Raw genomic sequence first — 72,089 nt, forward strand, 5'->3', positions numbered from 1 at the left:
ATTGCACGCAAATGTTTAGCATATCAATACGTCAGATTTACTGATGTCGCTTTAAAAGGTAAAAAGGTAGAATATAATCTGCATTAGTCATGCTTGGTATAATCGGTTTAAAGATTGTACGCGTATTACAGTCGACAAAGGCACATAATTATGTCCTGAAATTAGGCATCTTTTTCCCTTGCGATATTATACATAATATGCTACGTATTAACTATGTAAGTACGTTCATTGCTTAATAGAATCGTTATATAAAATTCAATACGTTTAAATACGCAATTGGAGTAGGATCTTTAGATCTATGAATTCCTTGGAAACATAAACGTTGACTCAATTATTTAATGAGAAACTTAGTATGGGTTTGCAAGGGTATATTTTGGCCGGAGGTGTTCATAACATTTGTATTGTCTGAAAATTTGCTTACAAAACATAAGTCCATGAAATTTAGCTTTATTCCGATATATATTTTAGAGAGCTGTACATATTGTTTGAAACGTGTTTTTAAATCATAAACATTAACACATTGGCTTAATCAAACAATTAATGTGTAACATTGAAATCATACTTTTATTTACCTTTATATAATAATTTTATACATGTTAATTAAAATATGTTCTTAATTCTGCAAAATATGCTATTTAATTAATCTAATACTACGTTTAATCTCATTATTTTGTATTGTTCATTAATAATCTAAAACTAAAATGTATCAAATAAATGTGAGCTTAACCTACTTTTCCGGTAACATTGACGAATCGCAACTGTAACCGATCAACTCACTTACACATATGCACACATGCGCGGATAGCATCGACTCGGAAATATTCACGTTCTCTCAAAAAAAACTCTGCTTTTCCAATGTATGTAAAGCAAATTCGCGTATAAGTTTCCGACGTACACACATACATACGTATTGGACTACATTATGGTACCAGCCACTACCGAATTCAATTTCCAGTTGGCAGCGACGTCGGGTATCCATTAAAACGGCATTTTGGGAATGGCGTTTCTCCCTAACGCGAGCAAGTGACGCCGCATTCAATTTTCGCTGAGGCAAATTAAGAAAAAGGCGTCGGCGCCCAAATTTGCAAATTGGCGTCGTAATCAACACCTCTCGAGAATCACTGAAGGTTGAGACAATACAAAAGTTAGCACAGGATCGCAGCGGAAAGAAGCCGTGGCTCGAGAGAAGTCAAATATCTCGTGTTGGAGAATTAATTATGCGCGCTAGCGTTGATTGAATCAAATCAAGGAAGACTAAGTAAAGGATGTGAAATTAGAAATTTGTAAAAATAAAATATTTTAATTTAGAATTTGTACAATGCTAAAAAGGTTTTAACAGCAATAAGCCACTGCATGTGTTTGAGTAGTAGCTTAATAAGTGCGCATTCTGCAGCATTTTTTATTGCCGTGGTAAGATGAGAAAATTTCACAATTATATTAAGAAATGTGCGTTTTTTTTAATACTTTAATATTGCAACTCTTTGAGATGCCATAGTCTAAAGAAGCTAGCTTTATTATATGGATTTTTAACGTAACTAATCAATATAATGAATTGTGGCTAGAAAAACTGCAGCGTTGATTCCTTCAGTATTAATTTTTGAATAAATACGTGTACTATCCATTCCTGTTTCCTAATATTGCGAGTGCTAGGGTATATTTCATTGGCAATTCGCAGTGTGTATATGATTAAAAACTTTTATAAATTGCTCAAAGGCATAGTCGACAACCTTTCGGTGCTTCAACAGCTCTAAATATGAGTTCCGGAGGGCTGTCATAGTTCTTAGTCGCGTCCTCTGTTCTTGTCTATAAAGGCTAGGACTGGAGCACTTGATCATTTTTTTAAGCAATGTCTGTCCAACCGCTTAATATGGTGCATCGAGATGTTGATAATTTCTTATATACATACGGAAAGTATTAGATAATGAACATATGTCAAAATAATTTGATTCTGATCTCTTTTTATGATTCTTAAATAATATTTGTTTTTTGTTTTCAACCATCGTGATGCATTAGGTTAATCTGTTAGGTGACATTGGTCTTAATTTAATAATAATTTTTCTGCCTTTTAAAATCTATAATTGACGATAATATAATCTATCAATTTAAAAAGCATTTAAAGTGTGAACTTGACTCAACTTTGCGATATATCTCTCTTCAGCCTTACTTTCATCTAAGCTGTTATCAGAAGTGTACGAAACATCGTCGTTATTTTGTTTAGAATTCGTTTTATGAAATTTATTATAAGTCCTTTTTTATAAATAAATTGAACGAAATTAATGGGGTATTTAAGCATTTTCACTTAACCTAAAATTTATTGTTCCCGCCTTGTTCTTAATTGCACGGCTTCGGAGATTCATGCTAGAGGGCCTCCGGCTGTAAAGGTCATTCAATTATTTTTTCGTCTCACCTTTTGTTAGGGCGAACCCTTTATTTTCGTTTAATTCGTTTCCTTGTTCGGGCGATACACCTCTGGTCGTCAGGCGCGTTTAATTCTATTCACAGCTTTAATTAAACTTTTTCTTCTCCTGCTTTCATAAGCACTTTATCTAATTTTACTTTTCGCGTTATATAACAAACACAATAGCTTCTGCGAAAACACTTTTTGATATTCTAATTAGAAACTTGGTACTTTCTGCAAGAATAGTTCGTATATCGTATCTGAACAAAATATTATTTCGCTATTGCATTTCAATATCACAAATATTATTTAATACATGATACATAGATAATATGCTCATTATACATATCATTATAATTCTTGGATAAGCGATTTTAATAAGGAAAAATAAATTATATAGTATTTTAATTACAGCAAATTGAAAAATGTTTGCTTTATTTGTACACAAAAGTCACGCTATTATTATTTCTTACAAATCTTTAATATTTACGATTGTCTATTTCATATAGTACTGGCAATTTCCTAAATATAACCGTATTACTAATATTTATTTTTAAGTTTAATACTCAAATTAATTTTAATTTCTTAGTCAAACTTGTAACTTTAATTTATTGACATGTTTAATATCAAATAATGCAGTGTTAGTTTCAAAATTACAATACCTCTTCAGATTTTTTCTCTCATTTTCAGACAATACATTACACACCGATGATCATTACAATTTATTAAACTTACAAAATGGTTTTTATTATTACTTATCTTTTACATTTTTTAGTAAAGTGCTAAATCAATTATTTTTATTTTAGTATAAAGAGTATATTTATTTTTCATTCACTTCAGCCAAATAAATTCTATTCGAAAAAAGCGAGAAACAAACATATCAATAAACTACAGTCGCTCTAAATTGTATATGGTATTTATTAAGCATAAATAACACATTTCAACTACAGAAAAATATTTGAACGATAACTTAAACTCAATTTAACCAAACTGAAACTCAATTTATTTGTGCAAAAGTAAACACATGCGTTTTAATTTATATGTATCAAATAAGTATATATGCTATAATAAATAATAATAAAATTCGATTCACAATAAATTTGTTAGTGATGACTAAACATAAAAGAAAAACTATGCAAAAATATTATTAATAAATCAGAACATTGACTCATAAATAAAAAATTATTATCATAATATCGAGAAAGCATTGTTAATGTTGAAGTCATTATGTGAAAAATGTGTAAAAACATAAAAATTTTTTGGGCGCGAAAAATTGGTCATGCACATCTCTACACTATCAGGTATTATTTTAAACGAGACGTAAAAATAATAGGTATTCAAGTAATTTATTAAATTAGTTAATTACCATTTTGCTGGACTGCATCTCTTAGCCTGTTTCTATGCTTCTATTGGGCCTGTCATCAGGGCTCCGTCCTTGCGTGATTTTTTTATACAAGCTACAATCCAAATATAAAATGGTACTTGGTATTTTACTTCAAGCTATTTAAAATATGATGGATTATTATAATATAAAAATATATAAAATAATTATAAAAAATACAAAATAAATTTGAATTTTAGATTTTGTCAAGAGTGGTATTTTTGTGTATAGTCATGTTTAGGTAAAGTAAACTTAGGGTAACGTAACATAAAGTCCTCTTACCCATATCTATGTCCAAAAAGTTTAGTCGTTGAATACTACATTCTGAACCCAGCTGAACCAGGGTTGACTTTAAGAGGGAAGCGGCTGCTTTTTCGATTTCATATGTTGATGATCGGTGGCTCTTATTGGTTTGAGTTGGTATAAATTGGGGAGTTTAAATGAAAGTTCTTAATGTGTCTCAAACGATAGTTGTTTATTTGGGTGCTGTGTATTCACTGTCAGCTACGACGAGCTAAAACTGCTTTTAGCTTTTTAACTGGACTATTATAATCGTTGGTTGGAGTTTAGGCACTAATAAATCGTCTTTTTGCCACATTTTTGATTTATTATATATATAATATGTATGATATTTTATATGAACTGAAATTATTTATAATTAACACAGTATTTATCCGAGAGATTAGGAAAATATAGGAAAACCCAATCTGTGATAATCGATTAAAATTAAAAAAATTATGATAATCACTAGTTTTTTTCTCCCAGACACGATATAAATTTAAAAACAAGAAAGTTCATATGATATTCTAACCCAAGTCTTTCCAGAATTTGTCACCGACTAAAGCACTAGTCTATCGTGCTGGTGATATCAGGGGAATAATAGAAAACCTGCTCGTCATATTTTAATCTTAATTTTATTATATGTTTCAAATTTAAATGTTTGAAAAATACCTCATATGGTATCAAACAATATAAGTTAAAATTACTGTAAACCTCTAAAAAAAAAAATTCGCATGATCTTTAAAAAGAACGTAGTATTCTTTATCAATCTCTTAAAACAAATACAAAAATTGATTTAGCTTGCAGAAATGAGCTGAAAGCTTATTTTAGCTTAGAAAGTGAAATTATTTATTAATTATAAAAATAGATGATTTCAGCAATAAAAGTAAAAAAAATTGTTATATAGATATTTATCTAAGTAAATATTTTTTTTGCCTCACACTGTTTAATACATTATAGAAAAAAATACCTAGTATCGCTAACATCAACACTAAAAATAGGTTTCCGGTTTGTTAAATAATTATGAACCTTCTTCGAAAAGAAAAAATGTGAATATTTTCTCTTGCACGTGTGAGCCCTATTCTTTCATGTCTAAAATATAATATTATTTTCCATATCTCTATACATTTAGTGGATCTCCCTTCGTAGATAAAAGGCTTTTATTCTGTCGGTAACAAAACAAATTTGTAGACCGCTTACGTCTAGCAAACAAAACAAAGACGAGCGTCAAAAGCGATATAATATATACTTACGTATTTTTGTGCTATAGAAAAAACGCACCGGTAAACAGACAACTATTAGATTTAGATATTATTTACTGGAAAAATTTACGTCGAGACACTTACGATAAAAATACCAAAATCTTAGCGAGTGTTGTAAACAACTTCAGTAAATGGAGAAATGTTTTTTGATAGGGTTTTTTTTCATTAAAACTTCAACAAACAACTCATACAAAACACACGCTTTATAGTTTATTTTAAAATTATATTAGAAAATACTTACTAGCAAAAACATGTTTTTTTTCAAATATGTTTTATTTATAAACGATGTAGCATTTTGCTGTATTGAAATATAAAATATATTTTATTTATAAATAGTTATTCACCGACTAATATAAATTATCTAAATTAACGTGAATACGTGTTATCATTAATTTACCACTAAATGCGTTTCATATGTATAAATGTATAAAATTAAAATAAAATGTTTCTAGAGTTATATATAATATTAACCTCGCTTCATTAGTTTCCTAATGTTTTATAATATACCTAATTTTCATAATGTTCTAAACGTTTAACATATCATTACCGTGTACGGTAGTAAGAGAATAAGGTACCGAGTTACGTTTTCAATCTGAAGGTTTCGGAATTTTTACAATTTTCTTTCGAGAAGCCAGGATAGAACAACAAGCATTTTAATATAAAAATTCTTTATTACAAACCAAATTAAAATGTTTTATTTTTATAACATTACAGTATTTTTATTAAAGGTAGCAAAAGTACCTAAAAAAATGTTACACACTCATACATTTTGCAATATTATAAATTATAAATAAAAATATAATTTAAATAAATTTACTGCAGTTGATATTACCCGAGAATTGGTTTAGAACCTGCAAACGATAAACATATCGTAAGGAAATGTTCAGCAACTATAGTTTGATTTGTAATCGAACAACAACTAAAATTTTAGCACACTCATAACAACGCGTATTTTTACTGAAATGCATGTCCTTACCTAGGCATATAATTTAACTCAGGTGTTAAATTTGCGGTCTTACCGCGAGAAAATGCATAATATTAAAATGCTTTCTCATGGGTAGAGAAGTTGTTAAAGTTTGAAAATCGATAACCATAAAACCATGAATTAATCTATTTAAATTACGAATTAAAACAGATCCTTTGTTTTATTTTTAATACGTTTGTAACGTTTTACCCTTAAATGCATGTAGTTGCAAATCTGCATAAATTTATTTAAGCGCTTATAACTCAGTCTACGTTCAATATAGGAACTCTATTTCATAATGTTACATATGTGTAACAAACGCCGAGCCATTGTGTTTTCAAATTATTCCGATAGATGTCTCTGAACTCGTGATGCCATTTAATAAAATCTACAGGTGCAGATGTGTCACATTTTTGGGAATTTCAACATTTTTTTTCATTGGTTCTAGTGGATATAAAATGAAATTTATATACTCCAAAAAGGTAAGTCTACTATTGTTTATTTATTTTTTGTAATAGTTGCATAAAATAAACAAAACATACAGTAGTAGACACTGGCCCACAATGATGAAGAGAAACAGATGCAAAATGCCGAAATGTAAAGGAATTTCACAAATATGTTAAAAATATGGAGTAGTCTTATGTTTCAAGAAGAAGAAAAATTGTTTCCACTTGTAAATATTTTTTGTATGTTTTTAATTTAAATATATTTTGTTACCGTTTTGCATATTTACAAGCATTTTTTTTTTATTTTTGTCGTCCTTTTCAGCTAATTTTAGTATAAAAAATATTTTTATTTTTGAATTTGGAACAATCATGCATTTAAGGGTGAAGGAAAAATATATATGGTTTTAATATATAGTTTTGAGTATTTCTATTCAATAATATTTTAAAAATATCAATAAAATCTTTCGATACAAAAAGCTTTTAAAAGATACATTTGTACATACTCTCCCTTTAACCTTTTTTGTGTTAGTTTAGAAAACTATGCGTATGTTTGCTAAAGCTTCAAAACGCGCCGCTCTACGAGCTTCCGCCAACTTCGACGTTATTTAACCCCCGCGGAGCTTTCAACCGGTCTGGAGTGTGCAAGTTTCCCGGAAAACGGGTAGATTTTTCTTGGACAAGGACACTTCGGTTCCGCACAAAGGGACCCGGGACTCTTCACGACCAACTGATGCCTCTTTACACACATTTTCATATTTCCACGAGCGACTCACCTGGCGCGGTTTTTTATACGTGCTTGCGCACACAAAGCTATTTTTTCTTTTCATTGAATCACAAAGCAAAATCCGAACCCATCCGGACGTGCCAAGATGTGCTATAAATGAAATGAATTAAACGATAAGAGTTAAATTTTACATTTGAAAAATAAGACATCAACAATGAACAACGATGACGAGGTACATGAAATAAAAATTACCCGCATATGCAAGAAATGAACAAAAGGGATCGTGGCTTTCATATGTTCGTCCCACAATGTCGTGTGTCAAAAACATTCGCCCACCATGTCAACATTGTTGTCGTATCAAATGGCGGCCATTGTCGTATGTCGGTATTAAATGAACGAGCAGCTAGAGTAAGTCTTGATTATGACGGAAAACCGCAAGACTCTAAAAACCGCAAATAAATATACAGAATGTACATACATATGTATGACGTATAACGTTTGTCGTATTAAGTATTATATAGTATTATACATATACAGGTAAAGAAGCTTATCGTAAGTATAACCATTCATTGCGTTGATTTATTTTACATAAACGTTTTTATTTTAGTAAATTTGCGTTGTTTACATACGATTAATTCTATATTTTAAAATAGCGAAATACTTTATTGTCTTATAAATTCACATTTAGATAATTTTGTAGTTTTTTTAAAACATGGTAAATTTTAAATACCTACTATTTTATACTCATAATAAATATTAAGAAAAGAAGTATACATTTTCTTTATAATTTAAGTTTAAGTAATTTATAACGTAATAACTTTACTGATTTTATTTGTTTAATTTAAGTCAATTTTATTATTAGTAGGTTCTGAACTTAAGCAAATAAAAATTTTAGTGAGCACATAGATTTGCTAAAAAACTTAATCAATAAATTTGGAAACTAAGAATAGAATAAAAAATATACATAATAACAAAAAAACTAATATCGCGACAAGATAACATACACTAAAGAAACAGCATTTTTAGATACGGCAGGATGGGTCACAAATCGTAGCAAAGCGACAAAGGGTTTTACAAAGGCAACAAATGACCTCTAGAACTGACAGTTTGCTATTGGTATTATTTTAGTAATGTTGTCAAGTAGAGCCAAAAATCAAAAGCTCACTGTTTACTGTTGAAAAGAAAAAAATACTGTAAATAGAGTATTCATCTTATAAAGGAAAGACGCCAGAAATTTGAAGAATATCACAGACTTTATAGAGGATTACACACTTTCCTTGAACGTTGCTTTCAATATTTTTGCATGAATAAAGAACAATTTAAAAGTCTGCATTTACTTATTAAAAATAAAATAAGTTAGAGAGTTAAAAATTATAGGAGAAGTATAATAACGAGAGAACGTCTAGATGTGATGTTAAGATAGAAACAGTGATTTAGGAATATTTAAAAACTGTTCACTTAAAAAATGATGGTTGCAAATTGGTCCTTTCCATACGAACTGATCGCCTACTTCCAGAACCGGAAAGTAACTTAAAACGGCCTCTAGTGATTATATAAGATGAGACGTTTCCGCGGATATATATTACTTAACGCCCTTTCTTGGTCGCAACCTTACGACAGGACAACAAATATTTAATGATGGCATGTCAAGAGCAAGAAGAGTCGTTTAAAATACTTTAGGGATTACTGTCCATATTTGTCGAATTTTGTTAAAAAAGTTTTCGTAGGTTTTGCAACTTTAATAACGTTGCATGTTGTGTTTTACGCATTTTTTTACGTAACACAAATCCCCCTGCTGATTTCTTTATCATTTGATGAAATCATTTGGACGATTAGCCGAATACAATAAATCAAGAGGAGCATACGCAAATCTAAGATATTTAATGAACATATTCAAGACCTACTTCTCAAGCAATAAAAAATTGTGATGCATTTGGCAATTCGTTCGTTTCACATGCGATACACAAGAACAACGATTAATATATATATACATTTGTATGTAAGAACTGAAACACTTGTATTGTTATATACTCTGATTTAGAATCTATGTATTCCTATTATTATATAATTCAATAAGATTGAGACGCAATTGCAATGCTGCAACGTAATTAGTTAATTGCCCAAAATCGTGTTATATGAACGTTTGTTTATAGTAAAGCAATTAAAGCAAACAAGGAATCGATTTAGTATCATTCGTTTGAACGAAATGATAAATCGATGGTACACTTGATACTGAAAATAGTACTACACTTGTTCTCTTTGTCACAAAGAGATGATACGTCACGTGTTATATCACTGGGTCGATCGAAGCAACAAATCGATGGTGCACTTGTTACCTTATGGAATGTGTCATAAGAAAATGCGTCACGTGTGCAATGTATATAAATATTGGAATCAAATAAAGAGATTTACTTGATCTTGATCTCCGAGAGAGAGAGAGTGACGGTCAGAGCCAATACAAAAGCGAACTCATTTAAACAAATTGTTCGTCCAGCCGATTCCTCCTCCCGGGTCCTGAACAGTATCGAGAAATTTTGTCAATGGTTTAGTGAAAGACAAAACCATGCCATTAATAAAATTATTAAAATTAAGTTACTGTGGATAGTCCCTCCAATAATTTAGCAGGAGCGGACAACACTGTGACTATGGATTATAACATACAATTTGTCACCCTTTTAATAAATTTATATAAGCTTTTAGGGTTTAGAAACGCATGATATCCTAAAACTCATTAAAAATACGCTTTAGAAGAGCAGTAAGACTGACATTCTAACCTTTAAAAATGAAATCAAAAACCAAATAAGGCTCAGAAGAACATTCTGATCTGATCGCTCAGTTTTAATATAAAATATACAGTGTATATTTTGTGTTATCAAACACACAAAGTATATAAAAATCACTTATCTAGATACACATGAATATTAATCCAGAATATAAAAAAATAATTATTCATAAACGTTTTGTGCTAAAAATATACACAAAGTAACGAAAAACGTTTAATAATAGATATGCGTCTATTAATAATAAATTCAGAGACATCTATAAAAATAGTTTTAATTGAATAACATTAGGTATATTTATAAATATAAATACCAAATATATTAAATACTGTTGCGTAAGATTTACTTTAAAAATAATAAATGAAACGTCGTATTTATTGTAATATTCAGTACGTTTCAGTTTGTATGTATTTAAAAGGCGCATCGGTGCTTAAAATATATGTTTAAAAGTTCCTGTTCAGCAAAAGTTTACGTGCGGGTTCCAAATGTCAATAGAGTCCTTGCTGATGTAGACCATTATATATATAATTCAGAAAACTATTGACTATATTAAACTAATAATCTATTTATAGTTTGTATATTGTAAAAATATGCAGGTATATCGGATTTTAAATCAAGTTTTAGATATTTTTAATTTTTTTTAAATTAATTTAGATCATTGCTAACTAAGAGGTTGCTTCAATTCGTCACGATGTGTGAAAGATCGATAAATGTACTTATTATCAATACAAAAAAAAAACATTGTAAAAAATAGAAGCGATATAAAATTTTTTGCAAAAACTCAGCTAATCGTATTTCAACGTTCTTAAAAGAAAGGCGCTGAATAGAAGAACAAATAATAGCCAATTATCTTCTTATTAAGTTAATTAATTACCGTATCTAAGGTTTTTAAATTAAAATATGTAGTTATTTGGAGATCCCGATTTAAAAATTATGAATGCGAACTAAAGTGTCATAAAAAACGACAATAATTGACAAATCGTCAAATTAATACACGTTCCACATACCAAAGATGAGATTGAAAGATTTTTGGAGACGTAGCTAACCAGTAGAGTGTATCTCTACTTGCTTTTAAATGTGATAAAAAGATCTTTAGAAAAGTTTCTCTAGCCAAAAGGTTTCCATCGAAATTGTAGGAATATACTGATGGCGAACGAAATTAATAAAATTACACAACATTGCACTTTTCACTTCGGTTAAAAGAAGCATATCTTTATGTAGTATTTAAATTATTCCATAGAGAGAATGAATCCACAATAGATAAAACGCATCTAAAGAATTTTAAAATTCTGGAATTTCTAGCTGCCAAATTTATGTCATAAATAAATACTCTGAAGAGCAAAAGGTCCAGATTAGACTTGAGAAACTCTCAAATGGGTGAAATATTCATTTAAAAATTGGCCGCTATATGTCAAGAACTGTCTACGATCACTAAAATAACTTAATAAAAACTATATTAAATCTTCTGAGCAACCTATGTCCGACAACTTTTTTACTAATAACCCATGACAAACTTTGTCTAAAGCCTTTTAAAAATCCATATATACGACGTCTATTTTTATTCCCACATCAAGAGATTTTTTCCCTGTTTTGCTAAAAAACAGAAGGTTAGTATCAGTGGTGTTGGTGAAACAAAACTCATGTAGTTGGTTCAACAAATTTATAGAAGATGGTCACAAAAAATCGTTTTTTCTAAAACGATGCCTCGAAAATATTTTTGCATACAAAAATTCACATTGCAATTTTATATAATATAGTTAACTAGAAGCATATAAACGTATGTTTGAAGTGTTTATTGTAGCATATAGTGTATATGATACATGTATGTTATAATGCATAGTATTAGTATACCGTGCAAAATTACTTTTTAGCCGCTTTGTCGATGTCGGCAGACGTTTCATATAATCAAACAATGTGTCGTTTTAGTTTTGTTATTGTTTGTGACAACTAAGTGTAATATTCCGTTTTAATTATATTTACCTCGACTACTGTTGAGCAAGGGGCACTTTGTGCGTTGTCGTACTCGTTGCAAGTATGCATATTTGAAGTTCGCGCAATTAAAGTTCTCTGCGAAATTAAATTTCACACGCGAAAACACGCTTGTATACCTCAACGAGAAAATAATTAAATGTCAAATAATACAGTTTTGTAATTTAACAAATCGCTTAGACATATTGATATTGTAGATGTATGAGAAATATTCAGAAAATATTAGTAAACATAATAGCGTGCTTGCTTAATTCAGTTGGGAGCACTCACGTTACATATGGCCTTAGTAATTCAATTGTATTCTAAATATAACTTTTTTATGCAGAAGGAGACAATGCTGCTAAAACTCACCAACAACTTGGTTTTGTTAATGGCAATGAAGTAATAAGCAGGCAAAGATTTGTCGTGAATTAAAAGAAAGATGAGGTGACGTAAATATTAAATAAATAAACAGAAGGCCACCATTATTAATTAGGCAAAAATCGTTTCTATTAAAGAGCAATATTAACAATGTTAAGTATATAATAATAGTAATAAATAAGTCTTCTAAAGGATATATTTTAGGCATCTAGATTATTATTTCACCATCATAAACTAGTAGTATAAGTTGATGACTAATAACTACAAAAAATAAAGGTAAAATTACAAAAGGACCCTAGCATTGAATTAAACTCATTTAAAGACACATATGTTATAAGAATCATAACAATTATATTTTACTTGAAAAATTTTCCTTTTTGTAGTAAAGGAAAACAATTTAAAATAAGTTACGTATTATTTTTTTTAACATCAAGCAAAAATGCCTTAAAGTATTATTTTTTATATATTTGTTAAATATTATTTAAATAAAAATTATAATATAAATTCTTTGTTGATTTTTTTTAATCTGACAAAAAACACACATAAAAATATAGTTTTATGTTACGCAAACTAAATTAATTTTGTATGAATTTTATTTTTCTATAACATTTAAGGTTTATGAAATATTATCATTTTAAAAATTTCCCATCCTATATTTGTATATTGCACGTCTTTGAGTCTTTGAACTACGGAAAATGCCATTTATTAGGCCTTTGATAAAAGGCTGTATTACACCGTGGGAAAATACAATATGTTTTTTTTCTCCCTCTCATATTTTATTGCTATTTTTAATATGTTTTTATTTTAATTTAATAATAATATAAAAAAAATATTATGTACAATCGTCGAATAAAAAAGAGAGCAAAAAATATTTAAAAGCACCAATTAATTTCAATAAAAAAATATAATAATTTTAGCACGAACGGAAAAGCTCTACATTATATTTTTTTTTGCTCTCCGCTCTGTACATTTTTTGCCGCACGATAATATTCTGAATACTCGCGAACATTTATCCACTGGATGTGCCGGTACAACCTAGGAGCTTCCTGAAAACGTATAATTGCAACATTTTCAAGCAATTTACATCCGCATCAACATCAAAGACGGGAGACTAAACGACTTTATATTCTCTTTTGCCCTTTTTTCCCCTCGGCGAAGCATTCGCGAGAGCGCCGACTGCGAAAATGGATAATTTTTTCGCTCCGAGCTGAGATATGGTCGAATACACGGGCCTTTCTCCGACAAAGGCCTATTGTTAATAATTATTCCCATACAAATACAAAAACAAATTTTAATAACAATAAAACATCTTATGTATCAGACATATTAGCTGTACAATATATTACAAGAGATTTTTTATTAAATTCAAATAAACATCGAATTATATGTTTTCTTTTTAGACGTATTTTAATATACAATATGAATTTATTATAAATATAACGTTTATGTAAATCTTTGTGAAACACCAAAATAAATCACGTATATAAAATAATTATTTTTTAATTCCAGGTAATTGGGACTCTTACTTTAATTTATTTAAAAAGTGCTATGATTCAAGATTTTTATGGGTAAATATTATTTTTTTTACTTATATTGTAAATTTTGTCTTCATAAATTAACAAAAAAAAATTAAATTGATTTACCGATTATTCTTTTTAATAGCTCAAATTTTTTTTTTTTTCTACGTACTTATCAATAATCTTATTGCACGAAATAAAATTATATTTCAATCAAGAAATTTTAGAATAGAATTTTTAATATTTTGGACTAATCAAAATAATAATAAAAGCAAACTTTCCCTTGAAAACTCTTTATTTTTCCAAATAATTCTGGCAATTAAAAGCTACATTCCTGTAACAATTGTTTAATTTAAAGGAACGGTCCAAATATCGTGCTTTACGGACGTGAAAGTTAATCGTAAAACGAATTGCCGTATAACAAAACTGTGGACCACATTGCCATTTGTAGAGTAATCCTCAAATGTATTAAGTTTGTAAGTTGTATTAAATAAAGGAACGGTTGTCGAAACATTTTATTTGTAAAATAATAGTGATTTTACATACGTATATATTATCTATAAAAAATATCACAGTCTTTGACTATGATTTTTTTGCAGGATTTAGATTATTTTGTCTAGTATGAGCTAATAAATATAAAAGCCTTGATGTATATATTATATATTTGCATTTAAACTGCACATTGGAGCAACGAATTTTTTATTATGTCATATTTGTGATTACCGCTAATATCGAAATCCATGGCAGGTTAGTATTTATTAAAAATAGAAAACGTAAAGATTCGTGAAATTTTAATTAAGCTTATTACAGAGGTCTGCACCATAACGAAAAGTTGAAAAGTTACGAAATATGACCGTATATGGTGCTCCTATTGCTTCGCATTCCGCTGTAATATTACGCAGTTAAAATTTGACACTGTTTTTAGTGCCCCGTTTAACGCTTTCTGCGATATTTTTATTACCTGTGGATATTCGTTTTGTCATTATAAAATACAATATATGTCGCAATTACTAGACTAAACACTCGACATGATATGCATACCTTGTAGAAAATTGACGATAAGAGAAGTTGAAAAGTTTAAAACAACGAATGTTATGAGACCATAATTAAAGACACAAGAAGCTCATTTATCAAGCATTAAAGTTATTTAACAATGGTGATATAATAAAGTCGTGTATGTATGACCAATTTTTGTGTGTGCAATTTTCATGTGAACAAGTTACTTTGTGACTAATTTTCGTGTAACCAGTTGCCATGTGAGCAATAATCCGTTCACCGTAAACTTGGAATTGTATTAATATTCAAATTAAATTCGGAACACAGTCTGATGACGAATCAAATCTGAACGAATTGTCGAACCCAACTTTTTTAAAAGATTATGAAGTTATTGCATTTAGGGTGCCAAGATAAAGATAACGAGAGATAATTTAAAATTGTTTTCATCCAAAGATGACTTATGGCTTAAACAAGATGGGGCAACTTATACTGCAAGAGCAACAGTAGACCTTTCTTGTCAAATATTCAGTGTCAGACTAATTGCACGTGGAACAGAAATTAATTGGTCATTACATTCGCCTGACAAGAGAAGCTTCAGATTTTTGTTTTGCGGTTTAGAGAAGGGTTCACATTAACGAACTTTAAACACTCCACCTCTATAATTAACACGAAATCAGGTTAAAGAATTTCCATGTAAACAAATATATATATACTAATGATAAAAAACATACGTTATATTACTAGCAGTATATTTTTTAAGATCAACAATAAAAACATTTATAAAACCACTTGCAAAAAAATTAAATGAAACTTATAAAATTAATTTTTAATTAAAAAACTATATAAATAAAAAAAAAATTGTACTGCATTATAATAAATATATTCTCAGCTTAATCAGCGCCACAAAACCTCTTATTATTTTCTACTTAAGAAATTGTTTTTCTTTTTAAGAACATGTAGACATGCAACCTATGCTATATGCTTTAAAACAATTTATACTCTTTATTGATATATCCAATATAATAAGAAGGTAAAATAATATTGAATTCAGTGAGAATTTGCTTATTTGTTTTTCAAAGCTCTTAACACGTGAACTGTTTGCAATTAACTGTTCCCGCCTACAATCAACCTGAGGTGAAACTCTGAAATGTTTACTTATTTTATCCTCGAGTGAAAAACAATCACAGCGAGCGTGTATCGAACCCCGCAACAACGACCCCAATCGTAGACAAGGGGTTAACTTCAAAATAAACAGTCGCTATCCAACTTGATTAACCGCAGTGTATTGTTGTTAAGGTCAAAGAGTATCTTTATCGGACAAACCGGCGGTCCCGGCTTGGGAGCAACAAAGCTAGAAATAACCCTACTTTACCTTAAACTCCGTTTGGATCGGAGAATTGAGATGTAGATACGATAGTCCATGAACTGTTTTGAACTTGCCATAAATTTTATATACATAGAGCGACCCGAATGATACATATTTACCGCAGTGCTTTAGATACATCTCTGGTACATAAATAATATAACATTGCTATAAATTTATATTAAAGTAACAATATATTTAGTAGTAAGACACATTTATATTTATAAAAGTTGTAATAAAAACTAGCATAATTTAAAAAAATTAGTTATAAAAAACATAAATTTTATAAATTTTTAAATAAATAAATTATTGGGAAGTGACTAAAATTAGGGCACTCTAAAACTGCACCCTACAGAGCTGCCTCTTAAGAGATTTGAAAAGAGTATACAGCACTTTGCCTTGTTAAAGACCTCATCGGCACGCCCCGCCAAAAATTTCTCAAAGATTGTCCGAATAATATGCTCTATAAACTGTGTCACCAGTGGCGTTTTATATTTTTAACTAGCATTTTTGTATGATTTTAATAAAAAAAAATAAAGTTTTACGTTTAAATATGAAATGGCTTAAATTACATCTAATTTCGAGAGTAACATACATAAAAATTATTGCATAAATTACAGTGCTCCTAAAAAATAACAATAAATAATTAAATATTAATGTTTCAGCAAAATACTGTTTAGCCTCCTCAGACCTAAATTTTTATTTTTCGTAGGAAAAATATTTTTAATGATTTATTTTATTGAGTGCGTTAAAGAGGCATAAAAACATTTTATTTAGTATAATAAAGGGGAATGAAAAATATTTTTTTATATTTTGAAATAATATGATCTACACTCTACCCTGTGATTTACGAAAATTCTTGGTGAAAATAATCGAAAATGGATGTTTGTTAAGTAATGAACGCAAATTCCAAGAAGATGTTTATTAAAAGTGTCATCTAATTTATCTAGTCAGGACAAGAATTTCTAATAACATTTACAATTTTAGATAATTTTGCAAATTAAATCCTTATTAACCGCGGATGTTTTTATTTTATTTATTGATCTATTTACTTCGTTTTCAGTTTTCGAGTGCTTAAATTCTTTAGTAAGTTCGTACGATACAGAAAAAAACGTCTGCTAACATCTTTACCCTATCCTTGTAAGCTATGATATCTCAGGTTTTCAACAGTAGAATTTCTGTGTATTTATTTTTAAGCAATAGCTTAAGTGCCCGTTGGGGCATAGTTCTGTCGCCTAAATACTACATGAGACTCGACAATACTCTTGAAACCCTTACAATCAGCATTGTTATAATATAATACAATTATATGGAGAACCTTAGCCACACCCTTCAGTGTAAAAAAACATAGTGTTTAAGCGTACTTGTTTTATTTATTTACAAAAATCGTGAGTCCTCCGCCAGGTCTTGAGAGACGGTCCCACCGGAGACAGGCCAAGTTGAGGATGTAAATGCTTACGTGTGGTTTTAAATGTGTTTCGGTGACTACGATATTATAAATTTTGTGTTCCAGTTCTCTAGTTTTATATCGGATTCCACGGGAATTCCACGTCAATATGTCAATTTCCCGCTTAGAATAAAAGATCTTAGTATTTAACCATAATTAGGGCAATTTCAATTTTACTTACGCAGTTGCATCCAGCATCAGCATCCAGCGAAGATTTGCAATGGACAAATGTAGCAACTGAAGAGGGCTTCTTAGGCTGTTTGATTTGCGGACGCTGAGACGTCTTCATCGGAGAAGCTTATGGAGCAACAGACGTGTTTTTCAACCGCTGATTTTGTTGGCCTCAAAGCAGAAAATTGATCCCGTTTGAGGTTAAACGTCGGCTTTAGGTTCCTGCTGCATTTTACGCACCCAGGGGCTCACTGACAGTTTTTTAATGTGGATCTGAAACATCAAATTTGAAACATAAAATGTTTTGTTTTTAATATCATATTGTCGGTTTTATTAATGGAACCACCCAATAGAGGTATTGAATCAGCAGGTATAAAAACGGTCAAAAAGATTTTAGGCAAATTTACGGGTATAAAAATCTACATATTATACTATTAAAGCACAAGGAACAGTGACAGAGCCAGTTTTAACATGTGATATACAAAGCCGGGGTTTAAACGTCTGAGATAAAAAAAGGTACTGTTTTCATAAAATGAGACACCGCCGTGAGAAAAACTTTTTGTAGATTGAGTCAAAGTACCCGTTTTGAATCAGAAAGATTAGAAATATCTATCGCAAATATTTTAAGAAAGGATAACTCGTACATTTTAGCGTTTGTTATTCAAACAAGGTTGGAAAACCGCCAACGGTTATTTATTTTAAGACTTGCCACTTTTTCGTAATTGGCCGTTCCACCGAAAGGCGTAGAAAATAAATGCTAATATGGAGGGGCCATATACTTTTTCAGACACTCCCTCAGAGACTTTCCCTGATACTTCTAATATTGGCACTTAAACATCCATTTTAGATATCTACTCAAGCTATAAAAATAAATAAAAATATTTTGTGTTGTCTTAGCTAAGTAATATATGCTTTAGACGTATGTAGCTATAAAGTTATACATATTTAATAAATACATCACTTTAATATAATGATTTTAAATTTTTAAATATGTTACGCAAGTGAAAGTGTTGAAAATCTATTCATAAAAAATGTGTCTGTCCTCCAAAACAGTGAACAGCCGTGACGTGACATTCGCACATGTCATTCTATCTGCCATTTCTAGGTCAACTGTGCTATTTTCAATTTCCAACAACGGCAAAATGGCAAGAAGTGAACATGAAAGATTTGGCTCAGATGATTATTTTAAGATATGCCCTTTACTAAATAGTCATATTTAGCACTTGTATTCAGATAGCACATCGAATATTCAGAACCGCAATTTTGCCATCTCTAAATGAAATAATTGTATAAATTAACTTATTTTTTTTTTTTTTAATTTTTGTTTATTACATAATTAAATAATACATTTTTATAAACATATATATTTACATTTCATTGGTTGCTGGTTAATTACCATTATCACAATTTACGATTGATTAGCTAAATTAAGAGGAATTACAAAAATAAGAATAATAAAAGAACATAAAATACGTTAAGTTTAGGTCAAAGTACATAAACACCTTTAACAATAAAAAAAAAAAAAAAAAAAAAAATTTATAATTTATAAATATATATTTTTAATATAAAACTCGTGGACCTGGAGCTGTTAAATTAATAGATAAAATTTATGCGTCAGAGCAAGATGTGCTTTGGCATTTTGTGTTTATATTTAAATTTGAGTTTGTTTTTGTCGTAATCACCGATTCTTGAGATTAACGGGTTAGTATGATTTCGCGGTATTTTTTTATAATAATTATTAGTATGGTGGTGAACATGTTCTTTAATAGTTGGAATTAAATATTTATTATGAAGTTTTTTGAGGTTAGTATAAAAAGGTGTATTATAAATTATTTTTATAGCTTTATTTTGAACAACTTGTAGCTTAGAAAAGTTAGTATTACACGTATTACTCCACACTGGGCAGGCGTAAGTCATTGCCGGTCTGATTAATTGCTTATATAATAGAATTTTATTTTTAGTATTAAGCGCACTTTTTCGATTAAAAATTGGTTTTAACGCCGCAATGGCTGCGAGCCCTTTAGATTTAAGTTCGGTTATATGTTTATTAAATTTAAGCTTGGAGTCCAGGTGAATTCCGAGGTACTTAACGCTCGCCTTCCATTCTATACACTTTCCCTGCTCGCTTATAATAGTCGGGGGCAAAGGTTGTCTTCGAGTTGTAAAAATTATAGCCTCCGTTTTGTCCTGATTTATTTTTATTTTCCACTTTTTGAAATAATTACTTAAGAGAGTTAAGGATTTTTGCAATTTTATTGAAATAGGCTTAAGACCGTAAGAGCTACTCATTATCGCCGTATCATCGGCATACATTGAAAGACAAGTATTTTTTAAAATAGGTATATCATTTGTAAATTAACTTATTGATACAAAGAATCTATTCCGGGCGAAGCCAAGTAATATGGCTAGAACTTTTATAAAACAATCTCAATCTTTTTAGGGAAGAAAGTCTTAAATTGTTACTGTATCATTATTACTTTTATTCCACTTTTTCAATTATTGCCAAGAAAATTAAAAAATATTTAATTAACAACATTTTTGTGGCAACCACACATTACATTGTATTAATTAATGTATCGTTTTGTTATTTTGAACACATTTTTGTTGTTGAAGTATCCTTTTTTCAGCATGTTATACCCTCATTGTTATCAAGGGGTTCCCACAAAGTGGTTTTACAGAGATATTTCACTACGCCAAAAGCATATGCATGTATAAAATAGCACAAAGATATTCCTAGCGTCGCTTCACGCGACGTTGAAACACATTAAATTTTACAAATTTACAAGCTCGATGTAGTGAAAACGGCGTAAAACTCGCACGATACATGGCGAGTCGTTTTTCGAATGATTCAGTGCGTTCAAGCACGTTAAAACAAAGACATAATTTTAAATTGCAGCCTGCCCTGGGAAATGTTTCGTTTCCTGTTGCGTTTATACGTACAAAAGGCAGAAAATAAAAAAATGCAATAAATTCGGCGCAATTGCCGCAATAAGCAGGTGAAATGGAAAGCGGACGTCCGGCGACAAGTTCGAGTTGTTTATTGGTCATCAGCCGGTGCCAGGGCCGCACTAGGGGCGGTCGTTTTTGAGGGTTCAATTTTTGAGTGTTAATACGTGCGAACGTTTCACGCTCCAAAAATAAATCAATTGATAAACGTTTTCTAGCTCTTCGTTTATTTCTATTGTGTTTGTTCGTGCTTGGGGATAATTTCCAAAATGTTAATATATTTCTAATCCTAAACAAACATTCGAGCCTGGTTTAGGGTCTTAGAAATAGCGCAATTTAAATTGTGCGCACACAAATGTATACAATACGAAAAAGATCGAATCTCATTTGAGTTCTAATATTAAACTTATCCGATTATCTTTTACGTATTATGCTACAAGGCATTGAAATTTAGAGCAATATTGTTTATTTTATATAAATAACATTGTAAATACGGCAAAAAATCAAATAACACATTTTTAATACTGTAAAATACTTTTTTTTTTAAAAAAACTAAAAAGATGTAAGTTTTCAATAATAATAATTCTAATAAAATATATAGATATATATTATTAAATTATTATCAAGTTTTTTTAAACTAAATATAAAGAAAAACTATTAAATTAACATACATTTACGGGATGTAAAAGTATATTTGCTTTTTATTCATTTTTATACGCAATGCATGTATCCAAATTCGATAAAATTGCCAGGATCGTTTCAATTCAATTTGTACCCATATATGATTATTGCGTTCCCGTGACGACGAGCAAGACGTGATCCCTAAACAAAAGGAATTGGCAAATCTTGGAAGGAAAAAAGCTAGATTTTGAGCCCTTATTCAATTTATCGCAGACACCCCGACGGAGTTGTCATGTAAGACTCGATACAAATTACCACAGGTTTTATTCTCATTCTTTTTTAAAAAAGATAAGCCTTTTAAAGATGACCATATGAGAAAAGATGTCTATATTACTTTCGTTTTTTATTTTTCAACTATTTAGCAATTTTACATATAGAATTATTAGCCGGATTTAGTTTTTTAAGTTTACGTGACTATGAGTCGTTTTTTTATTACAGGTTTTTAATTGCAGTCTTTTAATAATTTGTCATTTCTGTATTACTTTATTTGAAACTTTACATTGAAACAGATTATATGTTTATCTGTTTGATTATGGATGTAGAATAATTAATATTATCATCAAAAGTTGTAGTGAATGATTGCCGCTTGAAATGTAAGCGGTCTTAACATTTTTCAATCATATCTTTCGCAATCAATTTTTATCTTAGAAGTGACATCAACACTATTTTTCAGTATAAAATATACTGATGGATGATTCAAGGAGAGAGCTTATTACAGATCCGATAGTTACTACTTACTAAAAATATTAGTGATTTTGAGGTGTGAATAACCGTAATTTTCAGGCAGATTTCCAAATAACACTCTCCAGTATCGAATCGCACCAATTCTAATAAAGTTATTAGGCATTGAAATATACAGAGCCTTCAAATAAATTAGATATAATTATGAAGTAAGCCTTTTATTCTGTTTGAATAATTATCGTGGCTCATATGAGTGAGCAGATCAAGCTTTGTATGACCACCCACGACCGATGCATGCAACAGAGTGAAAATAATTAAAATAATATGTAAAATTATAAAAAAATAAGAGATTAGCAAAATAAGTCAAAAATGTTCTTTTGAAATCAAGATAATCAGTACCTTTAATATTTTTCCTATTTTTCAACTTTTCCGTCTAGTTTTATTGGCAGTCAAAAATTAATGTATTAAATAACATTTTATTATCATTTACGTTTTAAGTAAATACAATGAAGTCGTGTTAGCATATATAATAGGTAATCTAATAATAAAAACGTATTTTTATTAAATCTAAAAAGATCAAAATACATTTTTCACAAAAACTTTGAAATAATTTCAAAATCTTAAACATTTTCTAAATTTTAACAATAAAATTAAGAAGTATCTAAAAATAAACCATAATTCTTAAGTTAAACAAAATCATCAAGTACTTTAAATGTATTAAAAAAATACTTTTTACGTATTTTCCTACTATTCTTACCGCAAATTAAAATTGTTTAATTAAATCCACGGCCTAATAAATAATGGTTGTATTCTCTTATTCCAAAAATCAACATTCCTTCTATTTTTAACTAGATCTTCGGCCCGCCCGTAATAAAAATGATTTATACAAGTGGCGAAAAATTACATTTTTTATTCCGCCCCTGCTCACTTTCGCTACGCTCGAAAGGGAAAATTCAACTGAATTTATTTTCACACACACAAACACAAACAACGTATTCATGTAAAGAATTATAACAACGAGCTCGTCAGACGTTTTTCGATTTATTTTATTTTATTATCCATGTTAAATTCTTGTGATTTCACAAGGAATTGGTATTCGACGTTGATTTATGCTTTAAACATCAGAAATGACCCTCTTATAGTGTGCTATAAACTGTATAATAAAAATGCAGCTTATACGTGACACAGATAAGAACCTCAGTATAGAGGGTCAATATAAGTTTATGACTGGATTTCGTGTAAAAATTTCAGCAACAGTCTAGACGGAGGCTATTAGCCGAGTGCTCTTTGGAAATTCACGCGATACATTTATAAAATTGATATTACCTTTGAATACATACGAAAAAAAGTTGACGTGTCTAAGTCCGTTTTTACATTTTTATTATGATTAATAGATGGAGGGTGTTAAAATCTTTTACATATGTTATATATTAAGCTTGTGTTTAAGCATGAATAACTATATGTTCATATAATAACAGCTACATATCATTTAACAAATTATATTTTTATTTAAGAAGAAAAACCTCTCTAATTGAAAAACATAATAATACTAATTATCAAATTATTCAAGAAAATTTATCTCTCTAATAAATTTAATAATTTTCCTAATGTTTAATACCTAAATTAGTATTGTAATAGTATTATAATTAAATAAACATGACTAATTGTTATTTTTTTAGACCTTTTGACTTCTTAAATGTGCTAACTATTAGTGACATATTGCTGGTCTTTTTTAGTGTTTATATTTTTAATTTATTTCCATACTGCTTATCAATCATTTTAATTTTAAGTTCTAAAGTAAGAGTTTTTGTGTTGGTGTTAAGGTAGTTTTAATATTTTTTGTATCATTTGCAACTGCATCAAAAATACAAAAACTCATCCTAAGCTTCAATTTAAGAATCAACGAAGGATAGTCTAGTTTAATAACTAAATATTTGCTATGTATTAAATGTGTAAAACCCCTTTAACTTAAACTAATTTTTAAATTTAGTATGAATCAAGTGCGTACGGTGAGATACATTCCCTTTCGCTCTCTCGTGTGTTAAGTGACGAGCGGGAGAGATAAAGACGTGCGTTACATGCGATCCGCACGCCCACTTCTTCTCACTCATTCTCGTCACTTAACACGCGAGCGAGTGAAAGGAAATGTATCTCACCTCACGCGTCTAACCTGAATATGTTAAAAAAAAAATTTTTCACTTAAAATTAAAGGTCTTAGAATTTTAAGAATTTAATTTGTAATTGATAACAGTAAAAAAAATATAAATTTACTTTGTAAAATAGCATTAATTTTTTTTAATGTTTTAATTTTCGACTAAAAAATATAAGCCAATATTTTTTTAAAAGTTTGAAGGTTCAGAGATTATGAAACTAAATTTCATACAGCAAAAATTGAACAAAAAATAAGTATATATTCAAATATTTTAATATTTATAAATACTAAAATATTAATTACTTTATTAACACAAAATTTGTATTATAATCAATAATATATTTAATAAAACATTTTAAAACAAAAGTACATTAAAAAAAATACATTAAAATGAGTTAATTTACAGGAAAACATAAAAAAATATATTAAAAAAATGTATTATAATATTTTATTAGAGTAAGTTATTGCATATTCATAACTTAAAATATAAATGGAACAAAAAAATATTCAAAGAGAGGATAACCATAACATATTTCCCCATTTCATGCATCCATTATTTTATTTAAGTATGAATTTTCAGTACACCACTGAGTTAAAACCGCTAGTTTAAAAATTGGCCGATCAAATACACAACAATCTATGATACATAAATGTTTTAAATTAAAATTTATTTTCATTAGAATAAAATAATTTGCAAATTTTTCGTGTCCGCATTTTTTGCTGTCGACGGTAAGAATAAGGGATGCAATCGTGACTCTCTAAGGCACTCTATAGCCTGCAGAAAAATCTCACAGCCTGTATTGATGGCTTGGCAATACCATCCCTGAGAAACTTTTAAAAGTTCTTGATTTTAAAGACGCTACGCCAAGAATTGTATCAAACGCTCTTAAATACGAGTCTCTGCATGCTCCAAATAATATAATTATATAATAAAAAATCTCTCTTGTAGAGATAATGAAAAAAATATTTAAATTCTTTACAAAGAGTTCTTTATTTTACCTAGATTGCAATAATGGAGCCATATTAGAGGAAATTACGAACCAGCGTATCATACAGAACGCGAATTGACAATAATTTGTTGAGGTGACAAGCGCTTCGCATAATTAAGTCAAGCATCATTGATGCAATTGTCAGCGATTTGAAATAATATATACATAAAAAACCTCAAAAACTATCAGGTTATCAAAAGTGTTTCTGCATAAATCACTTATGTGTAAGCTGTAAGTGATTTGGAAAATATAAAAACGTGTCACTTGACAATGCTGAAATGTAGCCGGTTGTCAATCGACCACCTCCAAAGTGATTTTTGGTATATTTTTAGAGAAAACGAATCCGCATTTGTGCAAACACTTGTTATTATTAGCGTTCGTTTTGTTTTACAGATTTAAAAGATAACTAAAGATACTTATAATTCACTTAAGCATTACATTTCTGGTACTAGAGATTGTTTACGTACAAACAAGATTAATAAATAGGTAAGTTAACTAATAAATAAAAAGTTGTTATGTGTAACAACTTGCTACCAGTCGTTTTCATTAACCAGACCCGAAAGGAATTGTTTTACAAAAGAAGTAACTAAAACTCATTGTAGATAACTACTTAGATAAAACTTTAATAAAGCACACTTTATTTAAATGTCTTTGGTATATTATTAGTTATCATAGTTAAGTTTTAAAATATAATGCAATATGCAAATAATCTAAAGAATTTTACTGAAAATGCGAGATATTAAACTGCTATAATTCATAGAAATTAAATTAAATACACGAAGTCAAGCAAGGTCATATTAAATTTTTATGGTTATACGATAATGGACCGAAAATAATTTAAATTAGTCTTAATGAATTTTAAAAATGATTTTTTTTAATAAATTTATGTTATTATGTGCTGAAGATAATAAATAAATATTGTGCTATGTAATTATTGTTTTTTAAATGAAAATGGGATTATGCATTACACTTTATAGCCACTTCCATCTGTCTAATATAAGATTAAGAAGTTTTAATTTATATTACCATTTCAACTGAGATACCCTTACTGGAAAGCCACATAGGGGTTGAAACACATATTATATACATATATAAAATTTTCTACATTTTGAATTAGAAAAGCAACTCGGCGACCCAGATTCTCCATTTCGTAATATACTTAGGTACACACATACCTACTATTATATACATATACTTTTTGCATTATTTTATTCAATCCGCCCTATTTGTGTTTTAAACGTACCCGGGTCGACGTGTAGCGCAAATCCCTTAGGGATATCATTGTTTTATCCGCAGGAATGGAGAAATATGGCACCGTGCGAGATTGTTATCGCGGTCATTTATATGCAGCCAGGAACCGGAGAGGAAAGGTGGTAAGGCATGGCATGGTATGGTATAGCTAGCAATACGTGCCTCGGGGCAAGTTGTTCTTTTCAAATTGAAATGAAGCAGTCGTTGAAGTGGCGAGGTGAGCGTGAAATAGAATAAACTTCCACCAACTTCCAACCATCGACAAAACGCTGACCCACATCTGGCCAAGAGAAACTTCCTCAGTTGGCCAGGTATGTAGAAACGTCTCCATTCTCCGCGAGAGCTGCCAGGTCAATGCTATTAAAAAACTTCATTGAATTAAACTACGTCATAACGCATAAAACGAAATTAAAGCAAGAACAATCTTGTTTATTCGCTCTAGTGCCAAGCGGCATCTTTGCAACTTTTCTTCTCTTGTGACAAATCTAATGTCACGGTTGTAAATCTCAGTTGGCGATTTTGCGCTGCATGAGACGTTCACTTTATATTGATTCATGTGAAGCATATATGTTTTCAATATTAAAGTTTGTTTACTCGTGTTTCTGTCGGAAACATTTAACTTTATTTTTTCTTAACGTTTTACTGGAAAACATCATTCTTCATCTGAACTTTTTCGTTTGCGCTGCGCGATGTAAGATAATAAACGTCAATCATTTCGGATTATAAAAACAAGATTTTGGGTTGGGTAGAGAATCAAAGACAAATATAACTTTTTGTTCGAATCTTAAGCTCATAGGGTACAAAAATATTATTACTAAGAATAAAATCCTAGTAACTAAAATCCATCATTGGCAAATGACGTCGCGCATTGTCATAGAGAAAGACTACCCTCTAATAATAAAATACATATCTAGCTCAGTTCGTAGGCAAAAAAAGTAACTTTTCAAGAATGTGAATCAAATTATCAGAGAAGCACGAAAATATTTTCATGCTTAGAATTAATTCTTGAAATTAATTTCTGACATAAAACGCAAAATTATCTTACGTTTCGATAGATTATAAAGCTTTAAAGAAGAACAAGTTCTTAAAATATTTTGTAATCAGTAAATATAGATGTAATTAAGAGAATAGTAATTCGTTAACCTCTGATTATTTATGGTTGGTAAAATGTGTATATATTGTACTTTATCAAACACTTATACAGTATGCAAAACGTTATAGATTTATTTAAACTCCAATCTGCCGTAATGATAATTTATTCTGTTTTGCCGTATAATTGTTTAGGCGTTTTCTCAGAATGCGCGAGTTTATACAGTCTCTTGAATACACTGTCATTAGCGATGGAAATCTTCGATACGTCGCATTGAATTATTGATGTAACTCCCCGGTGGTTATAGGCAACGACCTATTCAACATCACAAAAGCTTGTACACATTCAAAACGCTTTATATACACACCCCCATACATTTCGAGGCGTATTGTTATCAAAGATCTGCTCGCAATTATAGAGCTGCTGTAACATAATCAAAATATTTGTATTGAAATAAACAAATTTATAAAAAAATAATCCCAAAATTTATATTTTTACTTTTAATAAATATATCAAGCACAATGGCTTTTGTATCAAACAATGACAGGTGATAAAATATTTTCCCAAGGGCGTTATAAAAAATAAGAATCGTATTTAAACCACGAATAAAAATATCATCGATATATTTATATTTATAAAAAATATTATTTATCATTTAATGACTACGTAAATATAATCCAAAAAGCATAATCCAGCTTTTTTATAATACATATATACTGTTATAATATAATCATGCAATCTATTATTAAAACAACAAAAAATAAATGATACATTCAATTAATTGAATATCAAATCAAAGTGAAATCTTACAATGAAATAATATATTTTATCTTTACTTCTAAAGCTTTACAATATATTTTCTCTACTTAGTTGAAAGAGCTTCATTATTTTATAATATAATATAAACATTGCTTAATACTCTTAACTGATATATGACAATAGTAAATATGAGGCTTTGCGTTTGATGTTTTGTATTTAATATCAAATATTTATTCAAGCATGTTTTTAAAAACGTTACAAAGCTTGTTTCATGTATGAGAAACCTTACACTAACAGTGTATCCGAAAGAATAGGTCCTTAGTGTGAGCTTAATTATTTATATCCGCATTTTATATTATCCTTTGTGATTACAATACAACAGCAATGTGACTGAAATATAATTAATAATCAGTAATTTTAATAATTACATCGATATGGCAATAAACCTAGATTGATTTTTTATAAGAAAACTAATATGTTATTAAAAAAAATTGTAAAAATGTGATTTACAAATATTTTTTAAGCCTCAAAACAGTCTTAAAAGATTAAAACTTTAAAAAAAAATTTATACAGTGTGGCCACCACACTAATAGGCACATTCAAAAGGGTGATTGTCTCATTGTTAATGACCGTTACCAAAAACGTTGAGACAAACATGGCGCAAGAGGGATTTCTTTTGACCACACACAACACGGGACGTTAAGAAAATCTCTTTTGTGACAAAACGGTATGGACGCAATCAATCACCACAATGCAAACCCTTTCCAAAAAATTCGAAAGTCTGGAGCCAAGCAAAAAACTTGCTTTCGGAAACATAACATCCGATTTCTCGAATTCTAGGAAGCCACTGCAACGATTGGCTAGGAGATCGATGCATAATCGCGATTGGTCAACTAGCGTGCATCCCCCTAAAGGATATAAGCCCGGACTCCGACGAGGAGAGGGCAGACGGTCCACGGCACCATAAGAGACAGAGGCACAGAGACAGCAGAGCCAGCGACGCAAACAACCAGAGAGCCAAGATCTAGAAGCAGCCATCCGGAGGAACCAGCCACGCGCTCTCACTGACAGATTTGAATATCACACCTGACACTCGCCGCACGCAGCCATAGAGCCCTGAGACATAATTACCTGCACACCTTCATCGCGAGAAACGTCACGCCATAATCGTCTATAGTCAAAATTGTAATTATAACTTAATAAACAGTCTTATTGGCCGTAAGGTCAACCACCCCTAGGGCTACGCCCCCTATAACAGTAACGAATATGTTCAGCCATTTAAAGGTGTTTAAACCTAAAAATAAGTGAATTTAACCTTTAAAGTGTCAAATTATATTAGCACTTAAAAAAATATTGATTTAAATTAGATTCAGCCTCACCCTGCAGTATTAAAAACACAGAAAGATGATCAGATGACAAAGCCTGGATTCATTGCATTAATGAGATCTGAGCATTACCATTAACTAACGCAATATCTTAAACTGAGGGAGTCATACAATTTTTGAATAATGTGTTAGTGATTATAAAAAAAATTAAAACAATTATAATGCACGTGTCAAAATTACTGAATCACTGAATTTCCAAGTCCAAACACTGCATCGAGATCGTGACGAGTCAATTCATATCCCTGAGAACTATACCCTGTGACAATTATTTATATTCTATATAATTTCCAACGCGGGAGTTTTTAGGTTGATTGTGTAAGGGTTTATGCGCGCGTGTTTAATTAATTTAATTATAAATATCGCGACTCCTTCGCCTGGTCTTAAGAGACGGTCCCTCGCAAAACAGACAAAATTAGAGATGTAAATGTTAACGTACGGTTTTAATAATATCAATGTTGTACTCACTAATCAGTAGTTCCAGTTCTCTAGTTTTATATCAGATTCCACAGGAATTCTACGTCAATATGTTGATTTCTTGTTTCAACTATCAACTATCATTAGGGCGCTGAAACGATATAAGACGTTTTTAATTCAACAGCTTAATACAAGTCATAGTCATAGAATTATAAAAGATTTATAAAAGCAACTTTTAGTATATTGTATTTAAATAATAAATATACTAATAGTTTTATTGAATATATTTCTTATATTATCTGATATACTTATTTTACAAAAATATACAATAATTATATTTTTATGCCGTTACTCTTAAGAGTATTACGATAAGTAGTTAAGGATACCCAAACACTCATTAGACATAACAAAACAACAGATTCAATCAATCATATTGCTGGTGAATAAATTTACGTCTCTGCAATAACATTATCGAATATTCACGTCAAGATGAAATAACATCGCGTACTCGCGAAGGGTGAAGCGCAAATCGTATTTGACTGAAGCAATTGGAATGAAGTGTTGTCTGTACTAATATTATTTAGCCTTATGCGATGAAACATACACGATGGTATCAATGTATTAATATGTAATATAAATATTATTGTTTAATATGAACGTAAGCAAATTCGTGACAAAGCTTAATATTATATATAAAAATGTGCTTTGTTACAAATAAATTAAGTAATTTAAAAATATCCAATAAGTCACAATTTAATTAGCAAAAAATGCTTTTCTGTTTAATTAAAAGTCAATATAATTAGTGAAAATCTTTTTTAAAAGTGTGTATTTTTTATTTTATTTGATTTAATAATTTTTATTATATTATTCAAAGTTAATTTAGTTTCAAATTTACTTAAGTTGTTTGAAATTTTAAGATTGTACAGACTACATTATTATTTTAGTGAAAATAAAAGGATCGCATTGCTACGTTTACCATTTATTATTAAATGAGATAGAAATAGCATTTAGCAAAGTTAGGCGATGAAATATATTGTCGGTAAAAGTAGGCGATGAAAAATGTTGTCACTTAAAAATGGTTGAAAAATCAAGTTTTAAGAATCAATGGTCTTACTAAAGAAAAAATATTTTTTTCCTTACTTTCTCTCAATGTGACGGCCAGCTGCAAGGGTTAAGGGATGTCACTAATTTTTTATGTACATCTGCTTTCTCATTAGAATATTTGTCACCCTTATATGTTTACCATGTGAAGATTTTGCAACACTTGTTATTTTGCATACATAGCTGCGTTTGACGTGCTTTTAACAAATCCTTTTCAAGTCAGAAAAGTCAGAAACGTCAAACGTACATATAAAAGTTAAATAGTGATGGCATCCTTGGTCAATATTGAAAAAAAAATATAGCTCGCGAATATATATATATATATATATATTGCTAAAGTTATACATTCTGGAAAGCAATTTTACCACATAGAGCAGCCGTTAACGTGCAGGCAGCGCCTTACAAGGGCGCAATTAATACTGCCGAGAATTACTTTGAAGAAATTTTGTTTTCCCCCGAATCGGAACCGTCTGAGTACCTTTCAATACAATTAAGCATTTCGAAGTTAGCTAGGTACGACATTAATTATTCGACAGTAAAATAAGTTACGCCATTTGACAGCCGGCGCCGGATTGGCGCGCGCTACGCTCCAATCCGTCGTTTCGCTTAGATCAATACCCAGTTATACTATCCTACAATAATACTAAAGAGAATGGATAAATTATTCTTATTTTACATAACGAATCCGCGACCAGAGAGAGAGAGGAGAAAATTCCCGCCCCGCACCGCCACTGCTTGTCCGACATAATTTATTGCGTATAATAAGCCGAAAGTGGAGAAATTGAGTTTGATACCGGAGTGGCATTAATTTATTGCCGGTAAGTGAGATGACGCATGCCGCGCTAACATCTCCCGTTGAATTCAATGATCGAGTTGGGGAATTGTTATAATCAGATATGTTCTCAAAATATGTATCGCAAGTGCTGACACGAGGCTAGGGGTGAAAAATAGGGGTAAGAAAGTGGAACGCTGGAATCGTAACTTGTGTTTTTGGGAGAGCATCTCGGCGATAACTTTATTTTATAGAGATATGTATTATTCCTACAAGAGCTTTCTTATAAGTCAGCCAACAAATGCAGATCACGTAAAAAATGCCATTTTTTACAAACATATTTATTTTTATCTGATACAATTTTTTTGATACATACAATACAATATAAGCCAATCGCATTTAATTAAAATTAGCAATGAACAATGTGGTTTTACCATGAAGCTCACTATAGACTTTAAAAGCGCAATAACGTTATTTTAACAATAAGCAAAACATATTTGTAAATGAAAACTGTGTTCGAGTGCAGCGGCTTAATAAATATATGATAAAAAATATTTAACATAATATTATATGTTCACATCTGAAAGGTTGAGAAAAAAATCTTATTTTATAAATTAATTTTTGTAGAGTCTTACAAAGATTTTTACCCACGTCGTTTTTCTTCCCTTTGATAATATTCTATAAAAACACACTATCTAAATAAATATTTAAAAAAAAAAATATTTAATTCAAGGATAAACAGGAACATTTGCAACTCGTGAACATCCATTATCTCGACTTGGTAAAGGTCAGAAAATAAATTACATATTGTATATTGAAGAGCGAACTTTAAATACTTTGTTATACACGTAAACTCTAAGCTTTAATTTACAAACTTCGTTATAAACAGCTGCGAACGTTGCAGTCTTAAAATCGATAATTATTAAGTTGGGGGTTGAAACCACCTGCACAATTTGTTTTAAGTTAGAGGACATTCTATCGACCATTTCGAGTAAACAGATCGAAAAGATCGAATCGTCTTGGAAGTGAAGCTATACACAGTAAATTTAAACCAATAGAAGATCTTGTGGTTAAATAATTGCGGTAAAAATTGGAAGTATTGTACTGACCCTCAAATATCACATTCGTCCCGAGACGTTTTTCACTTATAAGTACCGCCACGAAATCTACTATACTCTTTGTTTGGAAAGGATTCACTCTATATAATACATTCTACCCTGGGCATACCACTAATACTGCAGAAAAGACAAGCAGTGACAAGCCAAGAGATTACATCGAAACGAAAGATCCTTTCGGCTTCAAAACCTAAAAATAAAAACGGTAAATAATAGACCAATTAGAAGTGATAAACATCAATGACAACGAGAGTTCAATTTCCCCATAAAGCCTAGTATTTTAAAGGCTAAAGCTAAGTCCAATTTGAAGGCCTAATAAATATTTGCTGCCTTGAACTACGATAAAGATGTTAAAATATAGTGTCAGAATATTTTTTAAGAGCATTATAACATACATATCATTGATTGTAAGCTGTAAAAATGGTTTATAATTATTAAAATTGATGGTTTTAAAACATTAAGCTAATGCAAGCCATGTTGTAACGAAAAATTTACAATAAATGATAAGTTTATTTAACACAAAAAATAAGTAAGAAGTTCATTCTATGGTACACTAGTAACCCCTTGTTTATTTTATGAATATTGTAATCTTGATTTTTTGTATATACTTAAAAAAATGTAATGAACTGTTGAATGAAATAAATTTTGTAGTTACACTGCAATTGTAACAATCGTTAATTTTTTAAATTTATAATAAATTTTATAACAATAATTTTAAATTATTAAAATAAGGTGTCACAGATTTTTGGTCACTTATTAATTATTAGTAGTAAGTGTACCAGCAATACTTCTACAATAAATAAATAAATAATTCACATGTAAATATCAAATTGAATCTTAAATAAATATAATACAGTTAAAAAATGAACTAAGGTCATAAAAAGTGGGTTTATGCTTCGCCACGCCTGAAGAGTCGTAAAATTTCATTTTAATAACGTCGCAAGTGCCATATTTCTAACAAAGCGAGTTTGCGATAAAATAGTCTTCAAAAACGATTATATACGTATTTATTGGCTATTTGGGATTTTATGTGAATTTGAAAAAAACTTTATTATATCGGAGTGAAATAAAAAGTAACGAGTTAATATAAGCCCCTGGATAAAGAATAAAAAACTATATTTTGCCACATTGGAAAAACGTTTTTCTGGCTAATAAAAGTATTTGCTAACTCAAACTAAACTGCGGTTTATTGACAAGCCTATAAACAAATCTTATGATGTATTGCTTTTAAACTATATTTTTTTTTTAATAATTAACAATACACTTTTATACAGCATAATAAAGTTATACGATTCTCAATAAACATTGGTATATACGATTGTTCTTATAAATATATCTGATCATCAGATTATACGCTAAATTTTTTTATGTATTAAAAGTAAAAAATAATTAAAATTGAATATACATTCAGTTTGTAATTGCTTTGCTACAAACAAAACTAGTGTTCCTAAATTAGATTGCATATTTTATTAGAAGTTTGATCAATTAACATTGTGATAAACTGCAAACTACTGCATCTGCCAATTTAGTCCTCATTTATATAGACTAGAAGTAAAATAGGTTTAAAAATATAATTCTGCAGTATCCCAGATAATACAGTATGAAAATCTCTACTAATTTATTAAAAGGTATAATTATAAATGTTGAATAAATTCTCAAATTTAATTTAGATTATAAAATAAAACTATTTAAACATCAAACTACGTATTTCTTTATAAAAAGAATATATTTAAAAATATATTAGTCAATTTAATAAAACTGAGAAGAAAAAATATTGCTTTATATTAGAACCATGGAAATGCTGTCTCTAAAGTAGAATTATTATAAAAAAAATCGTATGATGTATATAGGCAGCAAAAAATATAATAGTTCAAGAGTGCTTTTGTGATTTCGCATCAACTCATCGAACAACCGACACTTGGCAACTCAATTAACAAGTTGACAAGTGCTCGCAAGTTACAATGAGAAAGTTGGGCTCACTCCAAACTGCATATTATTATGCACTCGATAGCTTAAGGGCGACTTAATTGCTGACAGGCTGCTCAGTTGATACTGCGCTAGTGGATATTTTAGATTCAAGGGTGACCATAAGTGAACAGATAAAAAAGAATACATAATGTATTTGAGTTATGTAAGAATAACTTGAAAATCAGTGAACTCACATTTGTTGATCATAATACGTAACCATCTACTCAACAACACATTCCATTTCATTAAAAAAGTTTGTGTTTTATTTAACGTTAATTAAATTTATTTCTGTAATTTTGCCACATTTAAGATTGACTTCATATTTTTACAATTTACTAAGCTTACAATCGATTATCATACAACTATTTTTTGTCACATAATTTTACTAATAAATAAATTCAGAATTTTCAAGCTAAGAGCAAAAGTCGATAGCTTATATTATATATATACATATACCATATTATGTCATAAATGATGGGAAAATAAATTTTATGTAAATGATTTTAACTTTAACCGAAACTGTTTCATTACTAAATAAATCGTACTTACAAAAAGGTAAGGCACATTCAATATTGTGTAAAATTGATTTTAAATATACAACTGCTATTTACATAAAAGCAAATTTATAAACGCTAAAAATGCTTATTTTAATGCATTTTTTCTGATATTGTTAACTTAAAACTATTAATTATTGATTATTTAAACTTGTATACAGTGTAAAAAATTGTAAAATTGTAACATAAGATCGTAAATTTACTTTTATAAAAATCGTAGATGAGTTGAACAGCAAAAAGAAAGGGATTCTATAATTTTTAAGAGACTGCTGCTTAGGTATTATTGCTTAACTTTTTATAAGTATTAAATATTCAATTATGCAATTTTGCAAAAAATGCAATTTTTTTAAATTAATTAAATAGAAATCTACATTTTCAACAATAAAATAAAGCAATTTCAAGTGGATGCCAGTAAGGGTTTTATTACTTAATCACTACTTTTTTCTTTGATGTAGCACTGCAATATCAACATTTTTAATATGTATAGCAGCCATGGCCATGAAAATTAATATCTTTCAAACAAATATTAAAAAAAACACATTGTAATCAGGTAAATTTCAGAGATCACACATTTTTTGAGCTAATATTACGCAGCTGTGAACTTTATGAACAATGGATAGTATTGAATTTTTGTTAAATTTTAAATCAATAAGATTATTATTTAATCTATAGCAGTGATTCCCAAAGTGGTCTATATCGACCCCCAGGGGTCTATGATAACCTGCAAGGGGTCTACGTCAGCCAAAAAAAATTTGGGGGTCCATGAAATAAAAATGGGGGTCCACTGAAGTGGATCTCAACAACCACTGATAGTACCTATCTACTTACATTATAATCTTATAAAATAAAGACTTATATATTATTTATAAAAGTACCTATGAAGTAAAATATTTATTATATATGTTTATAAAATTGTGTAAGTTGTAGGATGTAGGCATTCGCTTTGTGGTCGCAATACATTTTGAACTTTTAAAAACCTGCACACTCCATGTCAGTGAAAAATAAAATTGGGGATCCCACACCCACATTTACATCTGATGTAAATGTGGGTGACTTTATTTTTGGCTTTCAATGAATGGAATAATCCACATACACAGATAGTAGAAATCTTTTAAAGTGAGTAGCAAGATACCAGCTGTCAAAAACACATTTCAAGTTGATGAATTTGCAAAAAAATCAATATCAAGCAAGCAGGGGGTCTACCAAAAACCGAAAAACGTTGCAAAAAAATTTGGGAACCTCTGATCTAAAGTATATTTACTAGCGTATTTTTTTCTTAAGAATACCAAACTGCAGTCTTTTTATTACGATTAAAAGTTCAGAACACTTTAATAATATTTTAAAAATTAAAATAAGTAGTCTTGTCACTTTTTCATAACATGAAATTGTGTTTTCGGGAATTTATTTATACTTCTAAACATTACACACTGTAATTTTAGACTCTTCATTACTTTATGAATATATTCGAATATTTTATTTTTCACTATTAAAAATCCGAATAATTGAAAACTCTCATTTAATATTATATTATATTCAACATCTATTAAACGTATTTAATAATATAACCACCGAAAAAATAGAAATACGTTAAATATAATCACAATAATCAAGGAAAGTAAAAAAGTAGAATTAAAATGACATTAAAACCTATTTACACATAAGTAATATTTTATACAAGCACAGCTATAGAAAAATGTTTCAGATACTTTCTACCATACATACTTTAACTAGTCAATGTCATATGCATATCAGCTGTTGGAGTAGGTAAATAGAATTTCGGTCATTGTCAGTCTGAAGATTTTAAAAGTTAAGGGAAAAATATGCACCGATATGGTTTTCAGTGTCAAAAACCATAAAACTAAATATCTGAAAGCCATGAATGAATGCGCATGAATTGAAAAAAAACCTTGTGATGAAAATACAGCGGAAATTATTAAAAATAACATTTAATACCTTAAGATGGTGTAACGTAAAAACGACACAGGACAAAGTAGCGCCAACAAAAAATCGCCCACAGAACAGCTCAACTACAAAACAGCACAATAAGAAACGGCGCCACGTCAAATCAGCGTAACGCATACCTAAAAAAATTCAAACATCAATCACAGGAATAATATATATATAATAATCGATAAAATAAAAACCGTTTATACATAGTTCCTTTCTGAAAGTGCACATTCGATTTTTCGCTGATGTATTAAAATTCTTAAATCTCTCTATTTTTCACAAAAACAACTTTTTTTAATCTATCGCAAAAAATAATTAATAAATAGCAAAATAAAATCATCATACGATTGTAAATAATATAATCTTGTTTCTGTTTTTTATATGTGTATATGTGTTGCGTGGTTTTGACGTGGCCTAGTATGTTCTTGCGCTGTTTTGTTGGCGCAAGTTTGTTGTACACAGTATGATATTTTCGTTTATTGAAACACCTAAAATAAAAAATGCTTATTAAAATTCTATTCATATATTAGATATTGCGCATAATTTTCCCCCACATATGCAATACTTAATCATAACTAAAATACATAAAAACGAGAATTTGATACAGCTTGGGGTTATATTTTATAAATATATAAATAATTTTTCTAAGCCTTTGCTAGCTGATAAATAAAATAATTTTAATTTTAAGACATATGTAATTTACTAATCTAATGGGGCTGCCGCCAATTGACGCATGGTCACCCTTTTGTATTCTGTCTACAAGCGCAGACCGCATAGTGCTTCGACACTTATGCTGTTCTGTAGCAACTTTACGCCAATACGTCCGCACAATTGCAAGTCAAGTAGTCAATTTCTACATCGGATTGTAGTTGCACGAATTGCATGCAAAGGAACAAACCGTGAAGCTGCACACTGTGTACCAAACCAAATTTGACTAAACAGCAAATGTCGACAGTTGCTCGGTTTAAAGTGCACAACCGATTCAATATTTGACGTTTGTCTGAGAGATTAGGGAAAATAGAATAATATAATATATATTCATGATCCAACAATTATTGTAAAAATGATAACCATTTATATAGTGTCCCGTCAAAATGCGCAGGACGAAATGAGCAACACAAAAATGATCGATCATGCAAAAAAATCGATTGCATTAGATGGTAATACTATATCGTAATGCATTTCAGTATTATTGTGAAATTAAACATAGCTTGCATCTAGTTGTTGTTAAATGTATGAATATAGTTTTAACTCATTGCAAAGCATTAACATTTAGAAATAAATATGTTGTTTGAAAATATTTACATGGAAATGAACAACCATTCGGTGGTGCACTAATTTTATTAGCTGGTGATTTTCATCAACGCGGTAAATACCAGCTGATGAACTGAATGCGTGTTTAAAAGCATAAAATTTGTGAAGACACGTTAATACATTTACATTGACGACAAACATGCGTGTTCAATTGCAAAACGATGCTTCTGCAGAACGTTTTGTAAAACAATTATAAGATATTGGAAATGGCAAAATTACAATTGATGAATCAACAGGCTGTATTAAAAAACCAACCAAATTTTATAGTATCACATACCCAATGCGTATTTCAAGATACACACAATATTACAAAAGTCATAAATGTTTAAGTGAAAGTGCAATATTAGCTGCAAAAAATGTGGATGTAAATGTTATTAACATCATTTTTCAATATGTCTTACCAGGCGAAAGATATAGTACTGTTATAAATCAAGAAGAAGCAGTAAATTATCCAACTGAATTGTTAAATTCACTCGATTTGTGTTCCTAACATTATTCTTAGAAACGTTGATACGCCCCCCATCTTTGCAATGGTACCAGATTACAATCAAGAAATTGTTAAAAAATTTCATCTAAGGCAAACGCAAAGGAGAAAATTTGCTGCTCCCACACATACCTATGATTCTAAAAGATATGTCATTCCTATTCAAACAATATCATTTTCCAAATAAACTGTCCTTTGCAATAACGAAAAACACATGATCAATCGTTGCAAGTATATCGATTAAATTTGGAGAATCCATGTTTTTCTTATGGACAATTATACAACAGTAGTTCTAAAAATTTTGAATTTTGCTAACGTTTATAAGGAGCGATCACAAAGTTAAATCTTTTGCTCAACTTTTTTTGGTAGTGCTATCTAATTGTTGATTGCTACAGTTAAAAAATTTTGCATTTTTAAATTCTGAATTGTATGTATAAATTCGATGCTTACATTTTTTTTTATTAAGTAAATCATTATATTTTTTTGTACCAGTTTCCATATAAAGGTTTGTGATAAGAATAAAATATGATTTATTTAAAAAAGTGCATGCAATCTAACTGTTTCAACTTATCATCTCCGTAAAGGTACATATATTATATTATTATTTAAATTAACGAGTAGTTTAATATTTTCGTTTGAGTTTTTACCGGATTTTTTTGTGATGTGGGGACTTTCAGATTACGCCATTTCTTACTTGCATCTCGTTTGCCAGCGCTTTGACCACCGATGTTTGGGTCATCATCTCAGCTGCCACAAACTCTTGAGCTGCATCGTCCTTGACTCGATCTTGTGTTTTTTTATTATTTTTTTTCTGTTTGTTTGTTACTAAGGTAACAACAAGCGCATTCATTTTCGAATTAGTCTGTTTAAAAAATTGTAAAACAATAGTTAAGCTTTGTTTAAAACCAGTAACCAAGCATCCGAAATTTCTTTCGCGTCATATCTTTTATTTAATGCTATTTTTCTTATAATTCTAATTTCAATTGCTTCTCAATAATTTTTTTTCGATCTCGATGCCATTCAAAAACAAACCGTTAAGAAAAGAACGACGACTACGACAATATCATCATGATGAGACGCATTCTGAGTTACCAGAAATGATACTGCAGAATGCCCAACTTCGCAAGATTGCATCAAAGCCAGCATGCATGAAGTGCTAAGTTCACTCCTTACCTAGCTCAAAAGCCAGACATTTGATAAAAAAGCCAGACATTTGATTTAGAGGAATATGTGAAATAATTTGTACTTGTGTGTATATATATTTCAATTAAAAATATCAAAACGAAAGGAGAGTTTACCTCGATTTTTTTAACGGTACCAGAGAAGTATTTTAAATCATTTATGGCGTCGGAGATATGGCCTGTTGGTGTAGCAGTTAATGAATGGAGGTTTCGACGTAATGGAGTGCGGAAATAACACCCTTTATTATGGTATTATCAAAATGTAAGGGGACTCAACACGAAAACAATGGAGTGTTTTTCTGCCATCTCGGCCTGGGATCATGATCCGATTGCCCTAACGGAAACATGGTTGAGTGAATCAGTGAGTGATGCTGAGATTTTCGATGACCGATATCTGATGGTAAGAAGAGACCGAGGTACAAGAGATGGGGGCGTTCCGTTGGCGGTTCGCAGCCTCAGCATGCCGATTAGAACGTAGGTATACACACCACAGGAGAGCACATTTGGGTCACAATTGACTTATGTGTGTTGTATATATTCCGCTAACGCAGGCACGTGAAGTGAGTGATGTATTTTTTGCGATTGCAAAAATTGTTGATTTTAAATCCAAGAAAATTCTGGAAATTCGTTAGCTCAAAACATGACGGCCACTTCATGATGTCTATTAAAATTAAATGAAAAATAGCACTAAATAAAAGAGACGATGCGAATGCAATTTCAGAAACCTGGTTACCGGTTTCAAACCAAGCTAATTTTTTTGTTTAGAAAATGTATACAAATATAAATTTATTTAAAAAAATTAATTAAAAAATAAATGCACTTTTGTTCCCTTAGTAACAAACAAACGGAAATATAATAAAAACAAGATTGAGCTCAAGAGTTTACGGCAGCTGAGATAAAGCCAAAATTACGCCCAAAATGATAACCTCCAAGATCAGTGGTCAAAACGCCGGCAAACGAGATGCGAGTAAGAAAAGGCGCGATCCAAAATCTCTCACATCACAAAAAGGTAGGTAACGGGTTGAATCAATTCGGTATAAACTAAAAACAAAAATATAAAACCACTCGCTTATTCAAAAAATAATATAATATAGCTTTACGGAGATGATAAGTAAAAACATAAGCTTTAGATATTCTGAATTTCAATCTCATCTAAAATTCTAATAACTAATTTAAAGCAGGACGTAGCTATTTATATTATAAATTATTATTTTATTTGTTACATAAGTTATATATTACTAATTACTTTTTTTATATTATATTTACATGTTTTATTCTCAAGTTTTTTTGATATTTCGCTAAGGATGACCTTTAGCATCGTCAGAAAATTTATTTATGGTATACTTGATTTTTAACATCGCACAAATTTAAGTTTAAGAAACGCACTTTAATGTTTTGGCTTGTAAAGTCAAAAAACACGGTAATTAAATTACGAACTTATCTCCTACCTGCCCCGCGGATAGAAGCGTACTAACAATTTTAAATTGATTTGTTATATTGTTACAAATTGTATTCGATCAACTTATTTAATGCATCATGAAACTCTTTATATTAAAAATAATTGTTTTATTTTTTCACGCAATTTATATTTTATATTTACGATTTTTATCCTTTTCTCAAATTTTTTTTCGATATTTCGTCAAAGATGCCCTTTAGCATTATCAGGATAATTATTTATACAATAGTACGTTAGTTTTTTGTACACTTCTGTTGAAACGTAATAACAAAATTCTATAAATTAAATTAAATTACATAACCAATTTTAAAAATAATATCAAAGAATCAGTGAAAAGGTAAATGTGTATTCTCAGGGATTAGTAATAATTTTGTTGTTACAGCATTTTTTCAAATTTTTCATATACATTATTCCTGTTTTTAATGTTTTCTTGTTTCTATTTTTTTTCATATAATATATGCTTTGCGTTGTTTTGTCGTGGCGCTGTTTTTACGACGCTATTTTTTCCTGGGCCGTTTTGCTACGAAGCCCATTGCTAAAGTTAAAATAAATATAACAGAATTAATTAGCTTTTGAAATCATTACATACTTTTGAAACCAATATGCTAAAAGTAAAATACTAGTATTATTTATTTTTAGAATTCAATACAAAAATCAGTACAAAAACTAATTTCCTCACTTTTTAAATTGAAAAAAAATGTATCAATATTATAAACTTTATTAGAACATGAAGTTCTTATGATATAAATAATAATAATATTATAATAAAAGCAATCTTAAATGTAGTTTCATAATATACAATCCCAGCACTACAAATATTACTTATAATCTGATAGGCCTAAGATTATTTTAAAATGTATTTCCGCTAAAATACATTTAAAATAACTAGTGTGTCTGAAACAACGAAAATTCTCTGAATAATATTCAATTGCAGTCATTAACATATTTTTTTATTGGAGGATTGAAATTATGTAGGTATATAGAATGTATATTTATTTATAATTATAGAAAAAAAAGCTTAATCGTGAAGTTATCTTTATAAAATTATTATCTTTGTAAAGTATAAAAAAAAATTACACTTCAAACGTGTTTGTTTTATTATTACACTGCACTATAAATTGCAAACACGTACTCTAATTCAAACGCATTCCATATAAAGTAAAATCAACGTTGCATGCCATAGCGAACTATGGTTTAATTTTGGAATGAAATATTTATATGCATGTGTATTTATTTGTAGCGTTTTCGACACAGCGTACAAATCTACACACGATAAAGATATCTTTTTAAATTTTTCACCATGTGAATGTATACTACATGGGATGAAAAGAGGGTCACATGCGAACAACCACGTACATATCATACATACATACAATACATACATATCCGCCTTAACTTGGAGACGAAATGCATTTTGCGCATCAGAACATAAAAGATGTGTCTGTTTATTCAAGAACACAAAAGACATCGGTTCCGTGGCTGATTCTTATTATATCGCGGTTTGTATTTATACAGAATGTATGTATGTATCGTGTACACGTAATACGTGTACGTTTTCGCCCCCGTGGGGCAAATGCAAAATTTACAATGCATTTCGCTCCCGCGTAAACTTCGAATGCACCCGGAACGAGTTTAAGTTCGAACTGAACTTAAAGTTTTATGTGACTTGTGAAACCCATCATATTTATTACATGCAGATAACTGCTCGGTGGTTAATTTTAGCATCGCATATATTCGCAGTTAACTAATGCTTAATCGCATGCAAATAAATTTAGCGCGCGCGCATGCTGATTGGAGTCACGTAATTGGATTTAGTTGTCTATAGTGATAGTGAATCCATATATTTTTAATATATATTCCAGAAAGTCGGTTGGTAGCTAAAATATATTTCGAATCATTTAAATCAAACTATATTACTTGGTATATTTAAATTTTAAGATACATGACTTCTTTTCGTTTGTAAAACGTGCATTAGAAACGAAACACACTTATCTAATGAATAATTTATTACGTTCGTTCTCTATAAGGCGATCAAGAAGTTCGTGCTATTTTCGCCAAGCTAATACATTAACATAAATTAAATGAAACATATTACACGAAAATAACAAATATGTGATTTTTATTCCGTCCTTAAATTCACTACGTATTTTTGCTACCGAATAAAGTGAAAGGACTTTTATTAAATAATAAATTGTACTACCATACTCATCACTTTTTCATCGCAAAATGTGATAAACAATTATTTTTCTATTATGTAATATGTGTTTGGTTAATAAATAAATACATACCAAAGATATGTATAATAAATATAAACATAATATTTTCTTTCTCATATAAGTACAAATATAAGATATGTATCTAGAAACTGCTTAATATAATATAAATATGTTAGCTTAATGAGAGAAAAATAAAAGTTACTATTAAAGTGAAAATAATTAGAAAAAATATAATATACAGTTTATATCAATATGATTTATAAATTTACAATCATACTTTTGGATAAAATATATGAAAATGATTTAAAGCTATTTTTATGTTTTTAACTGTGCACTATTCGTTACATTTTGGTAGCAATTTGAGTAAAGAAAAAACTAAGGGGTCCTTCGACTAGATCAGTGGTCACCAGTCGACAACCCGCAGATCACGAAAATTTTCGTGATCCGCGGAGAAACTTTTTTTTTATACATAACTTTTGCGTTTAATAAAAAGGTTTCATTATATTCATATTTAATTTTTGCCTTTTTAAATAAATAGCATTGCTTAGATTCGGCGTGAGCTTGCAATTATTAAGTAAAGTTATTCTTCCATCTGCAAAATAATTTAAAGTTTCAAGATCTCTTGAATGATCGATGATAACAGATAAACATTTGATAATTTTTATAAAAATTATGGGTCCTATTTATATTTTTATGATAAACAGTGCTGACCGTATATGACAATAGACACAATACTAAACTAAGAACTAAAAGCATCTTAATAGTCATACAAGACTTTCTGCAAATGCTAAATAACAGTAAGTGAACAAGCTAATCTAATTTGTCGTAATTTGTAGTTGCAGCCAACAGTGGGTTCATACGTATTCGAATCAAGAGGAGCCGTCTATCATTAACAGGCGAGACTGAGAAAGCAGCCGCTTCTCTCTTCACGCCAATTTTGACACAACTCGACGCCCAGAATCCAAACTGGATTCTTTAGACGCAGATCTGGATAAAAAGGTGCGTATATGTAAACATATTCATATCAATTTTAATCATAAAGAAATAACTCATTTTATCAACAACATACCAACAAATACCTATATTTTAATCGTTGCACAAATATCAATTATAAACAAAATAACATCCTTGTAATAATATAAAATTTAAAATATTTTTTACGCATTTCTTGTAACGAATATATCTTTGATTATTTAATATAATTTTGTAACTAAAATGAAGTCATTATATATTTAATTAAAAAATATAGATATATCTGTTATTAAATTTTTTTTTGCAAATAGCTTAGAGTGCAAAAACAAGCAAGTTGTTAGTCTTTTCTGCATATTAAACTCTTAACAGTCATGCAAAGTTAGTCCTAAAAATAAAAAACGGATATAAACTAATTTAGTTCACCGCAAAATGTTCGTAATTGGTTGTTTATCGAAACAGTAAACTCTTTGTTAGGTTTCTCTTTTAAATGTTTTATTGCGTTTTTCTATCAATAATTATTAGACCAGTTCATTTTTAATTTTACAACTTACTAATATGCTAAATATATGAGTAAGTAACTAGGTTGAAATCGGATGACTACAAAGAATATCGCCTTATTAACTATAAAAAAGATAGTCTGTTAATTTTCGTATGATTTATACAAAAAATGTATAAGCTACAAATTTTTACTTTAATTATCGTAATTTTAAGAGTTAAAGAACTGTACACCTATTGTATAATCATTGAAAATTTATTCATTAGCTGACTTTTATCTAATTCACAGTAATCTGACTTTTTACCTATTAGTTAGAGAGTGTTGATATACACTATGTTTTGATCTAGCCGGTAGCGTGTATTTTTTAATATTATATAAAGCAAAGTCATTAAGTATTTTTTACTATTGTGCAACAATTTTTTAGTAATGTATAGTTTAAATAATTATTACACATGCGTGAAGTTCTCGTAACGCCTGTATAATCCAATCATGTGAAAATCTATATTTCGAAAGTCGTAGCTGGACCAAGGTTGAATTGGAAGAGGGAAGCGACTGCTTTCTAGTTCTGCAAAATATTAGTGTATCTCTGCTTGGTGAGACTTCAAATAAACTGACGTGTGTCCAAAGTAACTGGTGAAAGTTATTGATGAAGGATCTTGTCATAAAATAATTCCAAATGATAATCACTTATATACGCGTATTTTACATATACAACGACCAGTTACAGATAGTTGCGGGAGAAATTTTATTTGTTTTTTACCATCGTCTTTCTTAATAATATAGTATATAGGTATAGCTGCGTAACTAGCTGAGTTTAATCAGGTGTAAATTTTTCAATACTGAGCTTGTTAATGCTATACAATAGCATTTTTTAGTGTTTTGAACGCCCGTTGGGGAATGCTAATTGCAGAGTCCCAAAGATTTTTTATTGTTCTTTTAACGCGTATATGCGTTAAGACCTTTTCTCACGGTCAATGCGTCAATTATTATTTTCCTAATATTTCAATAATACACTTTATCACTATTTTAATGTATATTAATACTATTTTAAAAGTAAGCTATTGAACCCTGTACTAACAATATTAAAACACATTGTAAGTATTCACTGAGACGGTTTTATCTTTTTGAACTATACAAATTGCTTTTTATCATTCGCTAAAATAAATGTATAATTGTCTATTTTTAAAATACCTTAAACGTGATTTTAATTAAAGTACAAAGATGCAATCGTAGAATGATTAAGATTTTATAAAGAAGTCCTACGCTAACACTTTTATTTTAACTGCGTCTTCAGTATTTAACCATCCTAATTAAGTAAGTGTTATTGATGCAAATATTCATTGAATGTTCGAGCCTCATTTAAGGTTCCTAAAATGTATCGCTGGCCCTAGATTAAATGCTTACTCGCAAAAATACATAAGCACAAGATTTGCTTCGTCCAAGACAATCGCTTGTGAAATTGTCATTAAATGTTAACGAAGCAGTGTCCCGTTACTCAAAACGCTTCTGATTACAAATATTAACAATTGAACGCAGGGCCGAATCAGAATTTAATCTTCGAACGCGAGCGATTGCTTAATTGCTCCGAACGAGTGGGGCTCGGTTTCGGATGTTTCCGTTTGAGAGAGAATTGCTACTACACCGAAATTCAATTAAAAAGCTTAATTAATTAACAACGGTGTTTTATTAAATTGTAAATATGTAGATATAGATATGTATAGATCGATACAATGTGTATGTACCTCTCGATGGCGAGTCACGTACGGATAACAACATCGAACGTTAATTAATAAATTAACCCTATTGAAAACGATTTTTTTTATTTTGTACTAAATAATTGAGTACAAGTTCATTTTTTCTTGAATAGCTTAAAGTTCATAGCATTTTTCTAAAATATAATTTAATATAATTAAATATTAAAAGGATGTATAACGTTTTTTGTTATGCCATTGTAACGTGATGTTGAAATTTTTGAAATATAAAGCGTAAGGTACGTTTATTTATGAGTGTTATTTATAAATATCGATATTCTGGTGGCTTACATATTTCGATATCTACGTTAAAAACGTCAATTTTCTATGCTTTCATCTACATGTACTTAAACGATATTTTTCCAAATTACATTTTAACGCTAAAATCAAAGTTTATGTTTTTATTTTCGGATAGTTTGCCTAGTAATTAAAATGTTCACACTAAATTATTACAAAAAAAATTGTTGTATAATTGTCAGATATCTTCTGTTCTTTCGTAAAGTATTTACGTTAAAATTTTTTTAATAAATAATTAATAAATATAATAAGCAATAACTTTAAGAAAGACCCATTAGGAAAACTACGTATACAAATTGTAGATTTATATTCGCTTAGTCACAACTTGATTTCTATTGAAATATGTGATATTGTAGCGACCACACACAGATGACCACGTTCAAAAGAGTCATTGTCTTAAACCCTTAACTCGCCTTGAATGACTGTGAGCAACAACAATTATTTATTAACAATAAGACAGTCACTTCGCCAAGGAGGGTGAATCTTGCAAAATAAAATGATATTCGAAGAATTTTTCATCTTGAAAAATTGTGTGAGATATATATTTCATATTGAGAAATCTAATATTATAATGAAATTAAAATGACCGGGTACCCGTTAAAAATAACAGATCTTTCTGTTCCCAAAAAACGTGCGGGTATCAGTCAAAAACCTTACTCGGAGGACGGTCGTACACAAAAATATGGCATTTAAGTCTATTATTAATATTTATCATCAGTGATTTATGATCGTTTGAGTCTTACTCGCCCGTTATCTAACGGTTGATATTTATTCTTCACTTTTGCAAATATGATGAAAAGAGCAAATTTTGCGTGTACAAATACGTGATTTATAAGCAAAAGATTATAAAACTTTATTTAAAATTTTATGATGCTTTCATGTTTATCCGCGAGAGTTATTATTTATTTATTTTATTAATTTATTTAGCTTAATAGCTAATCTTTACATCTAACAAATTTAGTAAACATATATAAAAATATATAAAAAATACATAACAGAAAGAAAAAATAAAAATATACAATAATACAGTCTTAATATTATAATTTATTTTTATATGTACGAAGGTGTTTTTTTATTCCATTTATGAAACCCGTTATATTTTTGCTGTTTCGGATTTCTCTTGGAAGACTATTATATAAATCAAAACCTCCGTACATAATTCCCCTAGCCGTACTCGTTTTCTTATACTTAATTATCTTTAAATTTTCTCTATTTCTAGTATTATATTTATGTACATCTTTATTTCTTATTAAATACTTATTAAAATATTCTGGTAACATATTATTTTCTAACTTATATATAAATACTAAAACATTCATACTCAATATTTCTTGAACATTCAACCATTCTAATCTATCAATCATACTTTTACAATTAGTTAATCTATTTTTATTTAAGATTACTCTCATTGCCCTATTTTGTAATTTTTGCAACATTTGTTTATCTAATTTATTTAACATATTTAATAGTGTTGCACAATAATTAAAATGGGGCAATATTATACTATTGTAAATTATTTTTTTTGTATTTATACTTAATATATTTCTTAATCTAGATAATAAACCTATTTTTCTACTAATTTTTTTTAATATGTAATTACAATGTTCTTTAAAATTTAATTTTGTATCAACAATTACTCCTAAATATTTTATATTATCTACTATTTCTATACTAGAGTTATTTATTACTATTTTGGTACTATTATCTAACACATTTTTATAATTAATAAACATACATTTAGTTTTATTCTCATTTAATTTAAGTACATTATTCTTTAACCATATTTCTAATATACTTAATTCATTATTTAAATTATTTACAATTTCTTTAATGTTATCACCTATGCAATACATTTATGTGTCATCCGCAAATAGATGAATTTTACATTTTTTCACGTTATTAACTATATCATTAATATACAAAACAAATAATAATGGTCCCAATTTAGACCCTTGTGGTACTCCATAAGACACTAATTTCTCTTCAGAATATACATTATTTATTTTAACTTTTTGTTTTCTTTTATATAAGTAATTATTAAACCATCTTAAAACTATATCACTTAAACCTATACTCTCCAATTTCTTTAACATTATTTTTCTGTCTATTGTTTCGAAGGATCTCTTGAAATCCAAGAAAACCGCTCCAATGATTTTGTTTGTATCCTTAGCCAACAGCCAATCATTTATCACTACTTGTAATGCAGTTTCAGTGGAATGCTTTTCTCTGAATCCCGATTGTTGTTCACATAGTTGACAACAGTCGACTTTTCGGTTATACCTTTGACTCATTTTTGCTGTCAGCAATATATTGATACGGGTGAGCCGTTTCACGTGTTTTTACGATAATCAAATTCATGTTTTAAAATTATCTCACCCTCACGACAAAAGTGATTCTTAATTATTTCTTTGCCATTTTTTCTATCTTACTTTGACTTTATGCCAATTTTTTTTCTTGACTGTGAACTTCAAAATTTATATATGATATTATGACTAAAATTAAATCTTTTTTAGATACAACTTTATAATAATAGCATTAGATTAATCTGCATCAATATTGTAAAATCTCATATATGATTTATTATTATTAGATAGCTTACCCTTAGAGTGCATATCTGATACATACAAAGTGTATTGGATATTTATTCACATATAAAAGTAACTCGAGCTTTAGCAATATAACCATGATTCTCATACACGGCGCCGATATCGAAAATGCATAAAGCGTTTACTTAAGCGGTTGACCGTCGCTTTTAAGTAGACATTTTGCTATCGAAGAGATTATCAGTATCCATATTATTAAACGTATTAGCGAGCACCCGGTACCGGCTGACTGCCTGCATACAGGGTGAGCATGTCTAGCCGCCGCCCGTTATTATTAAGTCATCTACCGGGCATATAAATTGTATCTGAACGCCGGATATCCGTTTTGGGTCTCACCTACTTCCAGCAATAATTTTCTTTATGCCTTAGCTATTTTTCATTATGCAATCCGAAACATGAAACGTTTCCCGAACAATGCCGGTATATATTTTTTAGCCCAACCGTAATCGCTTTCTCGCGTATTAATTTAAATTTAAAAACACTTTGTTTGGATATGCCTGTGTTTTTTTTTTAATTAAACAATACCTTTTCCTTAAGCTAAATACCCTTAAATTTTATGTGGACGTAAATTAGGTACGCGGTGAAATTAAATACTTTTAATTCGGAGATTGCTCCTTCCCTGCAACGTACCCTTGACTCCCATGGGTACTGTAGAATTACAAATATAATTTAACAGTGAAGTCGTACTAAGTGAACGTTTCAATATAATAAAATAACGTTTAAGATCATAACAATAAATAAATTGCATACAAAATAATATATAAAATATAAAAATATATAAATTTTCAAATTATTGATTCATAAAAAATTTGAGAAAATTTTTTTTGCCTTTTTTACAATATTTTTAAATATAATCATGCTAAGAACGTTACTTTTTGATATTTTATTTTTATTTAAAATTAATGCTAGTTTTTATTGTTGTGTTTTTAAGAATGAATAAAAAAAAATTAGGAATATTTTCATCGTGGCTTAATGTTGGTTCTAGCAACAAATGTTAGTTTACAATAAATAGCTTAAGCTTTCTGCTATTTGTATCAGATCGCATCATCCTTTCGATTATAACTTTTATAATATTAAAACTCAAAGTTTTATTTATTGTTAGCTATTTTTTTGGGTATTACTTTATTTTATTTAGCTTTAAAAGATCTTCAATATATTGTCCCTTGCTTTATCGTTTCTGTATATTACAAATTAAATTTTGGTAGCAATACTTTGTTTAAATTGCAAAAACATATATCCTTAGCTATCCATAAAATATATTGTATCATTTTTTATTTAAACAAGCACGTTTTAATTAACGTTTTATATGGGGGTTTTAAATTACCTTCGCCATTAGTTACTATTTAGAGGTCACCATAATGAATACTTGACTAATGAATAGAAAATTTTTTCACACCACTTAAACCCGATACAAAAATTTAGACAAAAGTTTTCATAACCACAAAAGAATAGTATCAACAATTGGATATTTTGTACAAACTTATACGGTATCACCCATTAACACCACTGCAAAATATAAGTTTTGTATAAGAAGACGTTAGTTACACACTAGGTTGAACTCTGTTTATATTAGCATTGTCTAGCATAATTTATTGTCTAATTTTGGTACTAAAATGGCTTAAAGTTTTTTTTATCGTACGCCATATTTTCTTAGGGTTATTTTATTTCATATTAGGAGATCTTTGATATACTGTCACTTGGGTTTTAATTATATTTTTATATTTAAGCTTTTGCTTATTATAAATTACATTGTTTTATTAAAATCACACAATTTTTCTTAATACATACACAATTACACCTAGAAGAAAGGGCGTTATTTTAATAAAAAATATTTTTTCAATAACAAATTTATTGTACAATATTATTTTACAAAATAATTTTCATTTACAGATACAACCTGATTTTTAGTCTTACATTTTTAAAAACTGACTATTAAGAAAAAAATGTTTTACCTTCATAACACTATTATTTTTTTACTGTCCAAATTACGTTGTACAGACTTAAATAAATCGTAATTTGTTGGTGCTTGATTGAAAAAATATGCAAGATGAACAACAGTTTTTGATCCTAGAGCAATCGTTTTTTCTCGCATGGTTCTCGCAATATGAAGCTGGCGCGTCGCTTTGTTTTCGTTGCTTAGTGCGTGTGGAACCCACACGCTTTGTTTTCACACCTTTTTTGTTATTTTTTATTCTTATTTAAATGCTAGACCATGAATATCCTGTTTCATCTGTTAACCCCTAAATCGACATCTCTGTATTGGCTTCAATTTCTGTAGCTATGAATTATGTGTTCACAGCAATTTTCAGATTTAAATCTTCTGAAATATTTTTTAAATTGGCGAACCAATAAATCTTTACTAATATTTTTGCCTGCTGAAATTTATACAGCATACAAGTTTGTAAAAACACCTTACTTGGAACAAAATCTTTTATAAAATCTTATGGTATTTTTTTTTGTGTTGGTATGTTCGTAACGCACTTGTTAATCCAAGCACTACAAAAGAAAAACATGCGACCCGAACAAAAAATAAGTTGCAACTTAACTAATAAAAACGTCCTTTTTTTGGGTACCCCTTATATATTTAGCTTTCCATAATACTTTATTTGTAAATTAAACAAGCACGTTTTAATATACTAAGTAGATATTTTATATTCGAACCTTGCTTCTTCTCTAACCTGCGCCATTAGTCAGAATTAAAAGTTCACCATAACGACCACTTTAACAATAAAAAGAGAAACCTTTCACACTGCACCAACCCGTTACGAAAGTTTATAATTCAAATAAAGCATCCGCATTCGATTTAATATTTGGCGAAATTATGAAGAAGCTTCCAGGCAAAAGTTAAACAAACATATTTAATAACCGCAGTGTTTAGATTAAAGCATGTACATAGTGCCAGGATGATAGCAGAAGTAACAATGATTCTCAAGCCAGAAAAGCCATTAAATGAAATAAAATCATAAAAACCTATATCATTGCTTCAAAAGTAATCGAAAAACTTCTCTTAAAAAGAAGAGAAGAAAAGAGCAAATTTGGGTTCCAAAATGTACATTCTACAATTAATCATGTGCAGCGCATCACTGATTTTATAAAAAAAGCGCTAGAAGAACAATATATTTGTTAAGCTATGTTCTTAGATGTTGCCCGAGCTTATGATTAAGCCACAGAGGCTTAATTCAAAAACAACTAAGCAGTGTAATACTGAAACAATAAGTAAAATTACTTGAAAAAAAATATAATTTCTAACAGATTATTAGAAAGTAAACAAAATAATAAACATTCTTAATTAAAAAAAAGTAATAGCTGGAGGATGTTTGCTAGAGCCTATACTGTATTTTTTGTGCACGTTTGATTTGCCGCAAATAAAAAACGTCACAATTGCAACATTCACGGATAATACAGAAATCTTAGTAGTGGGAAAACAAACAGCAAATACCACCAAAAAACTTTAACAAGCCACTGATAGGATCACCAATTGGAGCAAGAAATGTAAAATAAAGTTGAATGAATTATTTCACCAATAAACATATATCTAAGCAATTGAAAATTTTCATAAACGGCAACCCTATCCCATTTAGAATTACAGCTTAATACCTTGGCATGACATTGGATACTAAACTGCGTTGAAAGGAAAACATATAAAAAAATAAAAAAGAAGAACTTGAAATAAAATATAGAAAGCTATATTGGCTTATGGTAAAAAACTCCAAACTATCAATATACAATAAAATCAAGAATATAGAACCACATACCGAAACCAGTTTGGGTCTACGGCATACAACTCTGGGGGTTTGCCAAACAGTGCCATGTTTAAATAAAGTGCTACAAAACATTACGAATTCTCCGTGGTATGTTCGCGTTAAAGACATATATCGTAACCTAGGCCTCTAAGACGTCGTCAGTGTTATACAAAGTAATTCTGTTGAGCATGAAGCGAGGCTCCAGCAGCACGTCAACATCGTGGCGACAAGCTCCTCAATGAACACAATTTTAAAAGACGGCTGAAGCGGACTAAGTCCTTAGAACTGGTCTAGTAATCATTTAATGAAACTCATTTACAGTAAGTAATTTTGTAGTATGTAAAAGAAAACTTTTAGGTGAACATAGTGTTTAAAAACACAACTTTTGAAACATGGAGTAAAATTAATTGTTCATCATAAACATGACCAGTTTTAATATATAAAAAAAAACTTTTAAAAGCAATAAAATTTGTAGCGACCACACACAGATGACCTCATTTGAAAGGGTCTTTGTCCCTTGTCCCGTAAATAGCTGTGACCAAAAATAATAATTCATCAACAATTGAGAGAAAACAATATAGTGTAAACACAGAATAATAAATATTTAAACAATGGAGTCTTTGATCCGGTGTTTTACTCAGTGTATATTAAAAAGCATAAATTCAATCCTTGATACAACCCAAAGTCATATGAATGTATATGCATTATTTACTTAAACTAAAGTGGAAAAGTTGGTTATTGCAACGTCAACCCCTTTGCACCGTCGCGTTGCCATTTTTCGTGTTACTCAGATCGGCAAAATGTCCATGCACTAATTTGCGTCGTGTGTAAAGTTGTCGACACACGGAAGTGTCGAGTTAAGCCATTGCTTGAGGGCGCTAATGGTGTCGCACAAAAGCTTTCTCTGGGTGTGAGTTGTGCAGATAAGCTCGAGAATTCTAAACACTCGAATTGATCGTGCAAAGTTACTTTTACAGGGTGCCGACGCTTTACGCGGCTTTTGGTTAAACTTGCGGTCGACACAAAGGAGCCACTCCTATTGCCGCTCCTTCTGAAGGAACTGCTCCTTCAGGACGTCACGCTCAAAAGGGCGTCGCGGCTCCATTGTTTCTCAAGGCTTTACCTCTTTCCCTCTCCACCAGACGACTTTCTGATATGGCAATTACGCTTTAGAGACGCGTGGTGAACAGAGTTAATTTCAACAAAGTAAAAACAACACTTGACACAAAGGAGCGATATTCTGCCAGTATGCATCGTTGCAGCCATACCGCTTTTTATTCATAAGTATTATTATGACTTAGGTAAAATAAATAAATAAGTTGTATAAGAGCTTTGCGGTAATGAAAAATATTTGCATAAATATTTTATTGAATATAAGTAGTTGTGAAAAGTCTTAAAGAGAAAAATAATATGCCTTTTGTGTTTGTGCATTGTTGTTTATAGATGACGCAAACAAAGGTGTATACTTAAAAAAAGTAAAACCAGCAGATAATTCATTATAAATATCTAACACAGATCTAGGCACGGAAAAAAAATCTTTGCTCTTTCTACTAAACGTACAAACTCACTAAAAATTCTAAACATTGTAAATAATGTATTTAGATAAATTAAAAAAATAGAAGCATTTGCAGTTGATAACGATTTGAGTTGTCTCATAAAATTTTAAAAATAAAAAATTCCCTGGAATCCCACATTTTTATAACTCTTCCTAGCTATTACTAAAACATCCTTGTGTTTAGCAAGCTCGTTAAGAAGCTCAGTGGCTCATGTAAAAGTAGTGTTCTCAAATTCTGACGTCCTGGCCGCAACGGGTAAGAATAAAGGACGCGATTGCGACTTTCCTGGGCACTCTAAAACTTGCATATGAAAATCGCCGAGCATTAACGGGTTGCCAACGCCGTCCCTTAGCAACTTTAAAAAGTGCTTTATTTAGTCGAAGCGACACCGACAATGCGATAAATTGCAACTTTAAAAAGTGCTTTATTTAGTCGAAGCGACACCGACAAAGCAAAAATATATTGGGATTCATATACAGGTATATAGATTTCCCAGAATTTACTTTGAATTATCTCTAACAATAATTACTTAGCTTTACTAAGATTCTAGACAATGTAGCTATTTTGAATACGCTACGAAGTGCCGTATCGTACAGAATGCAAATTGATAAACATATAATTGAAGTGACACGCGCTCTGCACAATGAAGCCGAGCATCTTCGACGCCTTTTGCAAATTTTTGCGATGTGCATAAAAAATATTTATTTCTGCTTGAATCTTACTTCCAAGTCATCAACGAAAGTATTTTTGCTTTCAACATCTCCACCTAAACAGTAAAAAATTTTGCCGAGCAAGGGAATCTGAAAAACGTGATAACGTGACATTGGGCGATGCTGAATGGTAGCCGATTATCGATAGACCAACTCCACAGTGACTCCATGTCCTTTCATAAAGAGAGTGAACCTAAATTTGTAAAAATACTTTTAAATAATATAATAAATATTCCGAGATATTAATTTCCGCATGTATGTCGTTAATCAAGAGGACTCAGATTGGATCCCTGTGGTACACCAGAATGAGTAAAATACTCATCGGAGTGACGATTATCGTAGCTCATATACTGACAGCGGCAATTTAAGTAATTCGAAATATATATAGAAAAACCCACTAAAATTCATTAGATAAAAAACCCGATAAATATCCTGCAATTTATCACCATCATTTAGTATAATAATAAAAAAATATTAATATAGAATTAAAATAATTTTAATTTTACAAAATATTTATTTATTATTTGACGAAGCATGTATGCGCTAATTTTAATATATAAAAGAGTGTGAGTCGTTTAATGTTAGATATGTAGCGTATGTTTTTTTTTTTAAAAAATAATTTAATTTTTTTTCTGCAAATTAAGCTTCTGAACACTTTTTGTATACGATATTTTTCATAAGGATTTTATTTTGCAAAGTTATGACACTTAAAATTTTTACATAAGCCGCCATTTTGAAAAAAAATATATTTTTTTTCATACAGAACGTATAGGGGGTGCTCATTAGTTCTATATGATACTAAAAATTTAATTTTAAATCTTTAAAACCAAGCAGTTAAGAGCGTTAACTCTTCTGAAAATCTCAAAATGGCTCGTATGGGGGTCCGATAGAACTGATACATCGCTTGTTTTGAAGCAAAAAATTATTTTTTTATATTTTATTTAGATGAAGTTTAGGCTTTTAAACGTTTAATATTTAGCGATCTTTTCGTTAAAATTTAAACCTACTAAGTTACGAGTGCTTAAGTTTTTTACTTGTCGCCATTTTGCAAAAAATTGACACATTGGATTTTGCTAGTGATAATAATAGTTAGAACCATGGCAGTCCTACATCGAATCCATCAGTTTTTAGAACTGTTACACAGATTTTAGATACATAGCTTGATACCAAATTACCATATAAATAATATGAACCAACATACTACTGACTGGTTGGTCGATGAGGCTCAATTTCGAAATGATCAATTCCAAAGTTCAATCGACCCTAATATCTAGCCGATATCTGACTCTTCTCCGACCTGACCTACCGAAGTCACAACTTCGCAGTATTACACCCGCCATAAAAAGGCAGATGGTGCAACAACGTTATAATTGACATGGTTGGCTCTTAATTATTACTATAGGTGTACCATAAACATTGTAGATGTTTTGAATAGCATCTAATTTCATATCAAACACACTAATTTAAAAACCTAACAATTAAAGTTGACATTTTTTTAACGTATTCTTCTTTGGTTTTATATTATTATTTAAAAATATAAAAAGCAGCGTGCAACATGCTGCAGATCAGGTGACTGCTCAGCTGCGAGTGACTAATGGGTTCATTTGTTCTTTTATTTATATCGCTTTGGGACTCACGTGCGCGCTTGACGACGCAAATGCGAGGGCATGTGGCTCGATTTATTGCAGAATCCATTGCTCGTTCATTCATATAATTTGAACGAGTAACTTTTCTCTAAGTTTATATCTTAAAGCACTTAAATATCACCTTGAATTTTTTTGATCAATCAAAATTTAATCCTAATAAGATATGATTTTTGTCATCATAAATTATTAATATAAATTAATATTTACTTGTCATTAACTTGAGATACATTTTTACATTTTAGAGATACAAAAAATACTTTAATATGTATTATATACATAATTATTTAATGTGTTACTGTGGTGAAGATGAAGAGTAGTCAAGTTGTCAGAGTTGTCAGGTTACATTCGTCATATTATATGTTATAAATAGTACTAAAAACAGTTTTTTTTCAAACCCTGCCTAGAAACCTACTAAGATGTTTAAATATATAAAGACGTAAGTGCAATTTGTCATATAAGAGATAGAAAGTAAGATTGTATATAAGTCGTGTCTTTCATAAAAAAATAATAAAATGAGCTAGGAGGCACCGAGATTGGACACTTGAAGATTGTGCAAATGTCATTTTTCTTAAGAAATCAAACATTGAGTCACAAATAAGCTAACCATTTTTTGACTATGCTTTATTAATGAACATCTATTACATGTTTAACAATATACGACTTGAATCTAATAATAATGGTCCTGCCTTGCTGTATATGTATATGTTTTGCGCTTTTGCGCTTTTGCGATTCCTAGTGCTGGAATTTATATTGACGAATTCTCTTTGAAAAATATTTCCAAATTCCGTCCATGCGACAATTGAATTAAACAAGTCCACTCTTTTTAATTTACTTCACGATACATGATTGTATAAATCAAATGGATTTTGATTAGTCAATACAATTACAAAGCGTAAGCAGAGCTATAGGAAAATTGTATATGTAGTACAAAAAATTGTTTTCGCCCATCTGTAAGTCATTAGTATATAAAAAATAATAAGACTGTACTTAAAGCCATAAAACAAATTACCATCAGCAATTAGCTTTTAATAAATTATTTTATTTTTAGCACCATACTACTATTTTGATCATTATTCTGGAATTTAGCTGCACTTAAATTACACTTACTTAAAGCTGCTGCTTTGAATCGCCATTTTTATATATATACAATTGTATACAACCATTGAACATTAATATTGTTAAGATATTTATTTCAAAATCAGTTACCCGCATTGACCAAATTGAACATACGAAATGCATCGACTGGCACAACATTCTGGGCCGCATATCTCAAATTTCATGTATGCTATTTGAAGTTTGACTTTTGTGCCAAACTTTGACTGCGGTCTCGAACGGGTAAGATTGATTCACTACCCAAACCAGGCTACCCGACCGCCATCATTGTATTACGTGTACCATATCCTCCAAGTGACCGAAACTTCGTAACTGGCATTTCGAGCGACGAAACCGATAATCACCCACCGTGAAATATGAACAGACACATTCGGCAGCGTTGAACATGTTTTAGATAACCGAGTTAGACTAAGATGACTGTAAAAGGAAAATACGAGCACGTCTCGCTAGCACAGGTTAGATGCACTTTGGGAAATTTACGAGAATCAATACACATCTCGTAAGTACCTACATATATTGAAGCGCCCGTTAGAAAACATCGATTTAGTCATTTCTTTATTTCAAACATACATTTATTTATTTAAAATATTCTATTATTACCTAACTTAAGTCGTTGTATCGCTTTTTTGAAGAAATTATCAAATAAATTTGTTCGATTTTGTATTTTTTTTCGACATTAGTGAAAGTGTGAAAAGTCTAGCTTCACCTAGAATATTGCGAACTAATGTGTTTTATGTGTTTCAAACATGAGAAGGCACGTTTGACTATTGAAGTACTAACTTGAATAGTGGAGATCAAGCAACAAAGCTTGTACGTTTCTGAAAACGCTTCTTCCTTCAGTTCTACTTCCTTTAAAAATTACATAATCATTAAAACCGTTCTGGCAAAAAAATCAATAAACTGTATATGGCCGTCAGTTCACATTTTAATTTTGATGAATCTAATAAACTACCATACGTCGATTTCAGTGGAAAAAAATCATAAGAAAATGAAGAATTTTTTAGAATCAACTAATTTTATAAACTGTACTTTTTTTTTAATTTTACTTTTATGTATTTTTACAGTGTCAATAATCTCATTAAACAATCGCAGATACATTTTTTTATAATAGCTTTAATACCTTCTCTACGTCTTTTTTTGTGGCTTAATAGCTTTTCTATATTTTACTAAAAATCGAAATCTTTTAACGATTGTGCATAATATCTAGCGGCCATACAGTTAATTGTATCCTAGTTATCTGAATCGACAAAAATATTATCAAAAATACATCGACAATATTATCAAAAAAACTCGCTATTTCCCTCCCCCCCTCCCACTTCTCAAGAACAAATTCAACAAAAAGCAGTTTTCTAATAAAGTTCTCTTTTTTCTCAACGTTTTGTGCATTTCTAATTTAATCATGAACTATACTTTATTTTTTATACTCATAAAGGTGTGCTTCAAATTTTATTTAAAACTAGGCATTCTTAAAAGTATTTAGTGTGCTAAGTTAAAAAAATTTCTAATATTAAGTTTTATATTCCCTATTGATAAAACGAGTGTTCGATTTCTCCAAAATTAGTTAAAATTTTTGTACTTAGTATTTTTTCTCGAAAATTTCTTAAAAAAAAATTTCGAGAAATTTTCTGATTTGTCGAAAAAACTTTTAAACCATTGTTTATTACAAAAAAAAATAATTTGTACGAATATTTTTGAAAAGTTTACAACAACTGGCTTTTTTATAAAACAAAATATTTGGAAGCTCTTCAACAATGATGGGTCTCAAGATAATGGAAAATAAATTCCACCACAAAAGCTAAAAACACAAGAGCTGAATGTAATGATGAAATCTGCTGAAATAATAAAATTATTATAAAATTATGCATTGTAATTTATAACATACCTAATATACCATTCTGGTAGTTAGAATCGATGTTTGTTAAAATACCAAAAATTTCTCGAGAAAATGTCAAATTGGGAATTCTCATTTCTTGAGAAGTTTTCTGATTTCTTGAAAAATTTCATGAAGCATTTTTTTATTTTATAAAAGTATATTTGTATTTATACTTTTAAAAGGTTTTCAATCACTGCCCTTTTTATAACGCTGCATAAGTAAGTCGGATTAATCTCTAATATGCATACTTCTTGTAAGGTTTTAATTGGGGCTTGGGAATGACATAAAATTGTTCACAAATTTTTAACACTCGAATTTGCCTTATTTTTGCTTGGGTAATAAAAAAATACACTTAGAAAAAAAACCTTTTCAAACGTGTTTGTGCCGAATGTTTGAAAATAAGCATACTTCTAAAGAAGATAAAATTTAAATGACAGTTTATTTGCGATTTTACTATAACCGGCCGGCGGTTTATTTTTGCTTTGGTGATCTAATAATCAGCTCCGATAATAATAAATTACGAGTGGAAATCGGCAAAACGCATACTTTTTCTTTTTCGATAGTCCAAAAAAGTTTATTTATGTTGTTTTTGTAAAATATCTGTTTATTGACAATTGTCTCATGATTATTATTAACAGCCGAAAGGGTCTAAAATACTAGGCTCTAAATTTCAATGGACAATTTATGAGCAAATATATAATCAAAGAAATCGGATTTTGACGTCATTAAATAAATCGTTGCAAAATACAGAATCTTTCACAAGTCAAATCAAGAATGACTTCTTAAGTAATTCTTTAAAAGCGAAAATATGTAAAATAGAAAAAAAATAACAGCAGATTATTTATTAATTGGACGAATTCTAAGAACCCTCGTGACTCAATTAAATCATTAGAATCCATTGAGGAAATTTAAAATTTATCATTGGCGCAACAATAGTGAAAGAAATTTCTTCCAGCTTTATAGAGAGTGGTGTTAGAAAACCAACATCTTACAGATTAATTAAGTGCCTATTTGAAGCATTGTCGTTGAATAAACCAACATCGACACAAAATAAGAGGATTTTTTACACACACAATTTTTTTTAACATAAAAAAAACGAGGATGTTTGATTCTACTCTAAATAGCATCTGTTCTTTTAAGGGTTATTTTAAGAATAATATGTGATTATCTATCTGCAATACTTTACTGTATTACATACATTTTTTCATTTATTAAAATTCTGCGAGAACTCTCGACAAATATGAGAAATGAAAAACTAGAACACCACTTGTGCGTGTTACCTTAGTAGGTTGTAGAAATGTTTGATTAAATAAACATTTTTACGGTTACTCATAAAATCATATCTAAGAGCTCTTAAGATAAGCTTATTACGTATTCAGAGAGAAAATGTCTATATCTTTGAAAATAAAAATAATATAAGATGTATCTTTTTTAGTAATAAAGAATATTTTATAGTATCGAGATTTTTTAGTATATTTTCTATTTGTATTTTTATACTATAATTGCCTTACAATTTACATCACTAACTCTAGCATGTTTGACTCAATAATAACCATATATCTACGAAAACTCAGTGATTCATATAGTGTAATACGCACTTATATATGCCCATACCTTATTTTCAAAAAATAATACGTATTATATGTATTACGAAAAAATTAGACAATATTCGTTGTAGGAGTTTCACGCGAATTCTTCGAAAGTTTCTCGATTCGTACTACGTTCGGCGGAAAAACATTTCCAATTTTCACTTACGCCTCCCCATTAACCTCACACCTAATCCCGCTTCTATCCTTATACACGTTTGTACATTAGTAACGACGGCGAGGTATGTTAACTATGTCCTGATCGAACAGCTATTTTATCCGAGAGGAATTAACGAGCAGCTATTTGATAAACTTCTCTCACGGCCAGCCTTTGTTTACCGACGGGCACAATGAGAAAAGTTTGTTTCGCCATCGTGGAATTCATTCGAGTTCACGTGCATAATTTCGGAATTATCTATCGGGATATTAGTTAGAAGCGTAGCCGGGTAGGAAATAGGGTCGTAGGCCTCGACTCAAGTGTCCTCAGGAATTTTGTATGAGGGTTCGCGGAACAAGGGTATCAACTTGAGTATTTAAATGCGAACTTCCTGCCCAATTAACAAGCTTCCTTACGGCTGTAACAAAAGTCTGTGTGTGAAATCTGCGCCGGGTTCAGTCGCATTTAATTGGCCGGATTTATTCTAGGACCCCTAGGACAAACACTCGACTCTGGCGAGTATAATTTCAATTTTGTATTCAAACGTGACCCGAATCACAATAATGGCTAGTAGTATGTTTTTGTTATATAAGCACTTGATTTTTAATTATTTTAAAAGTATATCGTGACATTTTTATATAACTGTAAAATATTTAAAATGTGTATCGCCATCTATTTTTACCATAAGAACAGGGACGGCTAATAAATAATACTTGTTTTAAGCAGCAAATATAAAGATCTCTCAGATTTTATTATTATTAGCTGAATACTTCAAATATAAAATGATAAAGGCTCAAATGTGTGTATTAAATATCAAATTTTGATTTTATCTGTATTTTTATACCCACAAAGTAAGACCCTAATCATACGAACCTATGATTTATAAGTCTGTTAATGACCACCGTCGTTAACTGCTCGCACTTGACACACGAAATTCACTGAAGCCGGGAAGAACACGCGTGTCTTTTACGTTGGTCGGGGAAAGAGTCGTATAAGCTTTTATACTTTCTTATCATCGTTATTATGACGATCTCTCGTATCGGAGTGGTTGTAAGTGGTTGAGAAAGGCCGACGAGGGGAAAAATAAGAAGAGCCGAACGTCTCACCTCATTACCTCCGCCGTGGCTTTCCTCAGGCTGTTGATTACACTCGGAAGCTCTTGTTGGACATTTATTATTTCTTTTACGATCTCATAATAAAAAGCTCACCCCCCTTAACTCGGCGTACCGGGGCGCATCGCCGACGTAAACACAAAAATACCGCCCCTTAACATCTTAACCACTTCCAACCCCCACCTCTATATTTACTATCAAATATATTATGTGTGTTGTATTAAAAGCTCGGGTGGAGAGCCAAAAGCATACGTTTATTAATTACATCGTGTTATAATTTATTATGTTGTATCGTAATATCCTAAGCAAACAGTAAACAACCGTTTATTAATTTTATTATTATATTAAATATACATATAATACGTTTTTTATTTAAAATTATTATATTCAAGATACACAAATTCAGTTTAAAATTTTTTAATAATTATCTTATTTTTTCTTTATTTAAAAAAAAAACAATAATTGAATTACATTTTAACATATTGAATACTTACATATATATTTATATTTTTTATTTAGATTTGTGTCAAATCGTTTAAGCTGTGTTAATTTGTGTGTTTCGAGATGCTTAAGTAATTATATAAATAAAGTAAAATAAATTATATTTTTGTTTGAATAAAAAAATATTGCAAATATATTAATTGTTATACTAACACAAGTTGAAAGTTAATTTAAATTAAATCTAATATTTAATTGTTAAATTAAAACTTATAAGTAATATTTTTTCTCAAATTATTTCAATAATAATCATATATTTTTATTAATTTAACAGTCGTTCACTATATCATAATATTTATATTTAATAAATATAGGTTAACTGTACTCTTACAAATATATTCTTAAAACTTTTTTTAAAGTTATATATGAATATTCCGGAATAACTGATTATATGCGTTTTTATAACAAATCCTCAATGGGGCGGCCGGAATGGGGCCAAAACTTTGCAAATGGACGCCTGCTGTAGCACAGGCTTACCTAAAAAATTTAGAGTTTAAAAACCCTGGCGTCAGAGCAAGAAATAAACATGTGCGCTATATCTTTGCTTTGCCTGATGGCCCAAGATCAACGGTCTAGCAGGGCTCGCAGTTGTTGCTGTCCCTGTCGCTTGGCAAAGTAAATTGTGGAGGTCATGAACTTCAAGCAATATACTCGTAACTTTAATCAACTTTTATTTTAATATTTATTTATTACTTTATTAAGAATTAAGCAATTTAGTTCGATACGTACCATCATAATAATAATATTATTCACGTGTTATATTTGAGTTACATACTACATATAATATTTTCGTACCTGGCGTTAAACAATTTCCGCGATGAATTATCGCGCACGCTTTCCAAGCCAAAAGCGTGTACGAACATATCACATTTTCATAAACAACCTACATTTATACTATATAATATTTCGTGTGTGAATATATGATAATGTGTATTTTTTGCTTCGTTTCTCAGACAAACAGTCGAATAATGTCATTTTTCGGCTGTTTCGTTTTATCGAATTACTTGTCGCTATGTCGCGTTCAGAATGAACGAATCAATTTTAGCTAGAACCATATTTCCACATTCTATCGTGTACTGGGCTACCCAAAACCATTTGATACTATTTTTTTAAAACTTATTTTATCAAACATTAGCTATATTATTTTTCGCTCGAATGCGGCTCGCGAGCCGCATTCGGCTCTTCAGTATATTTAATGCGATTTTACTGTAGCAAGCTCATAAGGTATGGCGGTTATTTGGAACAGCACTTATAGCTTTTAGATTTCCTAAAGTTCACCTCTTCATTGTATGATTAATCGTGAACATATAGCAACTAAATATTTCAAATATAAGTATGTTGTCAAGATGGTTTTACAGATTATAAATAACATTTGAACAAATTCATAGAATCAACGCAAGTTCAAGAATTTCCTTAAAGAGTTGTTTATTGAATTGTGAGGTGGTAATTAACTTATAATGTACATAATCGATTTCTTTAATTACTGTAGCCACTTATTAAATTACCTAAAGAAAATTTAAAAAAAGCTGTGGATTTTTGATTTCTCAATTGGTGCTTCCAGAAGCTACAGCTGGATAAATAAAATAAGTAAAAATTCACTAAGATTTCGCCTTAAAAATATATCACAATGCATCTACATACTATTGTATATCTCCAATAGAGTTTTGGAAACTTTTTCCAGAAACAATGTATCCTAACTCAAGAAAAGCTGCTCACCGATTTATTTCAATTTTCTGTACAACCTATTCATGTGGGTTCCTATACTTAAATATGCGTTATATCACAACTTATCCTGATCAATAATATAATTGCAATTTTAATAATGTTTGAGTTTTATTCATAGCAGTAGTTTTTCCGCGTTTAATTATTTTATAGAATGCATGAAAATTTTCTAGTGAGTTTAGAAAAAAATTTTCTTTAATAAATCGGAATTACAATTATATAATAATTACTAATTTTAACTACCCAGACACGATAAAAATTTAAAAACACTAGTGTATATGTTGTATTAAAACTTAGGTTTTTCATATAATAATCATCGACTTATACCACTGATTTATCGTATTGTTAAATCTAAGCTAATATTGTTGTACAATAATAATATCATTTCAATAATAGTTCAATTACAGGCGGCCCTCGACTTTCGAACGTTCGACCTTCGCACAATTCGCTATTTCGCACATATAAAAAAAACATTTAACAAAAAAAAAATTATAAACATGAGTAAGAAACGGAAAAACTTCAGTGTTGATATGAACAGAAATAAATCAAGGACTCATCAACTTCACACGATTCGAGACAAAAATGGAAATTATTAGACGTTCTGATAGCAATGAATCTTTTGCTTCAATCGGACCTTCGTATGACACAAACAGGTCTACGATATGTTCAATTTTGCAAAGTAAAATATAATTTAGGAATACGTTAAAAAGTGTGGATTTACAGATATATTTCCACAATCCTTAAAGATATATTTCTAAAAAAACACGGCAAAAAAACATGGATGAAATGGAAAAATCTTTGTCATCATGGATCGATGACCAACATCAAAAAGATGTCCCTCTGAGTATTTCAATTATTCAAGCAAAAGCTTTTAGTTTGCCAAAGATTGGAAGGATTGATTAAAAAAAAAATTTTACCATGGTTTTTCAAGCAAGTAACGGTTGGTTTTACAATTTTAAAATGAGGTATTCTTTTCATAATATTAAATTTACTGGAGAATCGGCTAATGCGGATAAATATGCTGCAAAAGAATTTATTTCCTAATTATCCAAAATTATTGAAGATGGAGAATATTCCTCTAGCCAAATATTAACTGTAGACGAGACAGGTTTATTTTGGAAAATTATCTAACTATGAAAAATATGAATGAAGCATTCACGCATCTTGACAAATTTAAAAATATTATGTAAGATTGTGATCCCAATGGAGAACGCATATCTCGAGTGCGTAGGGTGATCAATAAAGACATAGCATGCTATAAAATACTATATGAAGAAAAGAAAAAGAATAGTGGAGAACAGTTAACTCTTGATAACTTTTTAAAAAAAACACCCGCAAACCTTACTTAAACGTGTCTCTTAAACGCCTCTAAAACATCTTATATTTACTTGATAAATAAATATTTTTAAATACACACAATTTCAATTTTTTTTAACTTTCCTCTACTTTCGAACATTCAACATTCGCACACATTTTCCGGAACCAATTATGTGCAAAAGTCATGAGCCGCCTTTATAGTACTTTAATTTTGGTTGAAAATAACTAATAATAATAATGCCACTTTGCTGCTGCAAAAAAAATAGAGCCACAAAATGTCTTGTATATATTGTAAAATTACAAAGTAATAATATAGTTAAGTTTCACTTTAAGGCAATAGATATAGAACATATCAACAAACATTTTGCCTATTTCGCTTTCCAAACAAATTGACATCCAAAATAACTTTAGGCACTACCTACAAGACAACCCAGGAATTTAAAAAAAATACCCAGGATTTGAGACTTTTTATTTATTATATTGTACATTTTTTTTTTAAATAAAATCTGCATAGTCGAGAACAACCCATGCCTGTTTGTATATAAGCAGGTAGCAAGCGGATAGTAAAAGGATCGGCAAAATGACTCAGTTATCCTTGTCACGTCTTGTCGGCAATCTTGCACATTTACCGATCAACGAAAAATATTGTAAAGAAAACAGAAACAGAAATATTGTCAAAAAACAGGGATTATGTCGTCTTCGCAAAAAAATATTTTTATTTGTAAAATATCACTTAAAAAAAAATTAAATAGTTTTTAACCACGATACTTCTCAGCATGTCCCTCCAAAAAATCTAATAAAATATTTTTAATTTGTTTTATTATTTTTTTACCTATTACACAATAAATTACAGATAATTCAAGCTAATTTTTAACATCAATTTTTTCCATAATTTAAACAAAAAATAATTATAATTTTGAGTCTCGGAAATCCTCGGGATTTCCTGGGACCCACAAATCCGAAGAATTAAAAACACCTACCCAAGACGCATCATATTAGGGAAAATGAGAAATGTACATATGTACTTATATGTAAATATCTATATACATATATATAAAATAAATTAGTACACTCATCAGAGCTTTACGCCATAGTTCTTCGTCGTGGAAAAATATTATACGTCCAAATTATTATATTTGTACCACCGTGTATAAACGTGTACGTAAGTCATAATGCTATTTATCCCTCGAAATTGTATCAACATAGAAGCTTGTCGGTATTCTATTAGCCGAGGCACCGTAGCTTTCGTCGCGACGCGTGAAATCCCAGCATATGTACTGACCCAAATAAGGCCCTACGTATAGTAGACAAAGGCACGCGACGACATAATAAAAATAACGAAATTCCCTACTATAATACACAGAGAGCTAAGGTTTGTTGTTTCGTGTGCGATTTGCTCCCGCGGCAATCTTTCTGGGAAAAGCGCGGAAAAATCATTTTTTCCCTTCCTTCGTGTGACCCAAGCGGGGCCGTCGTGAATTTTCACATACCCATGTTTGTGATATAACATGCACACGAGAACGAACGCCATAAAAAAGTGTGAAAAAAATGTATACGCGCGTAATATATTGCTATTCGGGTTTGTCGTTATAGGAGAGTGAGCGCACAGTGCCCGCTAGTGTGGCACAAGTTCCTTAGAAATTATGGGTCGTGACCCAAATTCGGGTTGCCGGATTATTTCGAATGAGTCGAAAATTGTTTTGCCGAATTTGGAATGGGGCTTGAGGTGTTTTCCCCGAAAGTTTCATAATGAAGAGCTGTTTAAAAATATGTCAAGCCTAATGTTAATCGTGTGGAATTTCAATTATACGTATTTTGTTGTATTGTATAACGCCCATTAATTAATTAATGATGCAAACCGATTTATGGTAAATAGACACAACTGATCCAAGTCCTAGTAGAAAAAATACGGATGGTTCGAAAAAACAGATTTTTGAAAAGTATTTTTTTTTATGTTATTTGCATTTAGCAATGACAACAAATCATGTTAATCGAAAAACACTTAAGAAACGGGATAAAAAAACTAGAAATTAGGTACAAATAAACAATTTTTTTAGATTCAGGCTGTTTACCTATAGCCAGAATGTCAACGAATTAATCGCCAACAGTTTTGCGCCACATCGGACGTTAAATACTTGGTATATTTTACTTATTTGATACGATAAAAACGCGTAAGATTAACAAGAATTCAATTTTTTAGCATTGTATCTATAAGTATTAAACAGCTTTCAAAATGTGATACCTATGAAGTTTTTTTTTACCTTCTGTCATTTGTAGTTACGCGGTATTTGAATCAGTAATTCAGCGGTTATACAGTATCACCGACGATATGTTATTATTATAAAAAATGTTTACAACAACACCAAAACAAGCTTTAGCGCCCCTAACATACATGTTTTTGCTAACAGAAGAAATCGTGTATAACTTAAAACAAATTTAACTTCAAAATCCCATTGAATATAATAAAAAAATCTTATTGCTGCTGTTGTGTGCTAGGAAGCTCACAAAAGTTTTAATACGATTACTACTCAAGACAATTATGAGAATATAGAAATTGCTTATGACACTAATGTTATTACAGTTTCCTTCGCAATTCCGACCGAAAGGCCTACCCACCCTTTTTAGATAATCCACACATTGACCTGAAGTTTTTTCTTTACATGCAAGAATTATTGCTTAATTTAATTCGAGGAATTGAGTGTTCGAAATTAAGCGCACAGTTAACGGCTTGTTAACTTATGAAGTTCTCTTTGCGAGTATAAAAACATGAAAGTAAAGTAATTAATCCAAATTACAGGCAAAGTAGTAGAAGTATGAATTAATGAGAATGTCGAATATAGAATGAGCGACATGTTTATAGTGTAATTTTAAAAAGCCTCGGAAGCTGGTAAATTTTTTTAGTTAATTTATGTTATGAATGCATAAAATTTGTAATGTGAAAGGAGGCGGACAAAGTTGGGTTGACAGATTTTAAATTAAAAATACGTCTTGAACTCGTTTGCGAAAACCTATTTTGTAATATATATTACTAACTTAAATATGTTTAAAGTAAAATATATATAGTGATGTAATGCTACTATTTTTTAGGTTAAAAATAATGATTGTTATTAATATAACCTAGTACAAATCAGTCTTTAAAGCGATTTAAAATTGTGATGAATAATCGAAATATAAAAAAAAACACCTTCGTGTGACCACTACGTATATTTTTCCAAAACCAAAATGAAATATACAATTTTTAAAAAATATTAAAAATCAAATAAATAACAAAAAAATTAAATAATCTAAGAATTAAAAAACAATACAATAACAACTTTTTTTATTAAAATAAAAAAATTAAAAGTAAATTTTAAACAATATTATAATAAAAAATCGAGTCGAAGGCGACGCAGCTAACAAATCTGAGTCAGCCAAGTTAAGATTAAGACTACACCTAAGATGATGACCACATAATCGGAGGTCGAAATATCGGCAAAAGATACGTCAAAGCAAAATGCTCTAAAATCTTCTTAAGTCAAGTATTGTTTTGATTTTTATCAAAAACATAAACAATGACACGTTAATTAAAAAAAATATATGCATCACGATAGTTATTATTATGGTTATGGCTCCAATGCCGAGATCAAATTCCGAGATCTAAGTGAAAGTTTTTCTTGCCAAAACAAACAAGAAAATGACACAATATGGCACTTTACGTCATTAAGGCAGATGGTTGATGGAAGTTTATTTCTATTGAGAATCTAAATCATTCTGTAGAAATAAAGAGTCCGCAACAGATCGAATGCATATAAACTACTTGAATTTGTAACTGCCATATGAATTTATGTTATTAATAAATACCATGAAGGGTAGAGGGCTCAGGTTAAATATCTTAAGAATCCCCGGAGGGTTAAAATGTTTTTTGACAATCGGCTGTTATAGGTTACAAATTATCCACGATTGCTTAAATAATCTGTTGAACCATCTGAGCAACCGGAGTCCAACATTTTTTCACTCATGACAAACATTGTCGAAGGGCTACTCAAAATCTGTATATACCACTTCTATGTGTATGTAAAAATCCATAGACACGAAAAAAATTTGGGGATTTATAATATTTTACTGATAGCGAGAAAGTATACACTACAGCAAAAGTATGTTGGCATAAATTATCTTATGGTGAAGTTTAGGCATCTATTTCAATGACGTGTAAGTAGCATAGACGTCCCAGGCGTGCTGTGGGCACGCATCCGCATACGTCAGAGCGCGTAGTACAAAATAATTATTCAGATAACAAAGAACTACTGCCATAATATAGTAATAAAAAATAAAATGTATACATGAGTGAATAATATATTTTTTTTTAATATACACAAGAAATTCTCTATGAGCTGAAGTAGCTCGTTATTAAAGAACTTTCAATAT

Source organism: Plectrocnemia conspersa, unplaced genomic scaffold (assembly GCF_051122295.1).
Source record: "Plectrocnemia conspersa isolate PC_06_02 unplaced genomic scaffold, ASM5112229v1 ptg000004l, whole genome shotgun sequence".
Lineage (NCBI taxonomy): Eukaryota > Metazoa > Arthropoda > Insecta > Trichoptera > Polycentropodidae > Plectrocnemia > Plectrocnemia conspersa.